General features: G+C 39.3%; 5 protein-coding genes and 5 pseudogenes across 5 annotated transcripts; all 10 read right to left on the bottom strand.

Moving 5' to 3' along the window:
- Nucleotides 1–407: 407 nt before the first annotated feature.
- LOC121758331 lies at nucleotides 408–8,260 on the bottom strand (annotated as a pseudogene).
- Nucleotides 8,261–26,822: 18,562 nt separating this feature from the next.
- On the bottom strand, nucleotides 26,823–27,557 carry LOC121759046 (annotated as a pseudogene).
- A 2,610-nt stretch (nucleotides 27,558–30,167) lies between these two features.
- On the bottom strand, nucleotides 30,168–30,779 carry LOC121759045 (metalloendoproteinase 2-MMP-like). Its single transcript, XM_042154535.1, has one exon. The coding sequence runs from the start codon at nucleotides 30,777–30,779 to the stop codon at nucleotides 30,168–30,170; it is 612 nt and encodes a 203-aa protein (XP_042010469.1).
- A 585-nt stretch (nucleotides 30,780–31,364) lies between these two features.
- LOC121758261 (polygalacturonase-like) lies at nucleotides 31,365–33,673 on the bottom strand. The gene is made up of 3 exons (XM_042153672.1): nucleotides 33,541–33,673; nucleotides 32,630–33,463; nucleotides 31,365–31,807 (listed from the first exon to the last, which is right to left on the bottom strand). Exons 1-3 carry the CDS (start codon nucleotides 33,658–33,660, stop codon nucleotides 31,541–31,543), a joined length of 1,221 nt encoding a protein of 406 aa, XP_042009606.1. The 5' UTR covers nucleotides 33,661–33,673; the 3' UTR covers nucleotides 31,365–31,540.
- A 2,224-nt stretch (nucleotides 33,674–35,897) lies between these two features.
- LOC121759044 lies at nucleotides 35,898–36,676 on the bottom strand (annotated as a pseudogene).
- Nucleotides 36,677–37,261: 585 nt separating this feature from the next.
- On the bottom strand, nucleotides 37,262–39,549 carry LOC121758288 (polygalacturonase-like). Its single transcript, XM_042153701.1, has 3 exons — nucleotides 39,417–39,549; nucleotides 38,506–39,339; nucleotides 37,262–37,704 (listed from the first exon to the last, which is right to left on the bottom strand). Exons 1-3 carry the CDS (start codon nucleotides 39,534–39,536, stop codon nucleotides 37,438–37,440), a joined length of 1,221 nt encoding a protein of 406 aa, XP_042009635.1. The 5' UTR covers nucleotides 39,537–39,549; the 3' UTR covers nucleotides 37,262–37,437.
- Nucleotides 39,550–41,616: 2,067 nt separating this feature from the next.
- Nucleotides 41,617–42,955, bottom strand: LOC121759043 (annotated as a pseudogene).
- Nucleotides 42,897–56,649, bottom strand: LOC121758696 (polygalacturonase-like). The gene is made up of 4 exons (XM_042154087.1): nucleotides 56,517–56,649; nucleotides 56,248–56,439; nucleotides 44,049–44,690; nucleotides 42,897–43,262 (listed from the first exon to the last, which is right to left on the bottom strand). The coding sequence occupies exons 1-4, from the start codon at nucleotides 56,634–56,636 to the stop codon at nucleotides 42,996–42,998; spliced, it is 1,221 nt and encodes a 406-aa protein (XP_042010021.1). The 5' UTR covers nucleotides 56,637–56,649; the 3' UTR covers nucleotides 42,897–42,995.
- On the bottom strand, nucleotides 48,537–50,824 carry LOC121758695 (polygalacturonase-like). Its single transcript, XM_042154086.1, has 3 exons — nucleotides 50,692–50,824; nucleotides 49,781–50,614; nucleotides 48,537–48,979 (listed from the first exon to the last, which is right to left on the bottom strand). Exons 1-3 carry the CDS (start codon nucleotides 50,809–50,811, stop codon nucleotides 48,713–48,715), a joined length of 1,221 nt encoding a protein of 406 aa, XP_042010020.1. The 5' UTR covers nucleotides 50,812–50,824; the 3' UTR covers nucleotides 48,537–48,712.
- Nucleotides 56,650–68,014: 11,365 nt separating the features above from the next.
- LOC121759041 overlaps nucleotides 68,015–72,089 on the bottom strand; it is a 7,889-nt pseudogene continuing 3,814 nt past the window's right edge.

Below are 72,089 nucleotides of genomic sequence, written 5' to 3'. Positions count from 1 at the left end.
CATAGCTTCTCTATCTTTTAATTCAACCCTTGCCTATTATAGCATGTCCTAATATTAAGATCGTTCGTATCACAAACGAAGTAGATGAGATTATTCAAGATTGATTTGATACAAGGTTGATATATCTATAAGCAACATGAAGATCTTTGTTAATGAAACAGATACTTGTTATAACACAGACTTAGTTAGCAACTCAACATCCAAATTGCATGGAAAACAGCATGGACAAAACAAAATGAACTCCAATGAGAAAAGAAAATCGTCAAAAATTACAAGTATCCAAAACTCTACACAATCTCTTTCTCCTTCAACACAAAAAATGTTCCTAGCAATTGTCGGCCTTCCCACATCTCAATTCCTTGCTTTCTGGTGACTTTTTACTTTGCTTTACTTAATATGTAATTCACCTAGATGGGGCAGGCTGGAACATCAAGAGTGATGCCAGCTTGAATTTGACCCCAGCCAATCAGACGCCAGTGCCTATCAATTCTTCTACTCAAAGCAATTTTTTCACCTTTACTGGTGCACACAGGTGAAGTGAGCTGCAGTTTTGCAAACACATTCTTCACGGCAACAACACGAGCTCCAGTCGACATAGATCCTATGTTCAACATTAGCATCTCTCCCTTCGTCATCTTTGTGACCTTACCCTGCCTCTCTGTGTCCTTTGTCCTGACACCCAACAGCCGCCTCAACAAAAAGAAATTAACCTGTGGGTTGAGCACATGATAAGTTTACCAACAGCAACCAAATAGTCTCATCATGAAAAAAAAAGCATAGAGCATTCACTTTCATTAAGCATGAATCTTAGGGCAAGTCGAGCATAACTCATAGCAAGAGCTGTCTTACCTCTAGTTCAACATATACTTCAGGTAGAGAACCAACTTCTCCAAGAACCTGGCCAACCAACCTGTCAGCACGAGTAACTGTGGGGTCCATTGTCGTTCCAACTCCAATCAGGCCTCCACGCACAGCAAATTGCAATTCATTCTGCTCAGCATACAAGGATACTATTCTGGAATATATGGGGGGTGCACTTGATGTTATCATTCTCATCTTTGACAACAATACCAGGACGGACTTCAATATACTGATTTACTTTCAAAACACCCTACAAGTAAAATTTAACGGCTCTGTTACACTGACACCTTAGATTACTATGAGAAAATAATGTCATAAGACAAATTTATAGGCTTGTATTAACACAAATGTGCATATGCAATTAGAACAGAGAAAATTGGCAAGAGGCAGGACACACATTAACCTTCAAGAATAGTATTATCAACAAAGGTTTATGTACAATCAGAACAGAGAAAAAAATGGTATGAGACAAAAAATACAGATTCAACAGTTAAATGTAGAAAACTATACCTTAAGAATACTACCACCAGCAACTCCACCTTTAATTTCATCAACTTCAGACCCAGGCTTATTGACATCAAAAGACCTGATCACAATCATATTTGGTGGTGATATGAAGTTCCTCTCTGGGATTGAGATTTTTTTCACGATATATTCACATACAACATCAATGTTATATTTCAGCTGAGCAGATATTGGAACTACTGGCGCACCATCTGCAACAGTTCCCTGGGGAGAAAATTCGAAAAATGGTATTACTAAATGTGGTAGTAAGTAATCAACATTGCATCAGCAATACAAACTGACCTCAATGAACCTCTGAATGGCTTCATGCTGGTTGATGGCAACATTTTCTTGAACAAGATCTACTTTATTTTGAAGTATTATGATATGTTGGAGACGCATGATTTCCATAGCAGCTAAATGTTCTGATGTCTGAGGTTGAGGACTGTTGGAAGGAGAAGATCACGAAGAATCACAAGGCTGATTCTCCTACAATCACAATTAATAGGAGATTAGAAATTGATTCTTACCATGTATATGGAATTAGGGTTATGATAGTAGAACTTACCTTAATTGTATCTCCCTTGTAAAGCCTATAAAGGAGGCGTGTATAGTCGCTCATATTCAATAACACAGAATGAAATCATTCCCCAAAATCGATCCTTTAACCTATTTTATCATGGTATCAGAGCAGTGTTAGAACTAGGGCTCAGATTTTTGCTTCATCATTGCCTATACCAATCTCGGCCAAATCAACAAAAAAACCAGTGAGCAAACAATTCATACCATACCAAAAACATGGCAGACGACGACAAGAAACCAACAACAGAGACAGAGTCATCGAGCAACAAGATACGAGCGAGTAAGAACGTGACAGTAGCGTTCAAACTTAACGGGGGAAATTACCCGTTACGGTCGCGATTGATGAAAGTCGCGATTGGGAGCAGGGGAGGCTATTCCCATATAACCGGAAAGCCAACTCCACCACTGCCGGGGAGCAAGGAATACGACGATTGGGAGGAGACGGACTTGATCGTGTTCTCATGGATTGTGCATAATATCGAGAACGATATTATTGCCGACTTCGCCCATCACCAATCGGGTAAAGGCGATTTGGGACAGCCTAGCCACAACATACGAAAGCGAGGCCGACCTCTACCTCGTTTATGACCTGGAAGATAAAGCAAACACAATCAAACAGGGATCAATGGATCTGGAGACCTATTACCGCAAAATCCACGGGATGTGGATCAATATTGATCGGTGTCAAAAGCAACCGGTCAATTGTTGTGAGAAAGGTGTGAACCAGTTCAGAGTCTACACCAACACTAAGAGGCTGCTCAGATTTCTCGCGGGACTCAATGATGAACACGAGGGAGTCCGACGGGACATCCTCAAAGAAGTATCACCCCCTCCGCTAGAAACCGCCTATGGGTGGGTTAAAAAGGAGGCGGCCCGACGAAGGTTAGGGCCACTAGAATCCCCAAACCAAGTCACCAATCGGACATGGACTGGCGGCTCAAGAACAGCGACCAGGTGGTCACCGGAACGGAAACCCAAGGCAAACCGCCACCGCTCACCGCCCGGGGAACAAACCGGTGGACAAATCAAGGTTGTGGTGTTCCCACTGCGGAATGCAAAAGCACACTCGCGAAACGTGCTTCCAATTGCACGGATACCCCGAGTGGTGGGAAGAGAGGCAAACGGCGAAAGCCAAAATGGTGGTTGGAATATCAGCCGGAGAAGAGACTGCTAAATCGACTGGAAATCGCGATTTGATCGGACGGGAGAAACAGAGGGAAGAACCAGAGGCCCCCAGCAGAGGCGGGAGCGGTGGAGGGGTAATTGGAGCCGGCAATTTCGCCGGCAAAGCACGGAGCAGACAGGGGGACGGCGGCGCATCTCTCGGAGGTAACGGGTTAGGGTTTATCTCCCCTAACCCTAATTGCAATGTTATACCCCGAATTTGGCACAAATCATGTAACCCTCCCCCGAACTTTCCTAAATTGCACCCAGTACCCCGTTTTTTGCATGGAGGACCCCTGACAGTTTTTGAATTACAAATTGAACCCCATCAATATGATATGTTACAGCATGGCCCCCAGATTATAGATTATTGCGAAAACCCCCCTGATTATTTAAAAACAGTGCATATTAGTCCTATCCCACTGAAAAATCAATTTGAGCCCTTGGACCATATTTCCGCTGCATTTACAGTAAAACGGGATAAATGGGGTGAGAAAAAGGGTTGGATATTAGATTGTGGGGCAACCGACACCATGACACCAAATAAGAGTGATTTTGTTAATTTTAGTGATATCACTAAAACCTACATACAGACTGCTAGTGGTGAATTGATTACAGTGGCTGGGGCAGGAACTATTGAAATATCCCCGACCTTGAGATTATCGAATTGTCTCTATGTTCCTACTTTGTCTCTATGCATCCCGAATTTTGTATTTTGCAGGATATTCGGACGAGGAAGATACTTGGGCGTGGCACTGAGAGCCAAGGACTCTACTACGTGGATGAGATAGCTCAACAAGGCATTGCGATGCTGGCTCACGGGTCCACGAAAAGGGAGATTTGGCTTTGGCACCAACGACTGGGACACCCTTCCCCTGGTTATTTTAGTTTACTTTTCCCTAAACTTTCTATTCCAAAAGACTTTTCTTGTGAAACATGTGTTTAGGCCAAGAGCCACAGACAATCGTTTAAACCTTCGAATACTCGTATGAATTCTATTTTTTCCCTTATTCATGCTGATGTGTGGGGTCCTGCACCTGTTATTGGGGGAAATGGGTGGCGATATTTTGTGATTTTCGTAGATGATTGCACTAGGATGACGTGGATATATTTCCTAAAACACAAATCTGAGGTAATCGATAAATTCATCCTATTTTTTAACCTTATCCAAACATAGTTCCAAACCACAATAAAAACTCTTCGATCCGATAATGGGAGAGAATTTGTAAACCAAAGAATGACAGAATTCCTCACCGAAAAAGGCCTTGTCCACCAAACCTCATGTCCTTATACTCCAGAACAAAATGGAGTAGCACAAAGAAAAACCGAACCATTCTTGAGATAACCCGAGCCTTGATGTTTGAATCCAAAGACCCCACACACTTCTGGCCCGAAGCAGTTGCAACCTCTATCTATCTCATGAATCGACTTCCTACTAAAATCCTACACAAAAAAACCCCACTTGATATTCTCTCCAAACTCACCAAAATACCTCCACACCTTAACCTCCAACCAAAAGTTTTTGGATGCACTGTTTACGTCCATATTCCAAAACATGAGAGAACAAAACTGTCACCTTGTGCCACCAAATGCGTGTTCGTGGGCTACGGGGTTAACCAAAAGGGATATAGGTGTTCTGATCACGCTACAAAACGCATAGTCACCACAATGAATTGTAACTTCTTGGAAGCAGAGTTTTACTACCAAACTTAACTTAGTAGTCAGGGGGAGAATGAGTCATACAACACAGTGGACTACCTAAGTTGGTTTGTGCCTGATTCAAATCACTCCAACGGGGATCCAACAGAACCGGTTAGCACTGTCACCGAGCAAATCTCGACCACTGCAGAGTCTTCTCAACCGCGTCCCAGTATCTCGCCTCAACGGATATCCGAGGAATCTGAGGTAATTTCTCATCCACCTCAAGAAAATAGCACTACTGATCCTGTTGTTACAGAAACTATTGATGAATGCACTACTCTCGACGAGGATACAGGTCGGTATATCCTTCCACCTCGAAGCAACCGTGGAATTCCGCCAAAGAGGTTTTCACCCAAAAAGACGGGCAGAAGGAGCCAGTATGTGGTGGCTAACTTTGTGAAAGGGAACCTGGCCAAAATGGCTAGGGCATTTGAAGCAGCACTCTATGAGGAAGAGGAGATCCCCTATACAGCCGAGGAAGCATGGAAAGTTAAACATTGGAGAGATCACATGCTTGTCGAGATGGATGCTTTACTAAAAAACAAAACTTGGGAGATTAGCGAACTACCAAAAGGGGCTACTACAGTAGGATGCAGATGGGTGTTTACAATTAAAAGAAGACCCGATAGATCCATTGACCGGTATAAGGCGAGACTCGTGGCAAAAGGGTATACACAAACCTATGGCATTGACTACGCAAAAACCTTCTCACCAGTTGCGAAGATCAATACAATGAGGGTGTTATTCTCGATAGCAGCTAATCGGGACTGGCCTTTACACCAGTTCGATGTGACGAATGCCTTTCTGCATGGAGAATTGACTAAACCTGTTTACATGGTTCCTCCACCAGGATTTACCGGACACTTCCGAAATGGGGAAGTTTGTAGACTCAAGAAGACACTGTATGGCCTCAAACAATCTCCAAGAGCGTGGTTCGGAAGATTCACTGAAGTGATGAAGAAGTATGAGTACTGTCAAAGCAACTCAGATCACACCTTGTTCCTTAAAAGGAAGAATGGTAAGATTACATGCCTCATTATTTACGTTGATGACATGATTATCACTGGTGATGATGTAGAAGAAATAGAGCAACTAAGGAAGAACATGTCCAAGGAATTCGAGATGAAGGATCTTGGTCATCTAAAGTATTTTTTGGGAATAGAAGTACTTAGATCAAAACAAGGGATCTTTATCAATCAAAGGAAGTATGTGCTTGATATCTTGGCGGAAACCGGAATGGTTGATTGCAAACTAGTAGACACTCCAATGGCCCAGAATCACGGACTACAAATCCGTGAAGGAGCTAAGCTAGCTGATCGAGGGAGATATCAAAGGTTGGTTGGGAAACTTATCTATTTGTCCCACACCAGGCCGGATCTTGCGTATGCAGTTGGGGTAGTTAGCCAGTTCATGCACGCACCACAAGAGGAGCTTTGGGAAGCAGTGTTGAGAATAGTACGATACTTGAAGGGCACCCCGGGCCATGGAGTATTGTTCAAGAAGCATGGACACTTGGAAATACATGGTTATACTGATGCCGATTGGGCAGGAAATCCAAACGACAGAAAGTCGACAGTAGGATACTTCACCTTTGTAGGGGGTAACTTGGTGACATGGAGGAGCAAGAAACAAAAGGTAGTGGCTTTGTCAAGTGCCGAAGCGGAATTCCAAGGAATTAAGAGCGGATTGACAGAAGTATTATGGCTCAGGAGATTAATGACCGAACTCGAACTCAAATCTACACAACTATGTAGACTGTTATGTGATAACAAGGCTGCCATTAGTATCTCAGAAAATCCAGTTCAACATGACCGGACTAAACATGTGGAGGTAGACCAACACTTCATAAAGGATACCGTTGATGCAAAGATAGTGGAATTACCCTATGTCAAGTCAGAGGATCAACTGGCGGACATCTTGACCAAGACAATTAATTCGAACTCTTTTCGAGGTGTATTGGACAAGTTAAGCATTGGTGATCCCATCACTTAACTTGAGGGGGACTGTTGGAAGGAGAAGATCACGAAGAATCACAAGGCCGATTCTCCTACAATCACAATTAATAGGAGATTAGAAATTGATTCTTACCATGTACATGGAATTAGGGTTAGGATAGTAGAACTTACCTTAATTGTATCTCCCTTGTAAAGCCTATAAAGGAGGCGTGTATAGTAGCTCATATTCAATAACACAGAATGAAATCATTCCCTAAAATCGATCATTTAACCTATTTTATCAAGGACAACTCTCATTAGCAGCTATTAAAAGTAACGCTCCATCCATAATTGCTGCTCCATTTAGCATTGTAGCCATGAGAATGTCATGACCCTGTGGAAAAATATGACAGTCCAAGTGTTAGTTATGATGACAAAGATATACATATATAGTGAAGCCAGACAAAGACAATTAAGGCCAATATCAGCACAATAAGTGTAAGAAAGATCCATGAGAAGTCTAGGACTATGAAAGTCCTACTCTAAACATAGTCAAGAAAAGCCATGTGACCAAAAAAAGTTGCAAGAGCAACTTTACCGGACAATCAACAAAACATACATGTCTAAGGAGGTTCATCCTACAGTTCTCAAACCCCGGGACATCACACATCGGACTATCTTCTTTCCCACTACCATAAGCCCTGAGCAAAAAATCATAGTTAGCAACAAACCAAGAAATGTGGCACAGCAATAAGAGACCTATATCCAATCTTACTTGTAACACATAGGCTGAGGGCATCGATCCTCTTCACACTTATATATCTTGGCATTGGCATAACCAAGCTTGATAGTAATATTACGTTCCAGTTCATTTTTGAAGCGAACAGTCTGCAAAAGTAATTCAAGAAGTAAACCTCATTTACCTTAAATATCTAAATACAAAACATTGCTCATCATGCATTCACTATATTTTTTTAGATTAACCATAAGGTCCAAAATGAACTTGACAAACCCAGCCATCATTTTAAAAATGTATGGATAAACAATATAAACCTTGATTATTCCTCCATAACTAAGCTTGATACTATTATAATTAATAGGACCTCATCAAAATCAATGAACATTTAATAGCAATACATAACAAATGCGTACCAAATTCATAAGTGAATGGATGTCTAAAACTATGAAGTAGATTACCTGAACACCAGAGATGGCCTTAACAACTGTTGATTTCCCATGAGCCACATGGCCAATGGTGCCTCAAAGAGCAAGGGGACTCCGCCTAGAGTTATAAATATTACCCCCCACACCAGCACGTATAAACGCACACACAAAGGGGTAAAAACATGCAATGTTCTAAGGAAGCAAGACAAAAGTATTGGTAATACGAGCTAACCAATGTTGATGGTGGCCTGGCGAGAAATAACCTTCGGCGAAAGTGGATTTAGTTTTGTTACATCCAGCTTGCTTAAATCCTGCTCCATCAAGCCCTTCCTCGACATCTTGGCAGCTGTTACTAGATTGGTTCAGTCAATATGAAAATGCAAATCTAGCAACGAGAATAGAACGTTACAGATTAACAGAGCTCCAAAAAGAGTCTTCTCATTAGAGCATCCTCAATGGGGCAGACGATAGGCCTCCTGATGCCTCGGGCGCGCCATCGTCCGCCACTGTGGGTGTGCAGACGATGCCCGATACGTCGTCCGCGCCATCGTCCGCCCACTGTGGGCGACGCAGACGATGTCGCGGACGATGCAACGTGTTTTCGGTTTTTGTTAGATTTTTGTCTATTTAAACCTCGTTTCTCATTCTATTTTTCATACGAACATTTCTCTCATCTATCACTTTCCATACGAATATTTCGATAATCTCTTACAAACAAAAATGAACCACGACGACGACTGAAGTACCTCGGAGGGCGTTAGTCGTACCTTGACGCGAGCCTTATTCGATGCTGTTAATGACGCAATTGCGGATTGCTTAGCCGAAATGAAGCGCGAGGAGAAGGCGGCGGCGGAGCAGATCCCCAGGCCTATTCGACGTCGGACATTTGTCCGCTGCGACCACGCCGTAGCTCACGAACGTCTATTTGCAGACTATTTTGCCGAGCAACCACGGTGGGGCCCGATTGTTTTCACCGCTGGTTTAGAAAGCATCGTTATCTTTTTCTCAGCATTGTCTAGACGTTGGAGTCACGTGATGAATACTTCCAGTATCGGGAAGATGGCATCGGTAGACCCGGACTTACGCCGTTGCAGAAGTGCACGGTTGCACTCCGACAGTTGGCCTACGGCACCACGGCGGACATGTTCGATGAGTACCTTCACGTCGGGGAAACAACTAGCCGCGAGTGCCTGAAGAGATTTTGTAGGGGAGTTGTGGAGGCTTACAGCGACACATATTTGGGATGAAGATGCATGAGACGGTGCACGACTTTTTTGGGATGCTAGGGAGCATCGACTGTAAGGAAGAATTGTCCGAGGGCGTGGAGAGGCCAATTCACTAGTGGATACAAGGGCAGCCACCCAACGATGATCCTTGAAGCCGTCGCTGACTATCGGCTCTGGATCTGTCATGCTTACTTCGGTGTAGCGGGGTCGAATAACAACATCAACGTCCTCAACTCATCCACCCTCTTCACCGAGCAATGCAATGGCAATGGCCTGGCCATCGAGTTCACTGCCAACAGGCGCTAATATCACATGGGGTACTACTTGGCCGATGGCATATACCCAAGGTGGCATGTTTTTCTAAAGACGATCAACTGCCCAGTGGGTGAGAAGAGAGTTTTATTTGCGCAAAAGCAGGAGGCGGCGCGGAAGGATGTGGAGCGGGCATTTGGTGTGCTCCTATCACGGTGGGCAATAGTGAAAGGGCTGGCGCGTCTCTGGTTCAATGAAGTCATCGCTGATATCATGTATGCGTATACATGCCCACGGTTCGTAAATCGGAGGTTCCGATTTTGAGAAAGTTCAAACCGGAACCGAACTGTGAGGCTATTTCACGGTTCCGGTTCCGGTTGCAAACCGTCAGTTTTCGAACGGTTTTCACAGTTCCGGTTCGAAAACCGGCGGTTTTCGCGGTTCGGTTTATTTATTTTTGGCTATGTAATTTGAAATTTGGACTTATACAATAAATTGAAACAAGACAATGGATAATTTAAATTGAAATAAGACGAATAAGGTGAAAATCATATCAATTTTATTGAATTTGAGTTGTGACGGACAACGATACATTACAATTTACAATACATAGTATACAATAATGTGATATAATTTACAAGTGTCGTCGGAACATAAATAAAAAAATATGAAATGGGGGGGGGGGAAAGGAAAAAAATGAAAAGGGCTTGAGCTCAACTTAAACTTTCAAAGTTAAACTCGTCAAATTTAAGTTGAGTTGCCTACGAATCCACAATTTTATTGAGGAATCAAAGCCCACGTAGTTCTCTTACCTTGCTTACCTTTTTGGCCGGCCGTGCTCGCCATTCACCACCCATCCGTCATTGATATTGTTGAGCTTGAGCGCCCTCACTTCCGATCTCGTCATCGCCATTGGTGGAAAAGTCTTCACCATCATTCTCTACACGGAAGTCAAAATCCGGCTCTTGTGCTCTCATGTCCGCCTTTGCCCAATCATCAAGTAACATAGTGGCTTCCATGTTTTCGGCGGAGAGATTGCTCCTTTTGTCGTCTAGGACACAACCGCCGACACTAAAAGCTTGCTCAACGGCGACGGTGGAAGCGGGAACGGTGAAAATCTCTTTAGCCATTATCGAGAGTATCTGAAACTCTTTGTCATGTATTCCCCATGAATCAAGAACGTCAATTTGTTAAGTTGGAGGACATGCATCTTGAAAAATAGAGTGTGATTCCAAATATATATCTAACTCACTAGTAGCTCTAGTCCTATTGGTTGTAGCATCGTATAGATCTTGCAATTGTGATACTAAGTCTAGATCAATCATGATATTGCTATAGTTCCCGCCACCAAAATCAAATGTAGAAGGACTAGGAGGAGCACGTACCTAGTGAGTGGTGTTATACCGCATTTCATATTCCACGTAGAGAGCACGAAGTGCACTATCTAACCTTAGTTTGATTTCATCAACATTCGGAAGACTTAGTTCGAAGCATTCTCTTCTTGTCAAGCCCATTTTGTGAAGTTGAGAAAAATCCAAATCGTGCAAACAACCATAGTACATGTCTAAAATTTTATGAACACCATGCAACTTCCACTTTGGATCCAAGCATTTTGCAATAAAAAACACATTTGGAATACGCGCAAAATATTTCAACAAATTTTCAACCATATAAAACAAAATAGCCCTCAACTCTATGAATAGAGTATTTTTCACACATGTCTTAAAACCAATTGCCACATACATGCAATGCTCCAAAACGCGCACAGAAGTAGGATAATAAACACCGGATAACTCAACAGTGCCATTTTTGAAAGCTTGGAATAATCGAAACAAATCCATGTTGTGATCCCAACAAGAGGGTATTAAAAGCAAATCAGAAGGAACATGCAAGCAAGTTCTAAAAAAATCACATAAATATTCAATGTGGTTCAAGGTCGACTCCAACATATCGTACGTCGAGTTCTAACGAGTTGAAATATCCAAACGAAAATTGGTGTACCTGCACTGCTTGTTATGACAATATTTCTTCCAAGCTCTACCAATAGGAGCTTTGTTATGAATCAACTTAACAGCAGTTCTAATAGGATCAACATACTTTTGCCACAAATCGATCGCATCTTGAACACACAAATTCAAAATATGAGCAATACATCGCACATGAAAACATTTGCCATCAATAACAGGAGAACATGCACTGATGAGTTCATCTATACTAGCACTGTTAGAGCTAGCATTATCAAAACCAACAGAAAAATTTTTATTGGTCAATTGAAATTCATTCAAAACTTGAATGATCAATTGAGCAATTGCTTGTGCAGTGTGTGGTGCGGGAAATTCCCGAAATGCAATAAAATGTTTGTTTAAAGTCCAACTGTGATCAACGAAATGCACAGTGATGCCCATATATGAATTTTTGCAAAAATAATCAGCCACATATCAGAGCAAATAGAAACTTTATGACCTAAGTTAACAATAAACGTACCTAATTGCGCTTTTTTTCCAAGCATTGTCTAACAACAGCTCGAGTCATAGAAGTTCGACTCAAACGCATCGTTATCAAAAGCATTGAACGGAAAATGTTTCATCACAAGAAATGTAGACATCACATTAAGAGCATTTTTGTGATAATATTTTAAAAGAGTATTGCTACACATAATGTTTGGGATGAACCCGTTCCACTCCCGGTCCCGACTCCATGTTGAAAGTTGAGTTCAGTTTGGGTTGGAGCGATACCAAACTCGACCGGATGCGCTTTCTCCATGTGTCGGGTAAATGTACCATATCCTCCACCCTTTCGGAATGTGTATACATTTTCGCAATAGTTGCAATACACATTATAAATGTCCGGATTGTTACTATCTTGTACCTTCTTGAAATGTTTCACCATGATGATTGAGGTTAAAGACCTTTTAATTGGTTTAGGAGGTCGTGGAGGGTGTCCACGACCACGACCACGATGACTCCTTGGTGGTGGTGGGGGTGACATTTCTTGAACCTCTTTCGCCTCTTCCTCCTCCTCCTCGTCATCATCATCATCGTCGTCATCAAGATTCACAGGGGTTGGAATTTGTTGAGAATAGGCACCGGGAGCACCACTACCGGTACCAACATAAGCATCGCCTTGGGATTGAGAGCGAGATGGAGCAATAGCATTGGACATATCTTGCTCTTCTCGAATCTACAAAATAATATTTGTATTGTAAATATCAAATAGTAGATTTATGAACAATAATGTAATGTAATTCATAATTAATAATATTAGTAGGTAATAATTATTAACCTGCCACGCATCCATGTTCCTTTGAGAAATCTCATCAATAACGGATCTTTGACTTGGCCTCTTGGACTTTCCCTTTCCCTTATCAACACGACCTTCTCGGGATGAAGACATCTTGATAGTAACAAATTATATAGTAGAAAACTAGAAATATGGAATAATATATATATTTTTCTGTTTTAGCAAATGAGAAAGACAACTTATAGAACTACGGGAACAAGTATAAGTGTATAACAATGCGTAATAAGAGTAGCACATGAATAATTAAAATGTAAGTACAATAGCACAAATGAGAAATGGGAGACAAAGAGAGAGAATTGAGAGATTAAAGAGAGAAACTCTTGTTAACACAAGAATGGGGTAAATGTAAGTGAGGATAGAAGGGGGTATTTATAGATAAAAATGGGGGGAAAATGGATGAATTTGAATTCAAAATCAGAATTAAAAAAAAATTGAATTTCGGCCTAGACCGGCGGTTTTGGTGTAAAATCACCGGAACCGCCGGTTTGGTCAACAAACCGCATGGAAACCACCTACCAACCTGCAACGTGTCAGCCTCGTGTTCCGCACCAGAATCGGAAACCGCCGGTTTCACGGTTAACCGCCAGTTTTCGGTCAAAAAACCCCAATTTCGGCCGACAAAACCGCTTGAAAGAGCTGCGCACCGCTGCTGCCTCGGAGACCTCGCCGGAACCGTGAAACTGTCGGTTAACCGGCGGTTCCAAACCGTCCGGAATCAGCGGTTCGGTGACGGTTCCGGTTCGAAAAATCTTCAACCGGAACTGGACTGCTGGTTCCAAATGCGACGGTTCCGGTTGGGCGGTTAACCGCCGGAACCGGAAACCGTGGGCATGTCTATGTATGCGTGCATAATCTTGCACAATATGATAGTCGAACATGAAGGTGGAAGCGTCACCGATTGGACCGATGATGAAAGTGGATCTAGCTCCAGCACGGCGACCGCGCCCCACGCTCGAGGATTACCGACGGGCTTCAATGTGGTTTTCTCTAGACAGGCCTCAATGCGCAACCAGCAAAACCATGCTCTGCCCATGAACGACATTTTTGAATAAGTTTGGGCCCGTAACCGCCATCGTTGAGAATATGTATTTTTTTAAATTCGTATTGTAATGTATTAATTTTAAATGAAATGAAGGTTTTTTTCTAATTTTTGTAATTATTTAAATATTCAAATAAAGAAAATACTTAGGGCGGCTGAAAGGATGGGATTTTGCACGCGTGTCGTAGGCACGTGTCCCTTCCTATTCAACAAGATTTATAAGTTCCCACTTTCCAAAATACTATTAATTAGCATATGGTAAGTTAGGGTGTCGAACGAGGAACGGTAGCATCCATTATGTATTTCCACACTTAGAAAGGTTTTGGCGATGCCGTCACGCTCTAAATTGGGGGTGGGAACTAAACTACGAAATGTAAATAAAACTTAAGCAAAGATTGGGAACTAAAAGTGAAAATAACATGCAAGTAAAAGAAAGCATTTAAACTGGAACGCGGACTGGGCAAGTTGATAAACTGGGCAGTTTGGCAGAGAAAATAAAAGCAGTAGCTAGAAAATTACAACACTTAGCGAAAATAAGACCATTCGGAAATAAAAACAGAGCATCTACATGCATGAACATTCCTAAGATTAGAAAGCAAAAGAAACTAAGTTAAATGGCTAAGGAAAATAAACTAAGTGTTAACTACTAAAGAAATCTAGAAACTAAGATAGTGACATGCAAAATGTTGTCTAAAGCAAGCTAAACTAAATTAGATTTAAATGGTGGTTGAGTGCAGTGATAAACTAAGCTAAAAGGCTTTCTAAAGTGAAAGCTAAGTGATGGAAAAGGTGTACATCTTGTCTCCTAACTCCTATTACCCAAAAGTGTAAAATCATTGGATAAAAGCCTACAACTAATGGTTCTTTCACTTGACTTCTAAAAGCTGATTTTAACTACTAATCCTACACTAAAGGCACGAAAATAAGAGTAAATAAAAGACTAAATGGCTGCTACACAACTAACCAAGCAAGAGAAACACCAAATCATCAATTAAACTACCTAAACATGCATTGAAAACACCAAATTAAAAGCTGAAAGTTAAAGACTCATTGAAGAAGATAAAGAAAGCTTCATAACACATAAACATGGTGAAAAGAAAATGCTTAAGAAACTGATTTTAAAAGCTTGAAAGAAGTTTTAACTAAACAAGAACATAACCAACACTAAAACTAAACAACAAGCTAAAACCGGAAATCAAACAAGAGCTAAACTTAAAGCACATTAAATACACAAACACTTAGAGAAATTACTACTTGAAATGAGCTTTTGAAACAAGAACAACAACAATAACTAAGAGTAAGAAAGATGCAAAAGAACTCCAAAAGTTAAGAACAAGCAACTAGAGAAAATAAACACTACTACTAAATTACTACTACTTCAACCCATGGTGAACAAAGATTTTGGCAGCCTTGAAGTTGAAATCTCTCTTCTTAAGGAAGAGAGGAAAGTTTCCTAGAGAGAGAATAAACTAAATCTAAACTAAAGCTAAGTGGTAAAGTGGTTAAGTGTTGTTGGCAAGTTAAGTACTTTTAATACATATATCCAATAAAAGATATTTCCCCTTCTTTTTTGCTCCCCAAGGGCTGATATGGGCGTGTGTAGCAAGTGGGACATATCCTTGATAAGTGTGTGGAAGTGGCTTTAGTCATTTTCCCGTCAGGTTCAAACTGGCCAGTTCTACAGCTTGGGCAGTTTGGGTCTTCTTTGCCTTCTTCCTTCACTTTCTTCCATTCTTTGTCTTTTTGCCCTATTTCTTGCATGTTTTCCTCTTTGTGCCTTCATTAAGTAGCTTCCGAACTTAATGATCCATTCCCTGCCAAAATAGCATCTTCTCATGCAAATACTCAACTAATAAGTACGAAAAGTGATCAAATCCGAGTGACGAAAACTAGCCTATCAAACCTCCTCACACTCATACTTGTCCCAAGTATGTGGTTGGACTTTTCACTCAATTGCTAGTTTAAGTCACTCCACTGTACTTTCTACACACACACACTAAATTAAACAAACACAAGACACAAACACATTTACAAGTAAAAAACACACAACTAATCAAGAAACACACGAAAGACAAACCAAGCAAGTTGTATGAAAAGCGTAATGATACCCCCAAGAGCCAAGCTCAAAACAGATTTCTACAACACAATTTTTGAAACATAATTTTCTTCATCGAACAATGTGGTTCCAACCGTCGGTCTCATCAAGATAATTAAGCACATATCACAAGCAAAAGATTCACTCCCTGACCCTCTCAAAATGTAAGGACAATTCTCTCAATAATAATGACGAAGATGCAATCAAGGAGATATCACTTTATCACATGTAGCTCAAGAGGGTCTTGCACAGGATGTAATGGGGCTTGGGACCATTTAAATATTGTCGGTTAGATCCTAGGGGTCCTAAGCTAGTGAGTGTAGTACAACAAAAAACATGTGCTTTTTCTCCAAAGGGATACTTAGAAACACCAAAACACAATCACCTACAATCAAACCAAAACTAGAGATGCACTTCACTTTCTTCTTCTTCTTCTTCTTTTTCTTCTTTTTTCTTTTTCTTCTTCGATCAACATCTACCTTCCCACACATTCCTTGTCATTTTATCTTTGTTTTGGCTTCCTTCATCTTTTTCTCCAAAGGGATACTTAGAAACACCAAAACACAATCACCTACAATCAAACCAAAACTAGAGATGCACTTCACTTTCTTCTTCTTCTTCTTCTTCTTCTTCTTCTTCTTTTTCTTCTTTTTTCTTTTTCTTCTTCGATCAACATCTACCTTCCCACACATTCCTTGTCATTTTATCTTTGTTTTGGCTTCCTTCATCTTTTTCCTTCTTTTTCTGTTTTCTGTTCTTTTTTTTTTTCTTTTTCTTCTCTTTTTTTTCCTTTTTCTTCTTTTTTTTGGTAGCCACTGTATCTTTTTCTTTTTTTTTTCTTGGTGGGAGGCGGTAGATTTTTTTTTGAATTTTTACAATCAACATCTCTTTACCAAAATGTGGTGATCATGTAGGAGCAACTAAGCACATTTATTTTGCACAAGAGGGAAACCATTTTCTAACTTAAAATGAAATGTAGGCTCAAGGTTTCAAAGTGGCAACTAGGGATAGCTATTTTTGGTTGATGTAATCACAAAGAATAAGGCTCAAATTGGCTTTTCCTAGTGCCCTCTATCTATGCCATAGTGACCAAGCGATATCAACTATCATGCAATGCAATGTCATTCCACGCTCGAAAACAAGTAGAAAGTGTTCTACTTTGAGGCTTTGAACCTTACCATTTATGGGTTTTTATGCAAGTGATAGTGCTTCACATTTCCATCGTACTCAACTTCATTCAATCAAAACCACAAGTTCTTGAATAGATTTTTCAAAACAAAGCAAGTCATGATTTTTTTTGCTACGATTCAATAGGGGGATCATTACCAAATCATGCATCAAGGCTTGGAAAAAAGATAAAACACAACTCTTTACAAAAACAAAACAACACTAACACGACCGAACAACAAAACAAACCCCCTCCTCACACTTAGAACTTGCTTGCCCTCAAGCAAGTTTGGTTAAAATGTTGGAAAGGAAACACATCACATAAAACTTAGAAAACCAAGAACAACACACAAGAATCCCACCTCCTCACACTTGGGCATTGCTTGCTTTAGAGCAAGTAGACCAAGTGTTTAGAGAGAGATTACTAACAACACAAAACATTCACAAAGGCCGGCAAGGCCACAATTACAAAAATTGCAAAGCAAACCCATACATCACACATATATATAACAACTAAAAGAGAGGGTTGGATAGAAATCACCTCCCCCGCACAAAGCGGGGGGTATGGGCTGATGTGGCAGGTGGTGGTGGAGGTGTTGCAACTGCCTCCTTGGGTTTCGATTCCAAGCTCATGTGTCGGCTTCACGGCTCCTCCAGTTTTGGCCACTTTATCCACTAGGGCATTCAGACTGCCCTGTTCAACAAACTGGGCAGGATACATGTGTTCTTCCAAAAAATCGTCATCAAATCTTGCTTTCCAATCCTTCCAAGTAGAAGCATTCAACTTCCTTTTAGGATCCCTGTAGAGTTTGGAACCCTTCTCTGAACTCATGTAAAACATGCAAACATCGGGGATTATACTCACGATGTCGTCGGCCGAAGTCCAACCGATCACCTCCTTATACCTCTTCAAAGCTTTGATTGTCTTGCCTTCTCGACTCTTGTCTAGGCTACTGATCGTGGTAATGGTTTCATTTTCATCCAAATATGTGAGTTTGGAAGGAAATACGTTTGGCTCCAATTTAGGTGGATGCATCTCCAACGTTAGCAACTCTTCTTCCACTCTTGGACTGGGCAGTTCATTCTGACTAGGCAGTTCCTTAGGATCGAAGAGTTTACATCTCTCGGGTGGGTTTGTGTGATCCCTCATTTTGCACCAAGTCATTATTTCAGCCTCTATCTCCTCATCACCAAGCCCTTGAGTAATGAACAACTTGCATTCACTAAATTCTTTGAGCTCAACTTTTTCTTCAATGGAGGGCAATGGATACATATCTTGCAAAAACTCGGCATCAAGAAAGTCGGGACCTTTCAACTCTTTGATCAACTTTTCACCTTGGCCATCTTCCATATCACTATTAATGATGATTGGAAGAGTGTCATTTTCTCCTAAGTAGACATACTTGAGGTTAGTAGGCAGCGGCTTCAATTCCAAATTTGGAGGCCGAACTTCCGACGGCACCAATTCCTCTTCTGCCCTCAGACTGGGCAGGTGGCACTGACTGGGCAGTTCGTCTGGATTGGGCAGGTTACTGGCAGATTTTGCACCCTCCAATTTGTTGCACCACTTCATGATGGCCGCCTCTGGTCTCAATTGCATGGGTGTAGGCCCATTGGGTTGAATGATGACATTCTCTTCAATCTCCTCATCGCTATCCTCTTCATCTTCAAACCAAGCAATCACCTGACTTGGGCAGTGTGTTGGACTGGGCAATCTGAGCCCCTGATCCAATGATTTACCCAGTCCGTTGTTTGAGTTATTGTTGAATGAAGCTTTTAACTCTTTCCCCGACCTAATGGTGATATGATCAAGATTCTCCTCTCTTGGTGGTTGCACTTGAGCCGGAATTCCTCTACCATTCCCACGCATATCATTGATGCAAGTCGCCAATTGTGTCATTTGGCGTGAAAGATGATCAAGACTAATCATTTGCTCATATTGTTCGTCATGCATCTCATGCACCACGTTGTAATTGGTTTGCAAATTGTTTTGCATGAGTTGTTGGGAAGTGATTAGATCCACCATCATATCTTCTAAGCACATGGGCGGCATTGACGAATGATTTGATTGATATTGGCCAAATTCTTGTGGCTGGAAACACGGAGGGAATTCTTCTTGATCGGGAGGCCAACAAACATGATTTTCGTCTGACCCTTGGAAAGCTTGGTGGTGTACTTGTGGTGGTGGATCTTGATATTGTTGGTTCGGGTTGGTCCATTCAAAATAGGAGTAATCATCCCATCCATGATCGTAAGGATCTGTGAAATGATCCATGATTTCCCTTTAATGGCGCACCGCTCTTGTCATTGCCGCTTGAATTGGTTTCCTCTTCGGTTCACTCCGAACCTTCTGACTCTTCAAACTGGACAGTCTGGTGAACTGGGCAAGTACATGGACTGCCCAGGCCAGAAAGCCTAGCTTCAGCTTGTTTTGTCAAACGTGAGTCCTTGTGCAACCTCTTCGCCTTTTCTCGATTTCAATATCGAACATCAGCCTTGGAGAAGAGGACCTGCTCGTAAACTAAAAATAAAATAAAGAGAAAAAAGAAAAACAACAACAAAAACAAGTCAAAAACTATATACAATAAGTGTAGAAAAACATAACAAGACAACAAAACCGTTCCCCGGCAACGGCGCCATTTGAAAGGATGGGATTTTGCACGCGTGTCGTAGGCACGTGTCCCTTCCTATTCAACAAGATTTTTAAGTTCCCACTTTCCAAAATACTATTAATTAGCATATGGTAAGTTAGGGTGTCGAACCCACGAGGAACGGTAGCATCCATTATGTATTTCCACACTTAGAAAGGTTTTGGCGATGCCGCCACGCTCTAAATTGGGGGTGGGAACTAAACTACGAAATGTAAATAAAACTTAAGCAAAGATTGTGAACTAAAAGTGAAAATAACATGCAAGTAAAAGAAAGCATTTAAACTGAAACGCGGACTGGGCAAGTTGATAAACTGGGCAGTTTGGCAGAGAAAATAAAAGCAGTAGCTAGAAAATTACAACACTTAGCGAAAATAAGACCATTCGGAAATAAAAACAGAGCAGCTACATGCATGAACATTCCTAAGATTAGAAAGCAAAAGAAACTAAGTTAAAAGGCTAAGGAAAATAAACTAAGTGTTAACTACTAAAGAAATCTAGAAACTAAGATAGTGACATGCAAAATGTTGTCTAAAGCAAGCTAAACTAAATTAGATTTAAATGGTGGTTGAGTGCAGTGATAAACTAAGCTAAAAGGCTTTCTAAAGTGAAAGCTAAGTGATGGAAAAGGTGCACATCTTGTCTCCTAACTCCTATTACCCAAAAGTGTAAAACCATTGGATAAAAGCCTACAACTAATGGTTCTTTCACTTGACTTCTAAAAGCTGATTTTAACTACTAATCCTACACTAAAGGCACGAAAATAAGAGTAAATAAAAGACTAAATGGCTGCTACACAACTAACCAAGCAAGAGAAACACCAAATCATCAATTAAACTACCTAAACATGCATTGAAAACACCAAATTAAAAGCTGAAAGTTAAAGACTCATTGAAGAAGATAAAGAAAGCTTCATAACACATAAACATGGTGAAAAGAAAATGCTTAAGAAACTGATTTTAAAAGCTTGAAAGAAGTTTTAACTAAACAAGAACATAACCAACACTAAAACTAAACAACAAGCTAAAACCGGAAATCAAACAAGAGCTAAACTTAAAGCACATTAAATACACAAACACTTAGAGAAATTACTACTTGAAATGAGCTTTTGAAACAAGAATAACAACAATAACTAAGAGTAAGAAAGATGCAAAAGAACTCCAAAAGTTAAGAACAAGCAACTAGAGAAAATAAACACTACTACTAAATTACTACTACTTCAACCCATGGTGAACAAAGATTTTGGCAGCCTTGAAGTTGAAATCTCTCTTCTTAAGGAAGAGAGGAAAGTTTCCTAGAGAGAGAATAAACTAAATCTAAACTAAAGCTAAGTGGTAAAGTGGTTAAGTGTTGTTGGCAAGTTAAGTACTTTTAATACATATATCCAACAAAAGATATTTCCCCTTCTTTTTTGCTCCCCAAGGGCTGATATGGGCGTGTGTAGCAAGTGGGACATATCCTTGATAAGTGTGTGGAAGTGGCTTTAGTCATTTTCCCGTCAGGTTCAAACTGGCCAGTTCTACAGCTTGGGCAGTTTGGGTCTTCTTTGCCTTCTTCCTTCACTTTCTTCCATTCTTTGTCTTTTTGCCCTATTTCTTGCATGTTTTCCTCTTTGTGCCTTCATTAAGTAGCTTCCGAACTTAATGATCCATTCCCTGCCAAAATAGCATCTTCTCATGCAAATACTCAACTAATAAGTACGAAAAGTGATCAAATCCGAGTGACGAAAACTAGCCTATCAGCGGCCTTTAGGGTGGCGTATAGGGCGCCCCACTGTAGGTGGAAGGGTATAAGAATAAAATGATGATGTGTGCTCTTACCATCAAACATAAGATGAGCCTATGTATGAGCGCATTAAAGGAACAAAATGTGGTTGGGGCTTAGGGAATTGGTTGAACTCAAATCAAGATGTATCCACCAAAGAAATGAAACAAGTACTATATGTTTCCCTTTCATTTGCGCATGAACTTGGAAAAAAACTATGAAAATCTTATCTTTTTGGATGCTGTTGAAGAAATTAATGATGAGCTTGACCCGATACTCCTCTTCCAAATCAAGGTAGATATATTCCAAATACTATAAATCCCTCGTCCTCGCCAGTCGGGTGTTTATAAAATATAATTACTTGTAGATGTATAAAGTTTCTTATGTAAAATGGCATATTTACCTCATATTTTGTGAATCGCAGCCTGGTCACCTAGATCTGTAACAATTTCTTGTGTTGATAGGGAAGACGAAAATCGAAATGGAAGAGTAAACAATAAGCGGCGCTGTCAAAGTTAAGGGTTTTTCTAATTTTTTTAATTTTCATTTCTCTAGTGTTATTTTATTCTTTTTTCTTAATTTTAATTTTTTAAGAGTAAATTTCAATTTTGTAACTAAATATGTGACAAAAATATGAATTTGCTACAAAACATTCACTTTTGAAAAAACAGGTTCATACGGTTTATTTGCAAGCATGCTATGTTTTCTTTCGTTGATGATTGTCCATTGCTCTGTTCTTACATTGTTTTTAGTTGATTACGTGAAGAAAATGAAGTAGTTGGTTGTTAGGATTCAGATCTGCATCTTTGCTTATTGCTTTTTGCTTTTAACATCTTTTCTGTCACCTAAGTTAGTTTAGGAAAATTGATCCCCACTTTACTTTTACACTTGGTTTGCCTATTTTACAAAAGTTTCCCAGCATGAACCTATAGTCGCAGGTATTCTTAGTTACTTTAGTTTAATTTCAAGTGTTGTTCCTTGTTTAGTGTCATGCATGTTTCCATACTTTTTCCATCCGATAGGTCAGTTAGATAGAGTCATGTCATTTCCACTTATTCAAGTAGATTTAAACTTATCTCACTTAGTCGTGTGTCTGCAGCCAACCCTCCCAAAATGTCCCGAACACACGCTTTCCACCTCCATCCTTGTGGGATTCGATCCTTACTTCCCTATACTAGCTAATAGTATTTGTGGATTAAGGTTTGGAAGATAGCTTAGAATTGCGAGTCCGACGACACACCGATAGATCTAGGGAGTCTGCTTGGTCCGTTTGTGATTTATTTTATACCTACACTCCAAAAGCTCTCTCTTCAGACTCATTCTGTGATTATTTATTGGTTTGCTACATAACCGTGAGAGGAGGTTGGTGAATTAGAAGAGCTTAGTTGACGGGTACAATTAGCTTCCCTTAAAACGGCACTGTTAATTGATAGCGAGAACATTATGAGTCTTAGGAGTTTTAGGAGTTATTAATCTAGGATTGCCAACTCTAGTGTGTATAATCCACTTTGTACCGCATGGACAATATAATAGTGACTCGTTCTAGTGAAGTATGAACTGTGCTAGAGTGTTGTAGTTGGAATTTGTACAACCATAACTGTGATAGTACATCCCTGGAATTTCCTTATCTCATTTGACTTCTCTCTGTATTTTATCTGCATTAGTATTTCCTTTGTTTTTACAAGTTTTATTTTCGAAATCTCCAAAACCTTTTGTTTTTCCAAACAATAGAAGAAGCCTAGTAGAAGATAGCCAATTTGTGTTCGTTTTCCATGTGTATGATATCCGGTACTAACCTTTAGCTATACTATATATATCATGTATACTTGCAGGATTATTTAGTTCTAATAAAAAGTGATTCAAGTTTTTGGCGCCGTTGCCGGGGATAACTTCACTACGTGATTGATATCTTCAAACGGATTATTTTACTACTTTGAATTTTTATTGCTTTTAGTTTTTAATTTTTAATTTTGTTTTGTCTCCTATAGGTCGTGCATACGAACGCGCCCTATGAAGGAAATCTTGGAGCCGATTGATTTAGAGATCGAAAAGACTCGTAGGAAAATAAGAAGTAATCAAAGTACAATGGGGGACAACACTCGAGCAGAGTTATAAAGACTACAAGGTCTTGTGCAACAACTCTTAGATGAAAAGGTTGCAGGAAAAGGTTGCAGAAAAAGGCGGAGAGAGACGAGCAAGAGAGGAGAAACAGAGAGATAGTACCCATGATGCACATGTTCAATCATGGGAATACCATTACCTTTCCTGATGGTCCTCGTATTGATGCAAACAACTTTGAGCTGCGGATGCCCCTTATACAAAGGGTGGAACGGTATCCAATTGCAGGAAGAGCCACTGAGGATGCCAACTGTCACCTCACCAAGTTCGTGGAGATTGCGAACACACTGAAGTTGAATTGTGTCGACGACGACGACATAAGGGTAAGCCTCTTCCCATTCTCTTTAATTGATTCAGCTAAGGAGTAGTTTGAGTGTGTGCCTGCAGAGCAAGTCTCCACATGGAAGGATATAGTGGCGGCCTTCCTTGAAGCTCAAAAAGTGAGATCTTCCAATTCGTGCAAGGACATGACGAGCCTCTTTATGAAGCAGTCGCACGTTTCATAAGGCTATCAAGAGTGTAGCGTCATCCAAGTGGTCACGGATTGTGTGGGGGAAGTGGAAGTCACATACCACCAAACTCAAGACCCTTTAGAATCTTGTAAAATAAATTATTTCACTCCTACGTCTGATTCATCTACTTGTGATGCTAATGTGTGTGCTATGATTGCAGAACTCGAGGTTCTTCCTGAAAGAATTCCTCAAAAGGGAACACTTTCTTGCCATTGCGCACCCCAGAAGAAGAAGAGGGGAAGAAAGCATTTGGAAAACCACGAGGACCACCTAAGGTAGAATTGAAGCCACTCCCGGAACACCTCATGTACGCATTTTTAGGGCCAGATAACACTTACCATGTTCTCGTGTCCGCCGCCTTGAGTGAAAAAGAATGTAAAAAGTTGTTGTGTGTGCTAAACAAGTATAGGTTCGCTATAGGATGGTCTATTGGTGACTTGAAAGGGATTAGCACAACCACATGCATGCATAGGATTTTACTTGAGGAGGGGCATAAACCTCGTGTGCAAAACCAACGTAGACTTAATCATATTATGCAAGGAGTAGTGAGCAAATAGGTAATTAAGTTGCTAGATGCAGGGATTATCTATGCTATATCGGATAGTGAATAAGTGAGTCCTACGCAAGTAGTAGCTAAGAAAGGGGGATGACTGTAGTGCCCGGAAAGGATGGTGAGATGACTGTAGGCACTTGTTTGCATTGATTATAGGATGTTAAATGCCACTACTAGGAAAGATCATTTCCCTTTGCCTTTTATTGATCAAATGCTTGATAGAATAGGGGGATATGATTACTACTATTTCTTAGATGGTTATTCTGGTTATAATCAAATTGCAATTGCCCCCGATGATCAATATAAGTCTGCTTTTACTTGCCCTTATGGGATATATGATTATAGGAAGATGTCTTTTGGCTTATGTAATGCTCCTGCTACTTTCCAAAGATGCATGATGACAATTTTTCATGATTTGATTGAGAATGTGATGGAGGTCTTTATGGATGATTTTTCTATTTTTTGGAAATCCTATGATCATTATCTTGATAATTTAGCTAAGGTTTTGCAGAGATGTGTAGAAACTAACCTTGTATTTAATTGGAAAAAATGTCACTTCATGGTGAAAGAAGGTATAGTTCTAGGTCACAAAGTGTCTTCTGCAGGGATAGAGGTTGATAGAGCCAAGATTGCAGCCATTGAGAAATCGCCACCCCCTCCAACGAGAAGGCTGTGAGAAGCTTATTGGGACATGCAGGATTCTATAGAAGATTTATCAAGGACTTTTCAAATTTCTCTAAGCCTCTTTGTAAATTACTTGAAAAAGATGTGAAATTTAATTTTACTTCTGATTGTTTACAGGCTTTTGAAGATTTGAAGAAGACTTTAGTTAGTGCTCCCATTCTCATCACCCCTGATTGGAGCCAACCATTTGAAATCATGTGTGATGCAAGCAACATTGCCGTTGGTTCCGCATTGGGGCAGAAGAGAGATAAAAATTTTAGAGTCATTTATTATACTAGTAGAACCTTAGATTCTGCACAAGCTAACTATACAACCACAGAAAGGAAGATGCTTGCTATATTTTATTCTTTTGATAAATTTAGAGCTTATCTTATTAGGACTAAAACCATTGTTTACACTGATCATGCAGCTATTAGGCATTTGTTTGCAAAGAAGGACGCAAAACCAAGACTCATCTGGTGGATCCTACTACTCGAAGAATTCGATGTTAAAATAAGAGATAGAAAAGGACTTCCCCGACGAGCATCTATTCTTCAGTCAAGCCACTTTTCCATGGTATGCCGACATTGTTAATTATTTAGCAGCCAAGGTACATGATAAGGCTCATTTTATTCATCGGTTTAGGGGTAAAATGTACGCTACTTGAACAGTTTATCGTGCAAAGCAAGTGTTAAATATGCAGGAAGGTAGATGGTAGCCAGTCTGTGACTTTATTCCCATTGTTCGATATCCGGTATTGACCTTTACCTATACTATATAAACTCTGTATAGTTGCAGGTTTATTTAGTGCTAATAAAAAGTGCATCAATGAAATAAAAGCCAACGAAACCAAGATTGGAGTCGTTGAAGCACGATTGAACAACCTTGAGGCCGGGATGAACACCATTTCTTCCACCGTTTCGATCATCAAAAACCAAATGGACCAAGTCCAGAAGTTTACTTTGTGCCGCATGTGTAATATTTATGTGACTCGTCCTAGTTAAGTATGAACTGTGCTAGGGTCTTATTTATTATCCGTGGAATAAATTCTAACTAGATAGGTTCTAAATAATAAATCATTATTTCAAGCTCCTCTTTAGGATATTATTAAGCCAGACTTTCCTAGAGCGTGATTCAACACAGTAGCAACCCTAGCGCCGCTAGATACTAATCAACATTAGCCAAAATATCAAGATTCTTGGATTACGAAAAATATGCACCTATTGATAAACCAAAGTAATGAATTATTAATATCATATGCTCAAGCCTATATATATTTATGAGTAATGGTCAAAATTGGTCATCAACATATGGCTATATTACGATTTTGGTATCAGATATTATGTTTTAAATGTTTGCATCCTAAACATTTCAACTCGGATCACAATCGGTCCAATCCTGACGGTTCCGTCAAATTGTAACAGTCAACGCATTTAAACGAGATTTTGACCCAATTACAATCTTGAAGTGTGATTATTAACACTCGAATTATATCCTTAATTATTATAAGCAACTTAGCATTTAAATCATATTCTCTTCTCTTGTCTATCCCTTTTCTTTCCCAATTATTCTCTCCCCACTGTAGGAACACCCCCAAATTGGAAAATTCAATTCTCCTCCCCATCGAAGTGCAGCCGCCCCACCGGTGGCGCGAAAGCGTGCGCCAGAGTCCCCAGCACGCAGTCGAAAGGCTATTCATCGCCGTGGTCGGAGCTAAAGAATCCGATCCTCAGATCCGCGCAGTTGAACGTCGTCGTCTCTACGAATGTCAACACGTCACATCCGACCACCGCTCGAACGCCTTCATGAAGATGCCTCTCACCAAATCGGAGAGTTGATTCTCCGGCGTGAACGCGTAGATGATCTGGCTCTTCCCCGGCGGCCAGCACGGGCAGTTGGGGAAGTAGGAGTAGTGCGGGACGTGTGGATTGTTTTACATTGTAAGTGTTCGACGATTTGCCTGAATGCTTCGTGGAGGTGTCATTGACGATGTCGGTGTTGTCGTAGCGGGGAAGGAAGATTTGCTTCAGCGTCGGAGCGTCGAGCTCGCCGGTTTGGTTGATGTTGAAGTTTAATTGGTAGTTTTTTAATGTGGATTCGAGGAATTCGTCGAATTCGTCGTAGGAGGTGTTGATGTAGCTGAATAGCTGGAAATACTTTTTGAGACTTGCTAGGCCTTGAGATTTCACGCCTCTCCGGCAGCCGTGGAGAGCGCCGAATGAATCCCAGCTTGAAGCTTTTGGCTTTTGCAATGAAGAAAGCTGGAATTGATGATATGTTTGGGAAGAAAGAATATGAATTAGCGCACATTTATGAATTGAAATACATAAATGAATTATTTTATGTGTTAATATATTACTCCCTCCGTTCCTGAAAATTAGTCACCTATTTCCTTTTTCATCCGTCCCTAAAAATTTGTCACCTTTCACTTTTATCATTTTTGGTAGTGGACCCTACATTCCACTAACTCATTCACACTCACATTTTATTATAAAACTAATATATAAAAGTAGGACCCACATGCCACCAACTTTTTCAACTCACTTTCTATTACATTTATTAAAACCCGTGCCGGGTCAAATGGTGACGAATTTTGGGGGACGGAGGGAGTATTTTTTATTTTTCTGAATAATAAAAAAGTTTAATCAAAATGCTTAATTGGGTCAAATTGCGTTTAAAGACGTTGACTGTTACAATTGGACGAAACCGTCAGTTTTGGGCCGATTGTGATCTGAGTTGAAATGTTTGGGATGTAAAAATTCAAAACATAATGTTTGGGACCAAAATCGTAAAATGACCATATGTTCAGGACAAAATTTGGCCTTTACTCTATATTTTTTAAGAAATGTTAATGATCGAGACCTTCTCTTTCAATAGATATGAATAAAGACTCACCGTTAGATCCATTCAGTGTTATATTACACAAGTGCCATCTTATTTCGTTACTGCTTGGAAATATTGGGATTGACATTCATCCTTTCGCAATAGGTAGTTAAGGTCTATCTAGGTTGTGAAATACGCTTTCTCTTTTGTTAATACAATGCCCATAACCAGTTTACTTAAACAAAAGACTTTTAACTTTATTTGGTTACTTATACATTTAAATATGTAAAACACTCCTTAAATGTAAAAACATACTAACAAATTGTGACAAAAATAGTTTGTTTTACTCCTTGGAAAATAAACGAAGAGTTTTTACAATATACAAGCACTCGAAAAACGCTTTACAGAATACAAAACTCTAACAGAAACATGCTTTTCAGTATACCAACCCAAGCAAACATAACATGGGAAAATGTAGAATTAAAAATCCAATTGATAGTTTTACTTCGGAAGAGGTTTGGGCGCACTGCTCCTCTCGCATAGAGGTGGATTCTGTGCACCACCGGTGAACGTGTACTTGACGTTCAGGCACCTGGTAGTGGCACTGTCTAGTGCAGGCTCTCCGGTGAATTTAAGATCAATATCTCCAATCTGCACATCTTGGGATGGCTTGCTTGTGCTGCAAGAGAATATAACCACATCCTGAGTAGAGCTCGTGCCCTTGAAATTCTGAATCTTCACTTTGCTAATCTGGATCAACGATGGTTTATGCACACCACAACGATGAAGTTAACTATATATATAAAAGAAAATAAGATAAATGCATATATATATAGAGGTGTGTTATATTGCTAACGAAACCAAGATTAGAGTCATTGAAGCACGATTGAACAACCTCAAGGCCGGGATGAACACCATTGCCTCCACCGTTTCGATCATCAAAAACCAAATGGACCAAGTCCAGAAGTTTACTTTGTGCCGCATGTGTAATATTTATGTGACTCGTCCTAGTTAAGTATGAACTGTGCTAGAGTGTCGTAGTTGGAACTTGTATAAACTATAACTGTGAAAGCACATCCCTGAAATATCTCATCTCTTTTACCTATGTGTTTTATCTGCAACAGTTTACTTGCATTCTTTAATTTTACAAATTTTTAGTTATTAAAATCAAAACCTTTTGTTTTTCCAAATAGTGAAAGAAGCTTTGTAAAAGATAGACAGTCTTTGATAGTTTTCCTCGTGATCGATATCTGGTACTGACCTTTGGATATACTAGATCTACTTGTATTATTGCATGTTTATTTAGTGCTAATAAAAAGTGCATCAACCACACCTATTTGACTTTAAATAATTGAATTGGGCATCAATTTGATCAAGACCAAAATAGAATATTATTATCAGTCACTACAATAAATAACATTGGCTGCCCATCTAAATCGGATATTACAAGTAATTCAGGCTTCCTCTTTTATTTAATTATTTCTCTCGCTTAATATATAAATGTCCATTAATTAATCGAAGTCTGCTTTTGACTTAATCAATTAATATCTTATTTACTCCAAGACATGATTAGGCTTGAACTTCTTATTTATAATTCGTGGAATAAATTCTAACTAGATAGGTTCTAAATAATAGATCATTATTTCAAGCTCCTCGTTAGGATATTATTAAGCCAGACTTTCCTAGAGCGTGATTCAATACAGTAGCAACCCTAGCGCCGCTAGATACTAATCACCATTAGCCAAAATATCAAGATTCTTGGATTGCAAAAAATATTCACCTATTGATAAACCAAATTAATAAATTATTAATATCATATGCTCAAGGCTATATATATTTATGAGTAATGGCCAAAATTGGTCCTTAACATATGGCTATTTTACGATTTTGGTCTTAGACATTATGTTTTAAATGTTTGCATCCTAAACATTTCAACTCGGATCACAATCGGTCCAATCCTGATGGTTCCATCAAATTGTAACAATCAACGCATTTAAGCGCGATTTAGAAAATTCAATTCTTCTCCCCATCGAAGTGCAGCCGCCCCACCGGCGGCGCGAACGCGTACGCCAGAGTCCCCAGCACGCCGTCGAAAGGCTATTCATCGCCGTGGTCGCAGCTAAAGAATCTGATCCTCAGATCCGCGCAGTTGACCGTCGTCGTCTCTACGAATGTCAACACGTCACCTCCGACCACCGCTCGAACGCCTTCTTGAAGATGCCTCTCACCAAATCGGAGAGTTGATTCTACGGCGCGAACGCGTAGATGATCTGGCTTTTCCCCGGCGGCCAGCACGGGCAGTTGGGGAAGTAGGAGTAGTGCGGGACGTGTGGATTGTTTTACGTTGTAAGTGTTCGACGATTTGCCTGAATGCATCGTGGAGGTATCGTTGACGATGTCGGCGTTGCCGTAGCAGGGAAGGAAGATTTGCTTCAGCGTCGGCGCGTCGAGCTCGCCGGTTTGATTGAGGTTAAAGTTTAATTGGAAGTTTTTTAATGTGGATTCGAGGAATTCGTCGAATTCGTCAGAGGAGGTGTTGATGTAGCCGAATAGCTGGAAATACTTTTTGAGACTTGCTAGGCCTTGAGATTTCATGCCTCTCCGACAGCCGTGGAGAGCGCTGAATGCATCCCAGCTTGAAGCTTTTGCAATGAAGGAAGCTGGAATTGATGATATGTTTGGGAAGAAAGAATATGAATTAACGCACATTTATGAATTGAAATACATAAATGAATTATTTTATTATATGTTAATATATTATTTTTTATTTTTCTGAATAATAAAAAATTTAATCAAAATGCTTTATTGGGTCAAATTGCGTCTAAAGACGTTGACTATTACAATTGGACGGAACCGTGAGTTTTGGGCCGATTGTGATCCGAGTTGAAATGTTTGGGATGTAAAAATTCAAAACATAATGTCTGAGACCAAAATCGTAAAATGACCATATGTTCAGGACAAAATTTGGCCTTTACTCTATATTTTTTAAGAAATGTTAATGATTGAGACCTTCTCTTTCAATAGATATGAATAAAGACTCACCGTTAGATCCATTCAGTGTTATATTACACAGGTGTCATCTTATTTCGTTACTGCTTGGAAATATTGGGATTGACATTCAACCTTTCGCAATAGGTAGTTAAGGTCTATCTAGGTTGTGAAATACGCTTTCTCTTTTGTTAATACAATGCCCACAACCAATTTACTTAAACAAAAGACTTTTAACTTATTTGGTTACTTATACATTTAAATATGTAAAACACTCCTTAAATGTAAAAACGTACTAACAAATTGTGACAAAAATAGTTTGTTTTATTCCTTGAAAAATAAACGAAGAGTTTTTACAATATACAAGCACTCGAAAAATGCTTTACAGAATACAAAACTCTAACAGAAACATGTTTTTCAGTATACCAACCCTAGCAAACATAACATGGGAAATTGTAGAATTAAAAATCCATTTGATAGTTCTACATCGGAAAAGGTTTGGGCGCACTGCTCCTCTGGCATAGAGGTGGATTCTGTGCACCACCGGTGAACGTGTACTTGACGTTTTGGCACTTGGTAGTGGCACCGCCTAGTGCAGGGTCTCCGGTGAATTTAAGATCAATATCTCCAATCTGCACATCTTGGCATGGCTTGCTTGTGCTGCAAGAGAATATAACCACATCCTGAGTAGAGCTCGTGCCCTTGACGTTCTGAATCTTCACTTTGCTAATCTGGATCGACGATGGTTTCTACACACCACAACGATGATGTTAATTATATATATATGTATATATATATATATATATATAAGAAAATAAAATAAATGCTTACATATATATAGAGGTGCGTTATATTGCTAACTTTTTAAGTTGCTAACTCTGCTAACTCTTAAACGCAATGTATTAAAAATGGCATCACGATGACATCAAAATATCAACACATAATGTCAACAAAATTATGTGTTGATATTTTTAATACACCGCGTTGATGAGTTAGCAGAATTAGCAACTTAAAAAAGTTAGCAATTGATCACACCTCCATATATATATTTATAGGGATGTGATCAATTAATAACTGATAACTATGTCAACATGCATGTTATAGATGTCAACACGAAGACATTTATATATCAACAAACTGTAGTTGACATATGTATGTGTTGTGTTGACATACAAATATAGATTTCAACACAAGACATTCATATGTGAACTAGATTTCTAATATCCTATGTTCATAAATTAGTTGTAGTTAGCAACTAGAGAGTGAGTTAGCAATGGATCACAAGCCTATATATATATATATATATATATATATATAGGGGTAAAATGTAAACTCTAAATAATGTACAAACTCCAAAATATGATCTGGACCTTTAGAAAATGTCAATCGATGACAAAATAACATCAACAGAAGATGTTAACACAGTTCCAACACTGTGTTGACATTTTTTTTATGTTATTTTGTCATTTGTTGACATTTTCTAAAGGTCAAGATCATGGTTTGGAGTTTGTACAATATAGAGTCTGCATTTGATTACATCTCTATACATATTAGATAGCTAGGCTAGGTACGTCGAGAGAGCAGAGGTTCCAGGGGCAGTATTGTTGATCGATGATGACGGGATTGCTGGCATTGATCATGGTTAGGTCGAGGAAATTCAAATCCGAGATTGTCAAGGTGGCTGGCGCCGAGGGCCATGTCTTGATCCTAACACCATTGGCAGTGTTATCGAAGGTGCAGTTTTGTATGGTGATTCTGCTAACATCTTTCTCCTCAATGTTCTTGCCCATACTGCCGATGCTGATGCCGTGGCCGGGCCCACATTTGACGTTTTTTATCATGACGTCCGTCATCTGATCCCCCATGGAGATACAGTCATCGCCCGTCTGGATGACGGCGTCTAGGATGGTGATGCCGATGTTTCGCGCTATGTGGAGACCGTCGGTGTTGGGGCTATCATGCGGTGCTGACACTTTGTATCGCAGGAATGTGACGTTGTTGCTGGAGATGCAGTTGGAGTGGAAATTCTTGCTATCTTTGGTGGTGATGTCTTGGATGATGGAGTTGTTGATGAAATTGAAGCTAAGGTTGATGGGAAGCTTTGCGCACTTTGTGTTGACATGGCAATCATTTGTTTTCCAGGCTTGCTCACCCATGCCGTCGAAAACACCTCCACCGGAGAGGGTGAAGTAGTTCACGTAGTTGACAGTGACCCATTCCCATTCTTTGTTGGGGAGTTGCGTCGGGTCGGAAAGGGCTTTTATGGTGCCTTTCACTTCGAGCTCGAGAGGAGATTTGCTGGGTCCTTCTAGGTGAGCCTGCTTCAAGATCCATTCACCTGGACCTATTGTTATTTTCGCCGGTTCAGGTGAAGCAATTGCTTCCTTCCATGCTTTGTCCAGTGCCTAAAAATTTCAAAATACAAAAATACTCATATGCATATATGTTAATTTCAGTGGTGTGGTAGTTCCAATGGTAGTACCGCAGTTATATCTTTGTCGGCCCCCACTCCATAGCTGCTGATATCGAAGATCTTTAACCCATGTGCGTATGAGGAAAGTGCAAGAACAATTGCTAAGAAAACTAGTGGTTGTTGTTCCATGATGTTTGAAATATATTTGTATTGTGTTGGTGATTGAATAATAAGTTTGATATGCCTTTATATACTAACAATTAATAGGAATTTGACAATGTCTCACAATCTTAAAACATGGTGATCCCTACAAATTTCGAATATGTAGGAGACTCCGTCTACCTATTTATAGATTCGAAGTGAAATGTTACCACTTACTACAATAAAAATAAACAAATTAGATCCGTTAGTAACGACTTTGGTTCTTATGTTCACTTTGTTTTCCTAATGTTTTAGTTATATTTTTATTGCTTTAGTTCTTATGTTCACTTTGTTTTTCCTTTCATTTTATGTTTTTAGCTTATTCAATTATGTGTAACTAAATTCATATGATTCTAGGGATCTGTTAGTAACGACTTTGGTTATAGAATTCCGTTTTGCTATTTAATATCCGTTTTGTTTTTACTTCGTTTCTTCCCTAAGTCGTAATATAATACTTCACGTTTGAGTGACACATTCAACGATGATTTAATATAACTTGTTACATAATCGTGAGAGGAGGTTGGCGAGTTAGATCCACTTAGAAGACACTACAATTAGCTTCCCTTAAAACGGCACTGTTAATTGAGAGTGAGGACTTTATAAGGGTCTTAGGAGCTTTTAGGAGTTACGGATCTAGGATTGACAACCTTAGTGTTAGTAATCTGCGCTTGTACCGCATGGGCAAAACTTATGTGACTCATTCTATCGAAGTATAAACTGTGTTAGGGTATTGTAGTTGGAATTTGTGCAACCATAACTGCGAATGCACATCACTCGAATTCTCGTATCTCTCATTCTTTTACCTCTTTTATTATTTGCGTTTAGTTGTTTATTGCTTTCAAACTGTTTTTGGTTTTCAAAATCTCCAAAATTATCAGTTTTCCAAATAGTGAACAAAGCTTAGTAGAAGGTGGCCAGTCTGTGACTTTATTCGCCGTTTTCGATATCCGATACGACCTTTAGCTATACTATATATATTCTGTATACTTGCAGGTTTATTTAGTGCTAATAAAAAGTGCATCAATGAAAGAAAAGCCAACGAAACCAAGATTGGAGTCGTTGAAGCATGATTGAACAACCTTAAGGTCGGGATGAACACCATTGCCTCCACCGTTTCAATCATCAAAAACCAAATGGACCAAGTCCAGAAGTTTACTTTGTGCCGCATGTGTAATATTTATGTGACTCGTCCCAGTTAAGTATGAACTGTGCTAGGGTGTTGTAGTTGGAACTTGTATAAACCATAACTGTGAAAGCACATCATGGAATATCTCATCTCTTTTACATATGTGATTTATCTGCAACAGTTCACTTGCATTCTTTAATTTTACAAATTTTTAGTTTTCAAAATCAAAACCTTTTGTTTTTCCAAATAGTGAAAGAAGCTTAGTAGAAGATAGACAGTCTGTGATAATTTTCTTCGTGATCGATATCTTGTACTGACCTTTGAATATACTAGATCTACTTGTATAATTGCATGTTTATTTAGTGCTAATAAAAAGTGCATCAACCACACCTATTTGACTTTAAATAATTGAATTGGGCATCAATTTGATCAAGACCAAAATAGAATATTATTATTAGTCACTACAATAAATAACATTGGCTGCCCATCTAAATCGGAAAATACAAGTAATTCGGGCTTCCTCTTTATTTAATTATTTCTCTCGCTTAATATATAAATGTCCATTAATTAATCGAAGTCTGCTTTTGACTTAATCAATTAATATCTTATTTACTCCAAGACATGATTAGGCTTGAACTTCTTATTTATTATTTGTGGAATAAATTCTAACTACATAGGTTCTAAATAATAGATCATTATTTCAAGCTCCTCTTTAGGATATTATTAAGCCAGACTTTCCTAGAGCGTGATTCAATACAGTAGCAATCCTAGCGCTGCTAAATACTAATCACCATTAGCCAAAATATCAAGATTCTTGGATTACAAAAAATATTCACCTATTGATAAACCAAATTAATGAATTATTAATATCATATGCTCAAGGCTATATATATTTATGAGTAATGACCAAAATTGGTCCTTAACATATGGCTATTTTACGATTTTGGTCTCAGACAATATGTTTTAAATATTTGCATCCTAAACATTTCAACTCGGATCACAATCGGTCCAATCCTGACGGTTCCGTCAAATTGTAACAGTCAACGCATTTAAGCGCGATTTTGACCCAACTACAATCTTTAAGTGTGATTATTAACACTCAAATTATATTCTTAATTATTATAAGCAACTTAGCATTTAAATCATATTCTCTCTTCTCTTGTCTCTCCCATTTCTTTCCCAATTGATTCTCTCCCCACTGTAGGAACACCCCCAAATTAGAAAATTCAATTCTCCTCACCAGAGTCCCCAGCACCCCGTCGCAAGGCTATTCATCGCCGTGGTCGCAGCTAAAGAATCCGATCCTCAGATCCGCGCAGTTGAACGTCGTCGTCTCTACGAATGTCAGCACATCACCTCCGACCACCGCTCAAACGCCTTCATGAAGATGCCTCTCACCAAATCGGAGAGTTGTTTCTCCAGCGCGAACGCGTAGATGATCTACTCTTCCCCGACGGCCAGCACGGGCAGTTGGGGAAGTAGGAGTAGTGCGGGACGTGTGGATTGTTTTACGTTGTAAGTGTTCGACGATTTGCCTGAATGCATCGTGGAGGTATCGTTGACGATGTCGGCGTTGCCGTAGCAGGGAAGGAAGATTTGCTTCAGCGTCGGCGTGTCGAGCTCGCCGGTTTGGTTGAGGTTAAAGTTTAATTGGTAGTTTTTTAATGTGGATTCGAGGAATTCGTCGAATTCGTCGGAGGAGGTGTTGATGTAGCCGAATAGCTGGAAATACTTTTTGAGACTTGCTAGGCCTTGAGATTTCATGCCTCTCCGACAGCCGTGGAGAGCGCTGAATGCATCCCAGCTTGAAGCTTTTGCAATGAAGGAAGCTGGAATTGATGATATGTTTGGGAAGAAAGAATATGAATTAGCGCACATTTATGAATTGAAATACATAAATGAATTATTTTATTATATGTTAATATATTATTTTTTATTTTTCTGAATAATAAAAAATTTAATCAAAATGCTTTATTGGGTCAAATTGCGTCTAAAGACGTTGACTATTACAATTGGACGGAACCGTGAGTTTTGGGCCGATTGTGATCCGAGTTGAAATGTTTGGGATGTAAAAATTCAAAACATAATGTCTGAGACCAAAATCGTAAAATGACCATATGTTCAGGACAAAATTTGGCCTTTACTCTATATTTTTTAAGAAATGTTAATGATTGAGACCTTCTCTTTCAATAGATATGAATAAAGACTCACCGTTAGATCCATTCAGTGTTATATTACACAAGTGTCATCTTATTTCGTTACTGCTTGGAAATATTGGGATTGACATTCAACCTTTCGCAATAGGTAATTAAGGTCTATCTAGGTTGTGAAATACGCTTTCTCTTTTGTTAATACAATGCCCACAACCAATTTACTTAAACAAAAGACTTTTAACTTATTTGGTTACTTATACATTTAAATATGTAAAACACTCCTTAAATGTAAAAACATATTAACAAATTGTGATAAAAACAGTTTGTTTTATTCCTTGGAAAATAAACGAAGAGTTTTTACAATATACAAGCACTCGAAATATGCTTTACAGAATACAAAACTCTAACAGAAACATGTTTTTCAGTATACCAACCCTAGCAAACATAACTTGGGAAATTATAGAATTAAAAATCCATTTGATAGTTCTACATCGGAAGAGGTTTGGGCGCACTGCTTCTCTGGCATAGAGGTGGATTCTGTGCACCACCGGTGAACGTGTACTTGACGTTCTGGCACTTGGTAGTGGCACCGCCTAGTGCAGGGTCTCCGGTGAATTTAAGATCAATATCTCCAATCTGCACATCTTGGCATGGCTTGCTTGTGCTGCAAGAGAATATAACCACATCCTGAGTAGAGCTCGTGCCCTTGACGTTCTGAATCTTCACTTTGCTAATCTGGATCGACGATGGTTTCTGCACACCACAACGATGATGTTAATTATATATATAAATATAAGAAAATAAAATAAATGCTTACATATATATAGAGGTGCATTATATTGCTAACTTTTTAAGTTGCTAACTCTGCTAACTCTTAAACGCAATGTATTAAAAATGGCATCACGATGACATCAAAATATCAACACATAATGTCAACAAAATTATGTGTTGATATTTTTAATACACCGCGTTGATGAGTTAGCAGAATTAGCAACTTAAAAAAGTTAGCAATTGATCACACCTCCATATATATATTTATAGGGATGTGATCAATTAATAACTGATAACTATGTCAACATGCATGTTATAGATGTCAACACGAAGACATTTATATATCAACAAACTGTAGTTGACATATGTATGTGTTGTGTTGACATACAAATATAGATGTCAACACAAGACATTCATATGTGAACTAGATTTCTAATATCCTATGTTCATAAATTAGTTGTAGTTAGCAACTAGAGAGTGAGTTAGCAATGGATCACAAGCCTATATATATATATATATTTATATATATAGGGGTAAAATGTAAACTCTAAATAATGTACAAACTCCAAAATATGATCTGGACCTTTAGAAAATGTCAATCGATGACAAAATAACATCAACAGAAGATGTTAACACAGTTCCAATACTGTGTTGACATTTTTTTATGTTATTTTGTCATCTGTTGACAATTTCTAAAGGTCAAGATCATGGTTTGGAGTTTGTACAATATAGAGTCTGCATTTGATTACATCCCTATACATATTAGATAGCTAGGCTAGGTACGTCGAGAGAGCAGAGGTTCCAGGGGCAGTATTGTTGATCGATGATGACGGGATTGCTGGCATTGATCATGGTTAGGTCGAGGAAATTCAAATCCGAGATTGTCAAGGTGGCTGGCGCCGAGGGCCATGTCTTGATCCTAACACCATTGGCAGTGTTATCGAAGGTGCAGTTTTGTATGGTGATTCTGCTAACATCTTTCTCCTCAATGTTCTTGCCCATACTGCCGATGCTGATGCCGTGGCCGGGCCCACATTTGACGTTTTTTATCATGACGTCCGTCATCTGATCCCCCATGGAGATACAGTCATCGCCCGTCTGGATGACGGCGTCTAGGATGGTGATGCCGATGTTTCGCGCTATGTGGAGACCGTCGGTGTTGGGGCTATCATGCGGTGCTGACACTTTGTATCGCAGGAATGTGACGTTGTTGCTGGAGATGCAGTTGGAGTGGAAATTCTTGCTATCTTTGGTGGTGATGTCTTGGATGATGGAGTTGTTGATGAAATTGAAGCTAAGGTTGATGGGAAGCTTTGCGCACTTTGTGTTGACATGGCAATCATTTGTTTTCCAGGCTTGCTCACCCATGCCGTCGAAAACACCTCCACCGGAGAGGGTGAAGTAGTTCACGTAGTTGACAGTGACCCATTCCCATTCTTTGTTAGGGAGTTGCGTCGGGTCGGAAAGGGCTTTTATGGTGCCTTTCACTTCGAGCTCGAGAGGAGATTTGCTGGGTCCTTCTAGGTGAGCCTGCTTCAAGATCCATTCACCTGGACCTATTGTTATTTTCGCCGGTTCAGGTGAAGCAATTGCTTCCTTCCATGCTTTGTCCAGTGCCTAAAAATTTCAAAATACAAAAATACTCATATGCATATATGTTAATTTCAGTGGTGTGGTAGTTCCAATGGTAGTACCGCAGTTATATCTTTGTCGGCCCCCACTCCATAGCTGCTGATATCGAAGATCTTTAACCCATGTGCGTATGAGGAAAGTGCAAGAACAATTGCTAAGAAAACTAGTGGTTGTTGTTCCATGATGTTTGAAATATATTTGTATTGTGTTGGTGATTGAATAATAAGTTTGATATGCCTTTATATACTAACAATTAATAGGAATTTGACAATGTCTCACAATCTTAAAACATGGTGATCCCTACAAATATATTTAATATCCGTTTTGTTTTTACTTCGTTTCTTCCCTAAGTCGTAATATAATACTTCACGTTTGAGTGACACATTCAACGATGATTTAATATAACTTGTTACATAATCGTGAGAGGAGGTTGGCGAGTTAGATCCACTTAGAAGACACTACAATTAGCTTCCCTTAAAACGGCACTGTTAATTGAGAGTGAGGACTTTATAAGGGTCTTAGGAGCTTTTAGGAGTTACGGATCTAGGATTGATAACCTTAGTGTTAGTAATCTGCGCTTGTACCGCATGGGCAAAACTTATGTGACTCATTCTATCGAAGTATAAACTGTGTTAGGGTATTGTAGTTGGAATTTGTGCAACCATAACTGCGAATGCACATCACTCGAATTCTCGTATCTCTCATTCTTTTACCTCTTTTATTATTTGCGTTTAGTTGTTTATTGCTTTCAAACTGTTTTTGGTTTTCAAAATCTCCAAAATTATCAGTTTTCCAAATAGTGAACAAAGCTTAGTAGAAGGTGGCCAGTCTGTGACTTTATTCGCCGTTTTCGATATCCGATACGACCTTTAGCTATACTATATATATTCTGTATACTTGCAGGTTTATTTAGTGCTAATAAAAAGTGCATCAATGAAAGAAAAGCCAACGAAACCAAGATTGGAGTCGTTGAAGCATGATTGAACAACCTTAAGGTCGGGATGAACACCATTGCCTCCACCGTTTCAATCATCAAAAACCAAATGGACCAAGTCCAGAAGTTTACTTTGTGCCGCATGTGTAATATTTATGTGACTCGTCCCAGTTAAGTATGAACTGTGCTAGGGTGTTGTAGTTGGAACTTGTATAAACCATAACTGTGAAAGCACATCATGGAATATCTCATCTCTTTTACATATGTGATTTATCTGCAACAGTTCACTTGCATTCTTTAATTTTACAAATTTTTAGTTTTCAAAATCAAAACCTTTTGTTTTTCCAAATAGTGAAAGAAGCTTAGTAGAAGATAGACAGTCTGTGATAATTTTCTTCGTGATCGATATCTTGTACTGACCTTTGAATATACTAGATCTACTTGTATAATTGCATGTTTATTTAGTGCTAATAAAAAGTGCATCAACCACACCTATTTGACTTTAAATAATTGAATTGGGCATCAATTTGATCAAGACCAAAATAGAATATTATTATTAGTCACTACAATAAATAACATTGGCTGCCCATCTAAATCGGAAAATACAAGTAATTCGGGCTTCCTCTTTATTTAATTATTTCTCTCGCTTAATATATAAATGTCCATTAATTAATCGAAGTCTGCTTTTGACTTAATCAATTAATATCTTATTTACTCCAAGACATGATTAGGCTTGAACTTCTTATTTATTATTTGTGGAATAAATTCTAACTACATAGGTTCTAAATAATAGATCATTATTTCAAGCTCCTCTTTAGGATATTATTAAGCCAGACTTTCCTAGAGCGTGATTCAATACAGTAGCAATCCTAGCGCTGCTAAATACTAATCACCATTAGCCAAAATATCAAGATTCTTGGATTACAAAAAATATTCACCTATTGATAAACCAAATTAATGAATTATTAATATCATATGCTCAAGGCTATATATATTTATGAGTAATGACCAAAATTGGTCCTTAACATATGGCTATTTTACGATTTTGGTCTCAGACAATATGTTTTAAATATTTGCATCCTAAACATTTCAACTCGGATCACAATCGGTCCAATCCTGACTGTTCCGTCAAATTGTAACAGTCAACGCATTTAAGCGCGATTTTGACCCAACTACAATCTTTAAGTGTGATTATTAACACTCAAATTATATTCTTAATTATTATAAGCAACTTAGCATTTAAATCATATTCTCTCTTCTCTTGTCTCTCCCATTTCTTTCCCAATTGATTCTCTCCCCACTGTAGGAACACCCCCAAATTAGAAAATTCAATTCTCCTCCCCATCGAAGTGCAACTGCCCCACCAGCGGTGCGAATGCGTACGCCAGAGTCCCCAGCACCCCGTCGCAAGGCTATTCATCGCCGTGGTCGCAGCTAAAGAATCCGATCCTCAGATCCGCGCAGTTGAACGTCGTCGTCTCTACGAATGTCAGCACATCACCTCCGACCACCGCTCGAACGCCTTCATGAAGATGCCTCTCACCAAATCGGAGAGTTGTTTCTCCAGCGCGAACGCGTAGATGATCTACTCTTCCCCGACGGCCAGCACGGGCATTTGGGGAAGTAGGAGTAGTGCGGGACGTGTGGATTGTTTTACGTTGTAAGTGTTCGACGATTTGCCTGAATGCATCGTGGAGGTATCGTTGACGATGTCGGCGTTGCCGTAGCAGGGAAGGAAGATTTGCTTCAGCGTCGGCGCGTCGAGCTCGCCGGTTTGGTTGAGGTTAAAGTTTAATTGGTAGTTTTTTAATGTGGATTCGAGGAATTCGTCGAATTCGTCGGAGGAGGTGTTGATGTAGCCGAATAGCTGGAAATACTTTTTGAGACTTGCTAAGCCTTGAGATTTCATGCCTCTCCGACAGCCGTGGAGAGCGCTGAATGCATCCCAGCTTGAAGCTTTTGCAATGAATTATTTTTATTATGTGTTAATATATTATTTTTTATTTTTCTGAATAATAAAAAAATTTAATCAAAATGCTTAATTGGGTCAAATTGCGTTTAAAGACGTTGACTATTACAATTGGACGGAACCGTCAGTTTTGAGCCGATTGTGATCCGAGTTGAAATGTTTGGGATGTAAAAATTCAAAACATAATGTCTGGGACCAAAATTGTAAAATGACCATATGTTTAGGACAAAATTTGGCCTTTACTCTATATTTTTTAAGAAATGTTAATGATCGAGACCTTCTCTTTCAATAGATATGAATAAAGACTCACCGTTAGATCCATTCAGTGCTATATTACACAAGTGTCATCTTATTTCGTTACTGCTTGGAAATATTGAGATTGACATTCAACCTTTCGTAATAGGTAGTTAAGGTCTATCTAGGTTGTGAAATACGCTTTCTCTTTTGTTAATACATTGCCCACAACCAATTTACTTAAACAAAAGACTTTTAACTTATTTGGTTACTTATACATTTAAATATGTAAAACACTCCTTAAATGTAAAAACATACTAACAAATTGTGACAAAAACAGTTTGTTTTATTCCTTGGAAAATAAACGAAGAGTTTTTACAATATAAAGGCACTCGAAATATGCTTTACAGAATACAAAACTCTAACAGAAACATGTTTTTCAGTATACCAACCCTAGCAAACATAACTTGGGAAATTATAGAATTAAAAATCCATTTGATAGTTCTACATCGGAAGAGGTTTGGGCGCACTGCTTCTCTGGCATAGAGGTGGATTCTGTGCACCACCGGTGAACGTGTACTTGACGTTCTGGCACTTGGTAGTGGCACCGCCTAGTGCAGGGTCTCCGGTGAATTTAAGATCAATATCTCCAATCTGCACATCTTGGCATGGCTTGCTTGTGCTGCAAGAGAATATAACCACATCCTGAGTAGAGCTCGTGCCCTTGACGTTATGAATCTTCACTTTGCTAATCTGGATCGACGATGGTTTCTGCACACCACAACGATGATGTTAATTATATATATATATATAAGAAAATAAAATAAATGCTTACATATATATAGAGGTGCGTTATATTGCTAACTTTTTAAGTTGCTAACTCTGCTAACTCTTAAACGCAATGTATTAAAAATGGCATCACGATGACATCAAAATATCAACACATAATGTCAACAAAATTATGTGTTGATATTTTTAATACACCGCGTTGATGAGTTAGCAGAATTAGCAACTTTAAAAAGTTAGCAATTGATCACACCTCCATATATAGGGATGTGATCAATTAATAACTGATAACTATGTCAACATGCATATTATAGATGTCAACACGAAGACATTTATATATCAACAAACTGTAGTTCACATATGTATGTGTTGTGTTGACATACAAATATAGATGTCAACACAAGACATTCATATGTGAACTAGATTTCTAATATCCTATGTTCATAAATTAGTTGTAGTTAGCAACTAGAGAGTGAGTTAGCAATGGATCACAAGCCTATATATATATATATATATAGGGGTAAAATGTAAACTCTAAATAATGTACAAACTCCAAAATATGATCTGGACCTTTAGAAAATGTCAATCGATGACAAAATAACCTCAACAGAAGATGTTAACACAGTTCCAACACTGTGTTGACATTTTTTTTATGTTATTTTGTCATCTGTTGACATTTTCTAAAGGTCAAGATCATGGTTTGGAGTTTGTACAATATAGAGTCTGCATTTGATTACATCTCTATACATATTAGATAGCTAGGCTAGGTACGTCGAGAGAGCAGAGGTTCCAGGGGCAGTATTGTTGATCGATGATGACGGGATTGCTGGCATTGATCATGGTTAGGTCGAGGAAATTCAAATCCGAGATTGTCAAGGTGGCTGGCGCCGAGGGCCATGTCTTGATCCTAACACCATTGGCAGTGTTATCGAAGGTGCAGTTTTGTATGGTGATTCTGCTAACATCTTTCTCCTCAATGTTCTTGCCCATACTGCCGATGCTGATGCCGTGGCCGGGCCCACATTTGACGTTTTTTATCATGACGTCCGTCATCTGATCCCCCATGGAGATACAGTCATCGCCCGTCTGGATGACGGCGTCTAGGATGGTGATGCCGATGTTTCGCGCTATGTGGAGACCGTCGGTGTTGGGGCTATCATGCGGTGCTGACACTTTGTATCGCAGGAATGTGACGTTGTTGCTGGAGATGCAGTTGGAGTGGAAATTCTTGCTATCTTTGGTGGTGATGTCTTGGATGATGGAGTTGTTGATGAAATTGAAGCTAAGGTTGATGGGAAGCTTTGCGCACTTTGTGTTGACATGGCAATCATTTGTTTTCCAGGCTTGCTCACCCATGCCGTCGAAAACACCTCCACCGGAGAGGGTGAAGTAGTTCACGTAGTTGACAGTGACCCATTCCCATTCTTTGTTGGGGAGTTGCGTCGGGTCGGAAAGGGCTTTTATGGTGCCTTTCACTTCGAGCTCGAGAGGAGATTTGCTGGGTCCTTCTAATGGTGTGGTAGTTCCAATGGTAGTACCGCAGTTATATCTTTGTCGGCCCCCACTCCATAGCTGCTGATATCGAAGATCTTTAACCCATGTGCGTATGAGGAAAGTGCAAGAACAATTGCTAAGAAAACTAGTGGTTGTTGTTCCATGATGTTTGAAATATATTTGTATTGTGTTGGTGATTGAATAATAAGTTTGATATGCCTTTATATACTAACAATTAATAGGAATTTGACAATGTCTCACAATCTTAAAACATGGTGATCCCTACAAATTTCGAATATGTAGGAGACTCCGTCTACCTATTTATAGATTCGAAGTGAAATGTTACCACTTACTACAATAAAAATAAACAAATTAGATCCGTTAGTAACGACTTTGGTTCTTATGTTCACTTTGTTTTCCTAATGTTTTAGTTATATTTTTATTGCTTTAGTTCTTATGTTCACTTTGTTTTTCCTTTCATTTTATGTTTTTAGCTTATTCAATTATGTGTAACTAAATTCATATGATTCTAGGGATCTGTTAGTAACGACTTTGGTTATAGAATTCCGTTTTGCTATTTAATATCCGTTTTGTTTTTACTTCGTTTCTTCCCTAAGTCGTAATATAATACTTCACGTTTGAGTGACACATTCAACGATGATTTAATATAACTTGTTACATAATCGTGAGAGGAGGTTGGCGAGTTAGATCCACTTAGAAGACACTACAATTAGCTTCCCTTAAAACGGCACTGTTAATTGAGAGTGAGGACTTTATAAGGGTCTTAGGAGCTTTTAGGAGTTACGGATCTAGGATTGACAACCTTAGTGTTAGTAATCTGCGCTTGTACCGCATGGGCAAAACTTATGTGACTCATTCTATCGAAGTATAAACTGTGTTAGGGTATTGTAGTTGGAATTTGTGCAACCATAACTGCGAATGCACATCACTCGAATTCTCGTATCTCTCATTCTTTTACCTCTTTTATTATTTGCGTTTAGTTGTTTATTGCTTTCAAACTGTTTTTGGTTTTCAAAATCTCCAAAATTATCAGTTTTCCAAATAGTGAACAAAGCTTAGTAGAAGGTGGCCAGTCTGTGACTTTATTCGCCGTTTTCGATATCCGATACGACCTTTAGCTATACTATATATATTCTGTATACTTGCAGGTTTATTTAGTGCTAATAAAAAGTGCATCAATGAAAGAAAAGCCAACGAAACCAAGATTGGAGTCGTTGAAGCATGATTGAACAACCTTAAGGTCGGGATGAACACCATTGCCTCCACCGTTTCAATCATCAAAAACCAAATGGACCAAGTCCAGAAGTTTACTTTGTGCCGCATGTGTAATATTTATGTGACTCGTCCCAGTTAAGTATGAACTGTGCTAGGGTGTTGTAGTTGGAACTTGTATAAACCATAACTGTGAAAGCACATCATGGAATATCTCATCTCTTTTACATATGTGATTTATCTGCAACAGTTCACTTGCATTCTTTAATTTTACAAATTTTTAGTTTTCAAAATCAAAACCTTTTGTTTTTCCAAATAGTGAAAGAAGCTTAGTAGAAGATAGACAGTCTGTGATAATTTTCTTCGTGATCGATATCTTGTACTGACCTTTGAATATACTAGATCTACTTGTATAATTGCATGTTTATTTAGTGCTAATAAAAAGTGCATCAACCACACCTATTTGACTTTAAATAATTGAATTGGGCATCAATTTGATCAAGACCAAAATAGAATATTATTATTAGTCACTACAATAAATAACATTGGCTGCCCATCTAAATCGGAAAATACAAGTAATTCGGGCTTCCTCTTTATTTAATTATTTCTCTCGCTTAATATATAAATGTCCATTAATTAATCGAAGTCTGCTTTTGACTTAATCAATTAATATCTTATTTACTCCAAGACATGATTAGGCTTGAACTTCTTATTTATTATTTGTGGAATAAATTCTAACTACATAGGTTCTAAATAATAGATCATTATTTCAAGCTCCTCTTTAGGATATTATTAAGCCAGACTTTCCTAGAGCGTGATTCAATACAGTAGCAATCCTAGCGCTGCTAAATACTAATCACCATTAGCCAAAATATCAAGATTCTTGGATTACAAAAAATATTCACCTATTGATAAACCAAATTAATGAATTATTAATATCATATGCTCAAGGCTATATATATTTATGAGTAATGACCAAAATTGGTCCTTAACATATGGCTATTTTACGATTTTGGTCTCAGACAATATGTTTTAAATATTTGCATCCTAAACATTTCAACTCGGATCACAATCGGTCCAATCCTGACGGTTCCGTCAAATTGTAACAGTCAACGCATTTAAGCGCGATTTTGACCCAACTACAATCTTTAAGTGTGATTATTAACACTCAAATTATATTCTTAATTATTATAAGCAACTTAGCATTTAAATCATATTCTCTCTTCTCTTGTCTCTCCCATTTCTTTCCCAATTGATTCTCTCCCCACTGTAGGAACACCCCCAAATTAGAAAATTCAATTCTCCTCACCAGAGTCCCCAGCACCCCGTCGCAAGGCTATTCATCGCCGTGGTCGCAGCTAAAGAATCCGATCCTCAGATCCGCGCAGTTGAACGTCGTCGTCTCTACGAATGTCAGCACATCACCTCCGACCACCGCTCAAACGCCTTCATGAAGATGCCTCTCACCAAATCGGAGAGTTGTTTCTCCAGCGCGAACGCGTAGATGATCTACTCTTCCCCGACGGCCAGCACGGGCAGTTGGGGAAGTAGGAGTAGTGCGGGACGTGTGGATTGTTTTACGTTGTAAGTGTTCGACGATTTGCCTGAATGCATCGTGGAGGTATCGTTGACGATGTCGGCGTTGCCGTAGCAGGGAAGGAAGATTTGCTTCAGCGTCGGCGTGTCGAGCTCGCCGGTTTGGTTGAGGTTAAAGTTTAATTGGTAGTTTTTTAATGTGGATTCGAGGAATTCGTCGAATTCGTCGGAGGAGGTGTTGATGTAGCCGAATAGCTGGAAATACTTTTTGAGACTTGCTAGTCCTTGAGATTTCATGCCTCTCCGACAGCCGTGGAGAGCGCTGAATGCATCCCAGCTTGAAGCTTTTGCAATGAAGGAAGCTGGAATTGATGATATGTTTGGGAAGAAAGAATATGAATTAGCGCACATTTATGAATTGAAATACATAAATGAATTATTTTATTATATGTTAATATATTATTTTTTATTTTTCTGAATAATAAAAAATTTAATCAAAATGCTTTATTGGGTCAAATTGCGTCTAAAGACGTTGACTATTACAATTGGACGGAACCGTGAGTTTTGGGCCGATTGTGATCCGAGTTGAAATGTTTGGGATGTAAAAATTCAAAACATAATGTCTGAGACCAAAATCGTAAAATGACCATATGTTCAGGACAAAATTTGGCCTTTACTCTATATTTTTTAAGAAATGTTAATGATTGAGACCTTCTCTTTCAATAGATATGAATAAAGACTCACCGTTAGATCCATTCAGTGTTATATTACACAAGTGTCATCTTATTTCGTTACTGCTTGGAAATATTGGGATTGACATTCAACCTTTCGCAATAGGTAATTAAGGTCTATCTAGGTTGTGAAATACGCTTTCTCTTTTGTTAATACAATGCCCACAACCAATTTACTTAAACAAAAGACTTTTAACTTATTTGGTTACTTATACATTTAAATATGTAAAACACTCCTTAAATGTAAAAACATATTAACAAATTGTGATAAAAACAGTTTGTTTTATTCCTTGGAAAATAAACGAAGAGTTTTTACAATATACAAGCACTCGAAATATGCTTTACAGAATACAAAACTCTAACAGAAACATGTTTTTCAGTATACCAACCCTAGCAAACATAACTTGGGAAATTATAGAATTAAAAATCCATTTGATAGTTCTACATCGGAAGAGGTTTGGGCGCACTGCTTCTCTGGCATAGAGGTGGATTCTGTGCACCACCGGTGAACGTGTACTTGACGTTCTGGCACTTGGTAGTGGCACCGCCTAGTGCAGGGTCTCCGGTGAATTTAAGATCAATATCTCCAATCTGCACATCTTGGCATGGCTTGCTTGTGCTGCAAGAGAATATAACCACATCCTGAGTAGAGCTCGTGCCCTTGACGTTCTGAATCTTCACTTTGCTAATCTGGATCGACGATGGTTTCTGCACACCACAACGATGATGTTAATTATATATATAAATATAAGAAAATAAAATAAATGCTTACATATATATAGAGGTGCATTATATTGCTAACTTTTTAAGTTGCTAACTCTGCTAACTCTTAAACGCAATGTATTAAAAATGGCATCACGATGACATCAAAATATCAACACATAATGTCAACAAAATTATGTGTTGATATTTTTAATACACCGCGTTGATGAGTTAGCAGAATTAGCAACTTAAAAAAGTTAGCAATTGATCACACCTCCATATATATATTTATAGGGATGTGATCAATTAATAACTGATAACTATGTCAACATGCATGTTATAGATGTCAACACGAAGACATTTATATATCAACAAACTGTAGTTGACATATGTATGTGTTGTGTTGACATACAAATATAGATGTCAACACAAGACATTCATATGTGAACTAGATTTCTAATATCCTATGTTCATAAATTAGTTGTAGTTAGCAACTAGAGAGTGAGTTAGCAATGGATCACAAGCCTATATATATATATATATTTATATATATAGGGGTAAAATGTAAACTCTAAATAATGTACAAACTCCAAAATATGATCTGGACCTTTAGAAAATGTCAATCGATGACAAAATAACATCAACAGAAGATGTTAACACAGTTCCAATACTGTGTTGACATTTTTTTATGTTATTTTGTCATCTGTTGACAATTTCTAAAGGTCAAGATCATGGTTTGGAGTTTGTACAATATAGAGTCTGCATTTGATTACATCCCTATACATATTAGATAGCTAGGCTAGGTACGTCGAGAGAGCAGAGGTTCCAGGGGCAGTATTGTTGATCGATGATGACGGGATTGCTGGCATTGATCATGGTTAGGTCGAGGAAATTCAAATCCGAGATTGTCAAGGTGGCTGGCGCCGAGGGCCATGTCTTGATCCTAACACCATTGGCAGTGTTATCGAAGGTGCAGTTTTGTATGGTGATTCTGCTAACATCTTTCTCCTCAATGTTCTTGCCCATACTGCCGATGCTGATGCCGTGGCCGGGCCCACATTTGACGTTTTTTATCATGACGTCCGTCATCTGATCCCCCATGGAGATACAGTCATCGCCCGTCTGGATGACGGCGTCTAGGATGGTGATGCCGATGTTTCGCGCTATGTGGAGACCGTCGGTGTTGGGGCTATCATGCGGTGCTGACACTTTGTATCGCAGGAATGTGACGTTGTTGCTGGAGATGCAGTTGGAGTGGAAATTCTTGCTATCTTTGGTGGTGATGTCTTGGATGATGGAGTTGTTGATGAAATTGAAGCTAAGGTTGATGGGAAGCTTTGCGCACTTTGTGTTGACATGGCAATCATTTGTTTTCCAGGCTTGCTCACCCATGCCGTCGAAAACACCTCCACCGGAGAGGGTGAAGTAGTTCACGTAGTTGACAGTGACCCATTCCCATTCTTTGTTAGGGAGTTGCGTCGGGTCGGAAAGGGCTTTTATGGTGCCTTTCACTTCGAGCTCGAGAGGAGATTTGCTGGGTCCTTCTAGGTGAGCCTGCTTCAAGATCCATTCACCTGGACCTATTGTTATTTTCGCCGGTTCAGGTGAAGCAATTGCTTCCTTCCATGCTTTGTCCAGTGCCTAAAAATTTCAAAATACAAAAATACTCATATGCATATATGTTAATTTCAGTGGTGTGGTAGTTCCAATGGTAGTACCGCAGTTATATCTTTGTCGGCCCCCACTCCATAGCTGCTGATATCGAAGATCTTTAACCCATGTGCGTATGAGGAAAGTGCAAGAACAATTGCTAAGAAAACTAGTGGTTGTTGTTCCATGATGTTTGAAATATATTTGTATTGTGTTGGTGATTGAATAATAAGTTTGATATGCCTTTATATACTAACAATTAATAGGAATTTGACAATGTCTCACAATCTTAAAACATGGTGATCCCTACAAATTTCGAATATGTAGGAGACTCCGTCTACCTATTTATAGATTCGAAGTGAAATGTTACCACTTACTACAATAAAAATAAACAAATTAGATCCGTTAGTAACGACTTTGGTTCTTATGTTCACTTTGTTTTCCTAATGTTTTAGTTATATTTTTATTGCTTTAGTTCTTATGTTCACTTTGTTTTTCCTTTCATTTTATGTTTTTAGCTTATTCAATTATGTGTAACTAAATTCATATGATTCTAGGGATCTGTTAGTAACGACTTTGGTTATAGAATTCCGTTTTGCTATTTAATATCCGTTTTGTTTTTACTTCGTTTCTTCCCTAAGTCGTAATATAATACTTCACGTTTGAGTGACACATTCAACGATGATTTAATATAACTTGTTACATAATCGTGAGAGGAGGTTGGCGAGTTAGATCCACTTAGAAGACACTACAATTAGCTTCCCTTAAAACGGCACTGTTAATTGAGAGTGAGGACTTTATAAGGGTCTTAGGAGCTTTTAGGAGTTACGGATCTAGGATTGATAACCTTAGTGTTAGTAATCTGCGCTTGTACCGCATGGGCAAAACTTATGTGACTCATTCTATCGAAGTATAAACTGTGTTAGGGTATTGTAGTTGGAATTTGTGCAACCATAACTGCGAATGCACATCACTCGAATTCTCGTATCTCTCATTCTTTTACCTCTTTTATTATTTGCGTTTAGTTGTTTATTGCTTTCAAACTGTTTTTGGTTTTCAAAATCTCCAAAATTATCAGTTTTCCAAATAGTGAACAAAGCTTAGTAGAAGGTGGCCAGTCTGTGACTTTATTCGCCGTTTTCGATATCCGATACGACCTTTAGCTATACTATATATATTCTGTATACTTGCAGGTTTATTTAGTGCTAATAAAAAGTGCATCAATGAAAGAAAAGCCAACGAAACCAAGATTGGAGTCGTTGAAGCATGATTGAACAACCTTAAGGTCGGGATGAACACCATTGCCTCCACCGTTTCAATCATCAAAAACCAAATGGACCAAGTCCAGAAGTTTACTTTGTGCCGCATGTGTAATATTTATGTGACTCGTCCCAGTTAAGTATGAACTGTGCTAGGGTGTTGTAGTTGGAACTTGTATAAACCATAACTGTGAAAGCACATCATGGAATATCTCATCTCTTTTACATATGTGATTTATCTGCAACAGTTCACTTGCATTCTTTAATTTTACAAATTTTTAGTTTTCAAAATCAAAACCTTTTGTTTTTCCAAATAGTGAAAGAAGCTTAGTAGAAGATAGACAGTCTGTGATAATTTTCTTCGTGATCGATATCTTGTACTGACCTTTGAATATACTAGATCTACTTGTATAATTGCATGTTTATTTAGTGCTAATAAAAAGTGCATCAACCACACCTATTTGACTTTAAATAATTGAATTGGGCATCAATTTGATCAAGACCAAAATAGAATATTATTATTAGTCACTACAATAAATAACATTGGCTGCCCATCTAAATCGGAAAATACAAGTAATTCGGGCTTCCTCTTTATTTAATTATTTCTCTCGCTTAATATATAAATGTCCATTAATTAATCGAAGTCTGCTTTTGACTTAATCAATTAATATCTTATTTACTCCAAGACATGATTAGGCTTGAACTTCTTATTTATTATTTGTGGAATAAATTCTAACTACATAGGTTCTAAATAATAGATCATTATTTCAAGCTCCTCTTTAGGATATTATTAAGCCAGACTTTCCTAGAGCGTGATTCAATACAGTAGCAATCCTAGCGCTGCTAAATACTAATCACCATTAGCCAAAATATCAAGATTCTTGGATTACAAAAAATATTCACCTATTGATAAACCAAATTAATGAATTATTAATATCATATGCTCAAGGCTATATATATTTATGAGTAATGACCAAAATTGGTCCTTAACATATGGCTATTTTACGATTTTGGTCTCAGACAATATGTTTTAAATATTTGCATCCTAAACATTTCAACTCGGATCACAATCGGTCCAATCCTGACTGTTCCGTCAAATTGTAACAGTCAACGCATTTAAGCGCGATTTTGACCCAACTACAATCTTTAAGTGTGATTATTAACACTCAAATTATATTCTTAATTATTATAAGCAACTTAGCATTTAAATCATATTCTCTCTTCTCTTGTCTCTCCCATTTCTTTCCCAATTGATTCTCTCCCCACTGTAGGAACACCCCCAAATTAGAAAATTCAATTCTCCTCCCCATCGAAGTGCAACTGCCCCACCAGCGGTGCGAATGCGTACGCCAGAGTCCCCAGCACCCCGTCGCAAGGCTATTCATCGCCGTGGTCGCAGCTAAAGAATCCGATCCTCAGATCCGCGCAGTTGAACGTCGTCGTCTCTACGAATGTCAGCACATCACCTCCGACCACCGCTCGAACGCCTTCATGAAGATGCCTCTCACCAAATCGGAGAGTTGTTTCTCCAGCGCGAACGCGTAGATGATCTACTCTTCCCCGACGGCCAGCACGGGCATTTGGGGAAGTAGGAGTAGTGCGGGACGTGTGGATTGTTTTACGTTGTAAGTGTTCGACGATTTGCCTGAATGCATCGTGGAGGTATCGTTGACGATGTCGGCGTTGCCGTAGCAGGGAAGGAAGATTTGCTTCAGCGTCGGCGCGTCGAGCTCGCCGGTTTGGTTGAGGTTAAAGTTTAATTGGTAGTTTTTTAATGTGGATTCGAGGAATTCGTCGAATTCGTCGGAGGAGGTGTTGATGTAGCCGAATAGCTGGAAATACTTTTTGAGACTTGCTAAGCCTTGAGATTTCATGCCTCTCCGACAGCCGTGGAGAGCGCTGAATGCATCCCAGCTTGAAGCTTTTGCAATGAATTATTTTTATTATGTGTTAATATATTATTTTTTATTTTTCTGAATAATAAAAAAATTTAATCAAAATGCTTAATTGGGTCAAATTGCGTTTAAAGACGTTGACTATTACAATTGGACGGAACCGTCAGTTTTGAGCCGATTGTGATCCGAGTTGAAATGTTTGGGATGTAAAAATTCAAAACATAATGTCTGGGACCAAAATTGTAAAATGACCATATGTTTAGGACAAAATTTGGCCTTTACTCTATATTTTTTAAGAAATGTTAATGATCGAGACCTTCTCTTTCAATAGATATGAATAAAGACTCACCGTTAGATCCATTCAGTGCTATATTACACAAGTGTCATCTTATTTCGTTACTGCTTGGAAATATTGAGATTGACATTCAACCTTTCGTAATAGGTAGTTAAGGTCTATCTAGGTTGTGAAATACGCTTTCTCTTTTGTTAATACATTGCCCACAACCAATTTACTTAAACAAAAGACTTTTAACTTATTTGGTTACTTATACATTTAAATATGTAAAACACTCCTTAAATGTAAAAACATACTAACAAATTGTGACAAAAACAGTTTGTTTTATTCCTTGGAAAATAAACGAAGAGTTTTTACAATATAAAGGCACTCGAAATATGCTTTACAGAATACAAAACTCTAACAGAAACATGTTTTTCAGTATACCAACCCTAGCAAACATAACTTGGGAAATTATAGAATTAAAAATCCATTTGATAGTTCTACATCGGAAGAGGTTTGGGCGCACTGCTTCTCTGGCATAGAGGTGGATTCTGTGCACCACCGGTGAACGTGTACTTGACGTTCTGGCACTTGGTAGTGGCACCGCCTAGTGCAGGGTCTCCGGTGAATTTAAGATCAATATCTCCAATCTGCACATCTTGGCATGGCTTGCTTGTGCTGCAAGAGAATATAACCACATCCTGAGTAGAGCTCGTGCCCTTGACGTTATGAATCTTCACTTTGCTAATCTGGATCGACGATGGTTTCTGCACACCACAACGATGATGTTAATTATATATATATATATAAGAAAATAAAATAAATGCTTACATATATATAGAGGTGCGTTATATTGCTAACTTTTTAAGTTGCTAACTCTGCTAACTCTTAAACGCAATGTATTAAAAATGGCATCACGATGACATCAAAATATCAACACATAATGTCAACAAAATTATGTGTTGATATTTTTAATACACCGCGTTGATGAGTTAGCAGAATTAGCAACTTTAAAAAGTTAGCAATTGATCACACCTCCATATATAGGGATGTGATCAATTAATAACTGATAACTATGTCAACATGCATATTATAGATGTCAACACGAAGACATTTATATATCAACAAACTGTAGTTCACATATGTATGTGTTGTGTTGACATACAAATATAGATGTCAACACAAGACATTCATATGTGAACTAGATTTCTAATATCCTATGTTCATAAATTAGTTGTAGTTAGCAACTAGAGAGTGAGTTAGCAATGGATCACAAGCCTATATATATATATATATAGGGGTAAAATGTAAACTCTAAATAATGTACAAACTCCAAAATATGATCTGGACCTTTAGAAAATGTCAATCGATGACAAAATAACCTCAACAGAAGATGTTAACACAGTTCCAACACTGTGTTGACATTTTTTTTATGTTATTTTGTCATCTGTTGACATTTTCTAAAGGTCAAGATCATGGTTTGGAGTTTGTACAATATAGAGTCTGCATTTGATTACATCTCTATACATATTAGATAGCTAGGCTAGGTACGTCGAGAGAGCAGAGGTTCCAGGGGCAGTATTGTTGATCGATGATGACGGGATTGCTGGCATTGATCATGGTTAGGTCGAGGAAATTCAAATCCGAGATTGTCAAGGTGGCTGGCGCCGAGGGCCATGTCTTGATCCTAACACCATTGGCAGTGTTATCGAAGGTGCAGTTTTGTATGGTGATTCTGCTAACATCTTTCTCCTCAATGTTCTTGCCCATACTGCCGATGCTGATGCCGTGGCCGGGCCCACATTTGACGTTTTTTATCATGACGTCCGTCATCTGATCCCCCATGGAGATACAGTCATCGCCCGTCTGGATGACGGCGTCTAGGATGGTGATGCCGATGTTTCGCGCTATGTGGAGACCGTCGGTGTTGGGGCTATCATGCGGTGCTGACACTTTGTATCGCAGGAATGTGACGTTGTTGCTGGAGATGCAGTTGGAGTGGAAATTCTTGCTATCTTTGGTGGTGATGTCTTGGATGATGGAGTTGTTGATGAAATTGAAGCTAAGGTTGATGGGAAGCTTTGCGCACTTTGTGTTGACATGGCAATCATTTGTTTTCCAGGCTTGCTCACCCATGCCGTCGAAAACACCTCCACCGGAGAGGGTGAAGTAGTTCACGTAGTTGACAGTGACCCATTCCCATTCTTTGTTGGGGAGTTGCGTCGGGTCGGAAAGGGCTTTTATGGTGCCTTTCACTTCGAGCTCGAGAGGAGATTTGCTGGGTCCTTCTAGGTGAGCCTGCTTCAAGATCCATTCACCTGGACCTATTGTTATTTTCGCCGGTTCAGGTGAAGCAATTGCTTCCTTCCATGCTTTGTCCAGTGCCTAAAAATTTCAAAATACAAAAATACTCATATGCATATATGTTAATTTCAGTGGTGTGGTAGTTCCAATGGTAGTACCGCAGTTATATCTTTGTCGGCCCCCACTCCATAGCTGCTGATATCGAAGATCTTTAACCCATGTGCGTATGAGGAAAGTGCAAGAACAATTGCTAAGAAAACTAGTGGTTGTTGTTCCATGATGTTTGAAATATATTTGTATTGTGTTGGTGATTGAATAATAAGTTTGATATGCCTTTATATACTAACAATTAATAGGAATTTGACAATGTCTCACAATCTTAAAACATGGTGATCCCTACAAATTTCGAATATGTAGGAGACTCCGTCTACCTATTTATAGATTCGAAGTGAAATGTTACCACTTACTACAATAAAAATAAACAAATTAGATCCGTTAGTAACGACTTTGGTTCTTATGTTCACTTTGTTTTCCTAATGTTTTAGTTATATTTTTATTGCTTTAGTTCTTATGTTCACTTTGTTTTTCCTTTCATTTTATGTTTTTAGCTTATTCAATTATGTGTAACTAAATTCATATGATTCTAGGGATCTGTTAGTAACGACTTTGGTTATAGAATTCCGTTTTGCTATTTAATATCCGTTTTTTTTTTACTTCGTTTCTTCCCTAAGTCGTAATATAATACTTCACGTTTGAGTGACACATTCAACGATGATTTAATATAACTTGTTACATAATCGTGAGAGGAGGTTGGCGAGTTAGATCCACTTAGAAGACACTACAATTAGCTTCCCTTAAAACGGCACTGTTAATTGAGAGTGAGGACTTTATAAGGGTCTTAGGAGCTTTTAGGAGTTACGGATCTAGGATTGATAACCTTAGTGTTAGTAATCTGCGCTTGTACCGCATGGGCAAAACTTATGCGACTCATTCTATCGAAGTATAAACTGTGTTAGGGTATTGTAGTTGGAATTTGTGCAACATTAAACTGCGAATGCACATCACTCGAATTCTCGTATCTCTCATTCTTTTACCTCTTTTATTATTTGCGTTTAGTTGTTTATTGCTTTCAAACTGTTTTTGGTTTTCAAAATCTCCAAAATTATCAGTTTTCCAAATAGTGAACAAAGCTTAGTAGAAGGTGGCCAGTCTGTGACTTTATTCGCCGTGTTCGATATCCGATACGACCTTTAGCTATACTATATATATTCTGTATACTTACAGGTTTATTTAGTGCTAATAAAAAGTGCATCAATGAAAGAAAAGCCAACGAAACCAAGATTGGAGTCGTTGAAGCATGATTGAACAACCTTAAGGTCGGGATGAACACCATTGCCTCCACCGTTTCAATCATCAAAAACCAAATGGACCAAGTCCAAAAGTTTACTTTGTGCCGCATGTGTAATATTTATGTGACTCGTCCCAGTTAAGTATGAACTGTGCTAGGGTGTTGTAGTTGGAACTTATATAAACCATAACTTCGAAAGCACATCATGGAATATCTCATCTCTTTTACATATATGATTTATCTGCAACAGTTCACTTGCATTCTTTAATTTTACAAATTTTTAGTTTTCAAAATCAAAACCTTTTGTTTTTCCAAATAGTGAAAGAAGCTTAGTAGAAGATAGACAGTCTGTGATAATTTTCTTCGTGATCGATATCTTGTACTGACCTTTGGATATACTAGATCTACTTGTATAATTGCATGTTTATTTAGTGCTAATAAAAAGTGCATCAACCACACCTATTTGACTTTAAATAATTGAATTGGGCATCAATTTGATCAAGACCAAAATAGAATATTATTATCAGTCACTACAATAAATAACATTGGCTGCCCATCTAAATCGGAAATTACAAGTAATTCGGGCTTCATCTTTTATTTAATTATTTCTCTCGCTTAATATATAAATGTCCATTAGTTAATCGAAGTCTGCTTTTGACTTAATCAATTAATATCTTATTTACTCCAAAACATGATTAGGCTTGAACTTCTTATTTATTATTCGTGGAATAAATTCTAACTAGATAGGTTCTAAATAATAGATCATTATTTCAAGCTCCTCTTTAGGATATTATTAAGCCAGACTTTCCTAGAGCGTGATTCAATACAGTAGCTCAAGGGGCTGGCAGCGGAAGCGTGCGGACAAAACGGATCACATGAATTTGATCTATTTAGCAGATTATTTAGACAAAATCTATTCGCGTAATTATGACATGTATCATGCTCATAACTTGAATTAAAACATGCTTTAGCACATAAAATTCCTAAAACATGCTTACTACGGAATTAGCCAATTTACCTCGTTGATTCAATCAAGAATCGATGATGGCTTGCTCCGTCTCCACGTGAAGATCTTCAATACAAGACCTCGGATCTTCTGACTGGTGTCCCGGACTATACGCTGATATTTGTGTGGGCAAATCTGACCAACGTACTAGGACTCGAATAATGGAAGACAGAACTCAGCTCACGGAGGAGAGCACAATTTTCGAAAATCACTCTTTAGAGGGGGGACGAAAATTTGACAAATTAATTGTTGTGTTTTCTGTCTCCTTTATTCTCCTATTTATTTAAGTCACATATTGAGCCCAGTCAGGGATCTAAGGAAGAATCTGGAACAGACCTCACCCAATTAGCTTTTTACTAATTAAATTGAACCCACAATTTAATATAAGCTTATATTGGAATATTACGAGCAGCCACTACAGAAGTAATATTGCACTGCCTTCCAAATCCGAAATTACAAGTATTCCGGGTTTCCTTTAATTGTATTTGATTTATTTCTCGCGCTTAAGATGAAAACATCCATTAATTAATTAATGTCTGCTATGGACTTAATTAATTAACATATTTCGAATTCCAAGAGTGGACTTAGCAAGAAACTCTTATTTATTATTCATAGAGTAATCAAACTCCAACTAGCTAGGTTCCGAATAATAAAACCTCGTTTCGAGCTCCTCTTGTGGATGTTATCAAACGAGACTCTCCTCGCGCACGTTTCAACATAATAGCAATCCTAGCACCTCTAGATAATGATCACCACTACCCAATATACCTGGATCGTTGGGTTACGAAAAACCCGCACATTTGGTAAGTCAAAGTAGTGGATACTCAATATCGTATGCTCAATGCTAACGTACATTGATTAAGAAATTAATTCTCAAGACCTCGTCTTTCAGTAGATAGCATAAAGACTCGTCTTGCTGTTAGATCCATTCAGTGATATACCACACCAACGTCATCTTATTTCAATAAGGTTTAGAAATAATCGGACTGACATTGCAACATTTCACGATAGGTAGTCTAGTCCTATCTAGGTTGTGAAATTCTTATTTTTCTTTGTTTAGAACTGACCGTGTTACCTTAAATTGGACGACGCCCACAACCGGTCTACTAAAACAAAGACTTAGACTTTGTTACGTTTGCTCATACATTTAAATATGCAATAAACAACCATTAAATGTAAAACATAACAACATTATGACAAAAATAATCTGTTGCATTTATTGGAAAATAACCATTAGAGGTTTACAGTATCCAATCACTCGAAAGGTGATTTCTAGTATACAAAACCCTAACAATCTCCCACTTATACTCAAAACAGCTTTCGAGTATACAAAATAGTAGTGTGCATGCGTCTAAATTTCTCCCACTTATACTGAAAGCGAGTTGAGGTCTTGAATGAGTCGAACTCCCATCCCTTCAACGTGGCACTCGAACGGTTTTACCGCCAAAGCCTTTGTAAAAGGATCTGCCAGGTTGTTCTCTGACGCAATCTTGACCACTTTTATGTCTCATCTCTGCACTATATCTCTAATGATATGATACTTCCGCTCTATGTGTTTGTTCGCTTTGTGAGCTCTTGTTTCTTTCGAGTTTGCCACAGCACCAGAATTGTCACAATAAATAGTGATGCTCTTGGGCAGATTCGAAACCACACCTAAATCCATAAGGAAGTTCTTGAACCATACAGCCTCTTTTGCAGCCTCTGATGCGGCCACATACTCGGCTTCCATGGTCGAGTCCGCAATGCATTTCTGCTTCACACTCTTCCAAATTACGGCTCCACCTCCTAAGGTGAACACATATCCTGAAGTAGATTTTCTCGAGTCCTGATCAGCTTGAAAGTCTGAGTCAGTATATCCCAAAGGACAGAGCTCGACTGCATTGTAAACTAGAGCATAGTCCTTAGTCCGTTTAAGGTACTTGAGTATGTTCTTTACGGCAGTCCAATGTCCTTGGCCCGGATTCGACTGATATCTTGCCACCATGCCAACAGCAAAGCAAATATCTGGTCTAGTACAAAGCATAGCATACATGAGACTTCCAACTGCCGAAGCATATGGAATCCTTCTCATTGCTTGTATCTCAGACGGCGTTTTAGGGCACATCTCTTGAGATAAATGGATGCCATGTCTAAAAGGTAAGAAACCTTTCTTGGCGTCCTGCATGCTAAAACGACTAAGTACTGTTTCGATGTAAGATTCTTGAGATAAGCACAACATCTTCTTCTCTCGATTCCGAAGAACCTTGATCCCGAGGATGTGTCCCGCGTCTCCCATATCCTTCATCTCGAACTGGTTTGATAACCATGTTCGAACTGATGACAACATCTTTTTATTGTTTCCAATTAGAAGAATGTCATCTACATATAAAACTAAGAACACCACATTCCCCTTATCAACTTTCTTATACACGCAGCTCTCACTTGGGCACTTTTCGAATCCAAACTTGCAAATAGTTTGATCGAAACATTGGTTCCACGATCTGGATGCTTGCTTGAGGCCATAAATGGCCTTCTTAAGCTTCCAAACCATGTGTTCTTTGCCCTTTATGGCATATCCTTCGGGTTGTTCCATGTAGATGGTCTCCTCAAGACTGCCGTTTAGAAATGCAGTCTTAACGTCCATCTGCCATACATCCCAATCCATATAAGCTGCAATAGACAACAGTATCCGGATCGATTTGAGCATGGCCACTGGGGAGAAGGTCTCATCATAATCGATGCCTTCCTTTTGGGTATACCCCTTGGCCACTAGTCTTGCTTTGAAGACTTTAACTCGTCCATCGGGTCCACGTTTACATTTATATATCCACTTGCTCCCAATGGCAGTACAACCTTCGGGTAGGACGGACAAATCGTAGACGTCTTTGTCTATCATAGATTGTAGTTCCGAATCCATTGCTTTTACCCATTCACAATGATCGATATCTGCCTGCGCCTCCGCAAAGTTCCAGGGATCTAATACATTGCTGTCCGAGGAGTGATCCATAGATTCTCCCAAACCAATGTATCTGTCGGGCTCATGTGAGACCCTCCCACTGCGGCGCGGCACTACAATATTTTGAGTAGAAGTTGAAGTTTCGGGAATTGTTTGTACACTTGGTACTTGTTCTTGGTTAATGGAACTTGTGACTGAAGTTAGCTCATCAAGAGCCACTTCACTGCTGGGTTTATGATTCATTACATAGTCTTCCTCTAAGAATGTCGCGTGAGTGCTCACAATGACTTTCTTATCTCGGAGACTAAAGAATTCATAAACATTCGTTCCTTTGGGGTAACCTATAAACAAACATACCTCCGTCCTAGATCCTAGCTTAGTTGGATCATTTTCCAATACATGAGCCGGGCAACCCCAAACCTTGAGATGTGCTAGATTGGGCTTACGCCCAGTCCACAACTCATATGGAGTTTTAGGTACGGATTTTGATGGTAAATTGTCTAAAATGTGACTTGCGGAAAGCAATGCATGTCCCCAAAACGAAATAGGCAGACGTGCATAACTCATCATCGATCGAACCATGTTTAATAAGGTCCTGTTCATTCTTTCAGCCACGCCGTTCTGCTGGGGCATGCCCGGCGCAGTCAGTTGGGATTGAATTCCCACTTCCGATAAGTAGTCCAAAAATTCGGCACTGAGGTATTCGCCTCCACGATCAGATCGTAGGCATTTGATATTCTTCCCATGATACTTCTCCACAAGAGTCTTAAAGTCTTTAAACTTGTCAAAAGACTCTGACTTGGACGCATCAAGTAGACATATCCAATTTTCGAGAAGTCATCAATAAATGTGATGAAGTATCGAAAACCACCTCTTGCCTCAGTTGACATTGGTCCACATTCATCGGAATGAACGAGCTCAAGTACTTCCTTGGACCTATTGCCCTTAGCCTTAAAAGGCCTCTTGGTCATCTTGCCTTCTAAGCATGACTCACACTTATGAAAAGGTTCCTCCTCTAGACCTTTGATAAGATCTTGTTGAACAAGAGAATGGATCCTCCTTTCATTGGCATGACCAAGTCTAAGGTGCCACAAGTACGTTTCGTTCATTGAATTTGAAGGTTCTTTTCGTTTCTTTGAAATTTTTGATGTTGTATTGAGTTCTGATTTGCGATTATTAAACTGTGTAGAAGTGATTGTGTACAGATTGTTTTCCATGATACCACGACAGATATAAGAACCATCTTTCTTAATAACGCAGTTGTCATTAAAAGAAATCGAATATCCATCATAAACCAATTTAGAAACTGAAATTAAATTTCTTCTAAAAGAAGGTATCAACAAAACATTCTTCAAAATAAAAAATCTATCACTACTAAAACGCAAATAAATGTCTCCCACTGCAACGGCCGCCACTTTGGTAGCGTCGCCCAGCTGGACTTCAATCTCACGATCATGTATCCATCTTGTCACCTGGATTAAGTCAGGATCAAAACAAATATGATTAGTGGCTCCTGTGTCAATAACCCAAGTGCAAATTGATGTCGAAGTCAAACAAGACTCGACAACTAGAGCTTGGTGCATACCTGTAGCATTGCCCCATTTAGGACAGTCTGGCTTCCAATGCCCCTTTTCTCCACACTTGAAACACTTCCCCGTGGGCTTCTTGTTAGCCCTCTTCTTCTTCTTTCCCTTAGCTATCTTGGCCGGTCCTGAGTTCGGTGGCTGCCTTTTTCCTTTGCTAGGCTTTAAGCCAGAGGAACGAGGCGCCGAAGTCATCATGGCCGCCTTAGCCTGGACCATAAGGTCCTCTGCCGACTGAAGTTCAGTCAACAACTCTGCCAAGGTGTAATTCCTTTTGTTCATCTCGAAGTTGAGCTTGAACTGTTGGAAGCTAGGGGGAAGACTTTGAAGGATGATAGTCACCTGGGACTCGGGATCGATCGTCCCTCCCAAGACCTCAATTTGGTTGAGGTGGCCCATCATCTCGAGGACATGGTCCCTCACAGACGAGCCTTCCTTCATTGTCTTCGACATGATACTCCGAAAGGCTTGAGACTTCGCCGTTCGATTCTGAGTACCAAAAAGATTTTTGAGATTCTGCATAATCTCGGCGGCTGTTTCTATGGCTGAATGCTGATGCTTGAGTACTGAAGACATAGATGCCAACATGTAGCACTTAGCCATCTCATTCGCCTTATGCCACCGTCTGTGTGCATCTCTGACTCCTGCCGCAGCGGTAGCCGCCGGCACTGGAGGTCGCGGGGTGGTGAGCACAAAGATGTACTCATCTGCTGTGAGAACGATGTCCAAATTTTGTTTCCATTCTATGTAATTTTGGCCCTCGAGTTTATTTTCTTTGAGAATTGCGAAAAGAGGATTGAATGACATATTGGCGATTTGATTTGCACTGCAAAACAGAGTATTTTACTATTGTCATAAACTTATGTAAGAAGTTTGATTAGATTAACCATAAAACTTTTCAAAATCTTACAACTGTAAAATTAAAATTTTGTACCCTCCAGAGGAAGTCAATACGCATTAAAATCTTATAATTTTACTAGTCACAACACCGACGAATAGTCCAGAGACCACAGAGTGGCATGGCCGCCTAATGTTGCCTAAGCAAGACCACCGAATTTAGCATTACAGAGTCTCATTTCTACAACACACTCCCATAACAATGCTTGTGTGCTGCTAACAAGATCAAGCTATCTCATAAATCCTGTGTGAACTTCTGAATCTCGCAGTTTCTTAGGATTATTGTCCCCACAGAGCAGGTGGCGATAATATTGGAAACTACATTCTAGTTCATACTATTTATATTTGAGAAGCCCGCCCTCATGAACTTGCTATTTTCTTAGGATTATTGTCCCCACAGAGCAGGTGGCGATAATATTAGAAAAAGGCTTCATAAATTGCAGACCAATTGATGGAGACCATATACAAACGTTGAGTTCGTAATTATAGCTTAGATATTTTGGGTTATGGTTTTACTTTAATTATCCTTAGCCTTGAGGCAGTTTAAGGCTTAATTAAATTCTGTTGGTATTTAATCTACTGGATAATTAAATCTTTTATTAATTGGTATCTTCCTTTAGGAAATTATTGTTCTAAAATATAATTTTTATTCATGTCTACTATAAGGTATATCTAAAATAAACAAATTATTTAATTCTTAATAAGACATGAAAAATTAAATTCAAATTAATTCCATGTTCAAGATTAGGAAGAGATATTTCATTATATTTCATTATTTAATGTATTCATACATATCTATCCCTTTTAGGATCATAGATATATAAATATTAGGAAACTATTAAATTATTCTTATCCATATCATCTAGGAATCAAAATATTATTATTTATTTCCATAGATATAGAAAATAATAAAAATATTCCTTAAATCTAGATAAATATTAGGAAACTATTAAATTATTCTCATCTATATCATCTAGGAATAAAATAATATTATTTATTTCCATAGATATAGATAATAATAAAAATATTCCTAAAATCTAGGTAAATCTTCCAAAAAGATTTTATTTCCATTAAATAATAATATTTTAATGATATCTTTTAATAAAATAATTAAATAATCATTAAAATAATCTATCGTTATCTCATCGTACGAGGTTCGAACGAACGATGAACGACGAAGATCCGACGAATTCATCGTCGAATCACGACGCATGCAGCGTCTCGGACACCGGCGCGCAGGTGGCGCGCCACCGTCTCGGCCGTCTGGCTCGTCGGGTGTCGCAGCTTCTCGGCCAGGCGCGCACACGGCGGCACGCGCCTCTCGGCCAGCTGCTCGACGCCTGTCTCGGCGTCTCGGCTCGTCGGGTGCCGACGCTTCTCGGCCAGGCGCGCGCACGGCGGCGCGCGCCTCTCGGCCAGCGTCTCGGCGCCCTGCTCGATGGGTGCCGACGTTTCTCAGCCAGGCGGGCGCGCGGTGGCGCCCGCCTCTCGGCGCCCGGCTCGACCCTCCGAGCCGTCGGGTGTCGCGAGCTCTCGGCCAGCGGCGCGCACGGTGGCGCGCCTGCTCTCGGCCAGCTCGGACCTTCCGCCTAGGGTTCAGCCCGGTGTCTCGCGGTGTCTCGGTGGCTCTTGGACGAGCCACCACTCCGCGCCAGTCACCGCCGTGTCGACCTTGACCCGGGTTCCGTCTGGTGCGTGTGGTCTCGGCCGGCGGCGCGCACGAGTCCCCACTCATTTGCGCGTCGCCCCGTGATCACGGCTCCCGGCTCCCACTGTCTCGACATCCCTATCTCGATCGCACATGGTGCGTTCGAGCAATTCAAGTTCTTTGATTCGATAGTTCTTGAGTTCATCATGCATAATTAATTGAACAAAACACCAAGAACTTGTTTCGCAATCAAATAATACATGCATACATGAATTTCGCGAAATTTAAATCCAAATAATCAGAGCCAAAGACTGGCTCTGATACCAACTCAAGGGGCTGTCAGCGGAAGCGTGCGGACAAAACGGATCACATGAATTTGATCTATTTAGCAGATTATTTAGTTAAAATCTATTCGCGTAATTATCACATGTATCATGCTCATAACTTGAATTAAAACATGCTTTAGCACATAAAATTCCTAAAACATGCTTACTACGGAATTAGCCAATTTACCTCGTTGATTCAATCAAGAATCGATGATGGCTTGCTCCGTCTCCTCGTGAAAATCTTCAATACAAGACCTCGGATCTTCTGACTGGTGTCCCGGACTATACGCTGATATTTGTGTGGGCAAATCTCACCAACGTACTAGGGCTCGAATAATGGAAGACAGAACTCAGCTCACGGAGGAGAGCACAATTTTTGAAAATCACTCTTTAGAGGGGGGACGAAAATTTGACAAATTAATTGTTGTGTTTTCTGTCTCCTTTATTCTCCTATTTATTTAAGTCACATATTGGGCCCAGTCAGGGATCTAAGGAAGAATCTGGAACAGGCCTCACCCAATTAGCTTTTTACTAATTAAATTGAACCCACAATTTAATATAAGCTTATATTGGAATATTACGAGCAGCCACTACAGAAGTAATATTGCACTGCCTTCCAAATCCGAAATTACAAGTATTCCGGGTTTCCTTTAATTGTATTTGATTTATTTCCCGCGCTTAAGATGGAAACATCCATTAATTAATTAATGTATGCTATAGACTTAATTAATTAACATATTTCGAATTCCAAGAGTGGACTTAGTAAGAAACTCTTATTTATTATTCATAAAGTAATCAAACTCCAACTAGCTAGGTTCCGAATAATAAAACCTCGTTTCGAGCTCCTCTTGTGGATGTTATCAAACGAGACTCTCCTCGCGCACGTTTCAACATAATAGCAATCCTAGCACCTCTAGATAATGATCACTACTACCCAATATACCTGGATCATTGGGTTACGAAAAGTAGTGGATACTCAATATCGTATGCTCAATGCTAACGTACATTGATTAAGAAATTAATTCTCAAGACCTCGTCTTTCAGTAGATAGCATAAAGACTCGTCTTGCTGTTAGATCCATTCAGTGCTATACCACACCAACGTCATCTTATTTCAATACGGCTTAGAAATAATCGGACTGACATTGCAATCATTTACGATAGGTGGTCTAGGCCTATCTAGGTTGTGAAATTCTTATTTTTCTTTGTTTAGAACTGACCGTGTTACCTTAAATTGGACGACGCCCACAACCGGTCTACTAAAACAAAGACTTAGACTTTGTTACGTTTGCTCATACATTTAAATATGCAATAAACAACCATTAAATGTAAAACATAACAACATTATGACAAAAATAATCTGTTGCATTTATTGGAAAATAACCATTAGAGTTTTACAGTATCCAATCACTCGAAAGGTGATTTCTAGTATACAAAACCCTAACAGTACCAACCCTAGCGCCGCTAGATACTAATCACCATTAGCCAAAATATCAAGATTCTTGGATTACAAAAAATATTCACCTATTGATAAACCAAATTAATGAATTATTAATATCATATGCTCAAGGCTATATATATTTATGAGTAATGGCCAAAATTGGTCCTTAACATATGGCTATTTTATGATTTTGGTCTCAGACATTATGTTTTAAATGTTTGCATCCTAAACATTTCAACTCGGATCACAATCGGTCCAATCCTGACGGTTCCTTCAAATTGTAACAATCAACGCATTTAAGCGCGATTTTGACCCAATTACAATCTTTAAGTGTGATTATTAACACTCAAATTATATCCTTAATTATTATAAGCAACTTAGCATTTAAATCATATTCTCTCTTCTCTTGTCTCTCCCATTTCTTTCCCAATTGATTCTCTCTCCACTGTAGGAACACCCCCAAATTAGAAAATTCAATTCTCCTCCCCATCGAAGTACAGTTGCCCCACCGGCGGCGCGAACGCGTACACCAGAGTCCCCAGCACGCCGTCGAAAGGCTATTCATCCCCGTGGTCTCAGCTAAAGAATCCGATCCTCAGATCCGCGCAGTTGAACGTCGTCGTCTCTACGAATGTCAACACGTCACCTCCGACCACCGCTCGAACGCCTTCATGAAGATGCCTCTCACCAAATCGGAGAGTGTAAAAAACATGGATTAGATATGCCCGGTCAATGGATTTTGACCAAATAATAAATGTGACGAGACATTTAATTTTGTGAAATTAATTGATATAGCGTCGATCTACATTTTACGTAGATAAATGTAGTATATTCACTTTCTCAAATCCGATTTCCGATGAGTGAGAAATAGTGGATTAATATTGGGCATAATTAGCTTTTAATTAAAGCTTGGAGTTTGAGCTTATGGAATAATTAACTAGTGTTAATTATCCCACATTGGAGAAGTAACACATCTTTTAATGTGTTTAAATTAACTGACTTTATGCTACTTAATAATTATAGTGGACCAAGATGGGTGAAAGAGCCCACACGCGAACACGGGCGGGCCACCACCCGCCTGCCCGAGCCCGAGTCCGAGCCCGAGCCCGTGCACGTGCTCGTGGTCGTGGTCGCGGTTGCGGCCGCGAGCCAGGTCCCGATCTCGATCTCGATCTCGATCTTGATCTTGGACTTGGACTTGGATCTTGGCAATTGGTCTTTGGGCTCGGGTCTGGACCCGTAATAATCTTTTTAGACCACTGCTGAGTCAGCAATCCAAGTGGCTTGACACATCGTCAAGCGTGGCACAGTCAAAGCTGACATGTGAGAAAAGCACACGCTCCACACGCGAATGGCACACTCCTGCCACATGCTTGTAACCGCCGACGGTTACGAATCTGCCATGATGAGCCTTCACGGCTTGGTTGACCCTGCATGGTGGCTTGGCCTATAAATAGGCTAGCCATTCCACTGCATTAGAATATACCATTCACAAGCATAAGCTCTCCCCATCTCTCTGCATTGTCTTTCTGTCGAAGCTCTGCCCTCTGCTCCATCCAGTTCGCCGGAGCTCTGCTGATAGCGGTGCTGCTTCACCAGAGACATAGCCATTTTACCTTTGGGGACGACACGCCAAACCGCGAGCACTACTGGGGCGTATCTCGTCTTGCGGGAAGAGGCCTCCTCGTCTCGGCTAAGTTCTTCTTTACAGTTTCGAATTCCCATTGTAATTTTCGTTTCTGTTTTTCTTTTCTTTTCTTTTCTCTCAGGTTGTATTACGCCCGGTTAGTGTTGCTTTTTGTAGCTATATCTCCAACAATCGCAAGACGAGATATACACTACAGAAGACCTCAGACTTTCAGAAAACGAATTAAAAACTTTCGAAACTTAAACCTTTGCTGGAAATGTCGACCAACGTCAACACCATCTCTGCCACCACTCCGGCCACTGCCGCATCCACCGTTCCGGCCACCAACGCCGCCGTCACTCTTCCCACTCCATCCACCGGTGCATCTGCCAATGCATCCACCATCTCCATGATGCCGACCCCTGGCTTCCCAGCCGCCTCATCAACTGTTCCATGGGTTTGGGACAACCCTTTTGGGGCGTCCACTGGTTCCACCTTTGGTGGTTCGGTTGGTTCCACTTTTAGTGGTTCATTCGGATCCTTTAATGGATCGAGTGTTGGTGCCTTCGGGCTCAATACTAGTGTTGGATCTTTCGGGATCAACACGAACTTGGGGGGTTCTATGCCCAACCCAACTGTTGGCTCCTACGGGGGCAACGGGATAGGCCCCTTCCATGGGGTCAATCAGGCACCAATGGCACCAAGAATGATGCCACCTGCCGAGAAGCCACCAAAGTTTGGAGGATCTGACTTCAAGCGGTGGTACCAAAAGATGTTGTTCTACTTGACAACATTGGGCGTCGCCAACTTTCTCACAGAAAACGAGCTGCCCGCGCCAAGCGACCAAGAGACTAGGCTCGAAGTCATGACGGACTCTGAAGCTTGGAGAAAAGGGGATTATCTATGTAAAAATTTTATTTTAAGTGCATTAGATGATAGCATCTACAATGTATACTCCAATGTAACCACATCTAAACAAATGTGGGAAAGCCTAGAAAAGAAGTATAGCATAGATAATGCTTTAGGTACTGAACAAGTTGTAGCATCCAAGTTTATGGACTACAAGATGGTCGACTCTCGACCTATCATGGAGCAAGTCCAAGAGCTCCAAATGATCATCCACGTATTAGTGGCTGAAGGGATGACCTTGCCCGACAAATTCCTAAGGTGCACGATCATTGACAAGCTTCCTCCTAGTTGGAAGGACTTCAAGAGCTATCTCAAGCACAAGCGAAATCAGATGACCCTTGAAGACTTGATCGTGAAATTGCGCATTGAGGCTGATGTGCGCAAAAGCGACCAAAAGGCTAAGGGCTTCACCCCACTTGAAGCCAAAGCCAATCTGTTGGAGCGGGGCAGTCCCTCTAACAAACACCCTCGCCCAAATCGTCCAAATGACAAAGGGAAGGGAAAGCAGCCTACAAAGAAGTTTGAAGGCGATTGCTACAAATGTGGCAAACCAGGCCACTTTGCAAAGGGCTGCCGCAGCAAGAACAAAAAGCCGGCTGCCCACGTCGTTGAGAAGGAGTTCAAAGACTGGGATGAAAGCGACCTCATTGCTGTGGTCACTGAAGAGGTTAACCTTGTTGATAACAAGGGTGGCTGGTACATCGACACCGGCGCTACTGCTCATGTCTGCTCAGATAGGAGCAAGTTTGCCTCCTACACTGCTGTTGAAGGGAGGAAGATCAACATGGGGAATCAAGCATCCTCCGAAGTCCTTGGCATCGGAAATGTGATCCTCATGATGACGTCTGATGTCACAATAACGCTGAAGGATGTGCTGCATGTCCCGGACATTCTCAAGAACCTAGTGTCAGGATCAATACTAGTTAATAAAGGGTTTAAACTTGTATTTGAGTCCGATAGGTTTGTATTGTATAAGTTTGGAAAATCCCTCGGGAAAGGTTATGTAACCGACGGGCTTTTCAAACTTAGTGTGGCAACTCGCAGTGTTGCGAAGCCTTTGGCTAATAATAAAGCATCTACTTCCTCTTACTTGACTGAGTGTTCAAATTTGTGGCATTGTAGATTGGGACATGTGAATTCAAAAGCCATTAAAAGATTAGTGAATTTAGATTTACTAAAGGCTAATGAATTGGATATCCAAGATAAATGTGAAATTTGTCATGAAGCAAAAATGACTAAGTTGCCGTTTCACTTGGTGGAACGAAGCACAAAACCCCTTGAATTAATTCACACGGACCTATGTGATTTAAAGATGGTGCAAACTAGAGGTGGTAAAAAGTACTTTATCACTTTCATAGATGATTGCACAAGGTATTGCTACATTTATCTTTTAAGAAGTAAAGATGAAGCAATAGAAGCGTTCAAAAATTATAAGAACGAAGTTGAGAATCAACTTGGTTGTAAAATCAAAACGATTCGAAGTGATAGATGAGGCGAATATGTAGCCCCGTTTGAGGAGTTATGCAACACAAGTGGTATAATTCATCAAACGACTGCACCATATTCACCACAATCTAATGGTGTTGCAGAACGCAAAAATCGAACTCTAAAAGAGATGATGAATGCACTGCTTCTGACTTCAGGATTACCACATAACATGTGGGGGGAAGCTGTATTGACAGCCAACAATATCTTGAATAAGATCCCTCTCAAAGGAAAAGATGTTACTCCTTATGAGTTGTGGAAGGGAAGGAAGTCATCCTTCAAATACCTCAAAGTGTGGGGGTGTTTGGCTAAGGTGATGGTTCCTCCGCCCAAAGAAGTTACAATCGGACGTAAAACGGTTGATTGCATCTTCATTGGATATGCACTTAATAGTAGTGCATATCGATTTGTTGTTCACAAGTCTGAAATATCGACTATTACTGTAGGAACAACAATTGAGTCAAGGAACGCTGTATTTCTCGAAAATACATTTCCTTGCAAAGACAAGGAAAAAGTCTTAACCAATT

The sequence above is a fragment of the Salvia splendens genome, chromosome 12 (genome assembly GCF_004379255.2).
Source record: "Salvia splendens isolate huo1 chromosome 12, SspV2, whole genome shotgun sequence".
In the NCBI taxonomy this organism is placed as follows: Eukaryota; Viridiplantae; Streptophyta; class Magnoliopsida; order Lamiales; family Lamiaceae; genus Salvia; species Salvia splendens.
The sequence above is the reverse complement of the archived record's forward strand: the minus strand, read 5'-3'. Positions and strand labels throughout refer to the sequence as shown.

Coding starts and splice junctions, on each gene's coding strand:
- LOC121759045 (XM_042154535.1), bottom strand. CDS start 30,779: ATGTGCGTTAATTCATATTCTTTCTTCCCAAACATATCATCAATTCCA.
- LOC121758261 (XM_042153672.1), bottom strand. CDS start 33,660: ATGGAACAACAACCACTAGTTTTCTTAGCAATTGTTCTTGCACTTTCC. Junction 33,464..33,540: donor CCGACAAAGATATAACTGCG/GTACTACCATTG, acceptor TGAAATTTTTAG/GCACTGGACAAAGCATGGAA. Junction 31,808..32,629: donor GGAACCTCTGCTCTCTCGAC/GTACCTAGCCTA, acceptor TGTGGTGTGTAG/AAACCATCGTCGATCCAGAT.
- LOC121758288 (XM_042153701.1), bottom strand. CDS start 39,536: ATGGAACAACAACCACTAGTTTTCTTAGCAATTGTTCTTGCACTTTCC. Junction 39,340..39,416: donor CCGACAAAGATATAACTGCG/GTACTACCATTG, acceptor TGAAATTTTTAG/GCACTGGACAAAGCATGGAA. Junction 37,705..38,505: donor GGAACCTCTGCTCTCTCGAC/GTACCTAGCCTA, acceptor TGTGGTGTGCAG/AAACCATCGTCGATCCAGAT.
- LOC121758695 (XM_042154086.1), bottom strand. CDS start 50,811: ATGGAACAACAACCACTAGTTTTCTTAGCAATTGTTCTTGCACTTTCC. Junction 50,615..50,691: donor CCGACAAAGATATAACTGCG/GTACTACCATTG, acceptor TGAAATTTTTAG/GCACTGGACAAAGCATGGAA. Junction 48,980..49,780: donor GGAACCTCTGCTCTCTCGAC/GTACCTAGCCTA, acceptor TGTGGTGTGCAG/AAACCATCGTCGATCCAGAT.
- LOC121758696 (XM_042154087.1), bottom strand. CDS start 56,636: ATGGAACAACAACCACTAGTTTTCTTAGCAATTGTTCTTGCACTTTCC. Junction 56,440..56,516: donor CCGACAAAGATATAACTGCG/GTACTACCATTG, acceptor TGAAATTTTTAG/GCACTGGACAAAGCATGGAA. Junction 43,263..44,048: donor GGAACCTCTGCTCTCTCGAC/GTACCTAGCCTA, acceptor TGTGGTGTGCAG/AAACCATCGTCGATCCAGAT.